The sequence below is a fragment of the Diadema antillarum genome, unplaced genomic scaffold, assembly GCF_040938485.1.
Source record: "Diadema antillarum isolate AM-2024a unplaced genomic scaffold, OU_Dant_1.0 seq00002623_RagTag, whole genome shotgun sequence".
Classification (NCBI taxonomy): domain Eukaryota; kingdom Metazoa; phylum Echinodermata; class Echinoidea; order Diadematoida; family Diadematidae; genus Diadema; species Diadema antillarum.
In genome coordinates this window covers 6,100-75,413 of record NW_027273223.1, presented here as the reverse complement: position 1 = coordinate 75,413, position 69,314 = coordinate 6,100, and the positions used below count along the sequence as shown (strand labels likewise).

The 69,314-nt window shown below is 37.9% G+C and overlaps 1 protein-coding gene across 1 annotated transcript; it reads left to right on the top strand.

Annotated features, from left to right (window-relative positions):
• Window positions 1-9,285: 9,285 nt before the first annotated feature.
• Window positions 9,286-55,667, top strand: LOC139715006 (brefeldin A-inhibited guanine nucleotide-exchange protein 1-like; the record flags this gene model as incomplete). The annotated part of the gene is made up of 35 exons (XM_071626644.1): window positions 9,286-9,316; window positions 12,263-12,416; window positions 13,891-14,037; window positions 14,552-14,731; window positions 15,941-15,986; window positions 17,241-17,357; window positions 17,749-17,850; window positions 19,114-19,351; window positions 19,706-19,940; window positions 20,350-20,449; window positions 22,313-22,561; window positions 23,578-23,791; window positions 24,623-24,737; window positions 25,397-25,431; window positions 26,020-26,275; window positions 27,040-27,205; window positions 29,730-29,881; window positions 35,833-36,120; window positions 36,748-36,916; window positions 38,556-38,696; window positions 39,699-39,868; window positions 41,637-41,788; window positions 42,522-42,694; window positions 43,502-43,662; window positions 44,424-44,557; window positions 45,663-45,792; window positions 46,857-46,992; window positions 48,100-48,238; window positions 48,791-48,893; window positions 50,273-50,435; window positions 51,088-51,230; window positions 51,925-52,108; window positions 52,773-52,911; window positions 54,614-54,731; window positions 55,530-55,667. Coding segments are annotated over 35 exons (5,315 nt in total), but the record flags the coding sequence as incomplete, so codon positions are not given.
• Window positions 55,668-69,314: the final 13,647 nt, after the last annotated feature.

Genomic DNA, 69,314 nt, shown 5'->3' with positions numbered 1-69,314 from the left:
TTTTGCAAAATATACCCATAAACATGGTTCTCCACACACTAAACGAATGGGGGACAAAGGGCTTGCATACTCAGGTTGGTCATAAAAATATAAAAAATATAACTGAATATGATTATGATGGTAAATATTTGGGGAATATTGTTCCCTTGACAATCTGGATCAGTATTTGAGTAGTTTCAACTGATTTTACTTCAATAATTATACAAAATACCCATAAACATGGTTCTCCACACACTAAACGAATGGGGGACAAAGTGTCCCATACGTAACACGTCATGTCTGTCTTTAATTAGAACCTGTAATTACAGCTTTTTGCCTCATGACATGACACTTACCTCTGATAATCTTGAGTATTGTGACTTTCATCACAGTGAGTTGCAAGTTGTAGAATGAAATACTTTCAGAGAGTTTTGAGGTTGAAAAAAATGTTCAAAAAAACAAAATTTTTCTGGTCCCATACGTAACGGCACATATTTTCTCTTCTAGAATATAATTGTGAAGGTCATTTTTCTCCATTTATTACCTGATTATACTTCTCCTACATATCAATCACCATGAAAAAGTTCTATATGATCAAAGGCCATTAACACTATTTTTCAGGTCATAAAAGTCTCTGAATGTCCCATACGTAATGCGCGCGTTACATGTATCTTGGACTTGCCCTTATGTAGAACGATCTTGCGGTCACGCACTGGTCCTACAAGTGTAGATCATTTGAATTTATGGGGACAAAACACCTCTAATACAGTCCAGGAAATTCGCTCATGGGGGGGGGGGGGGGGGGAGGGTGGGCTCTGTCTCACCAGGCACTCTCCCCCTCATGAGCACCTCTGGGGTACTCAAGAGGTTCCCTCCCCACAGTGCTCATGAGGCCTCCTCTTCACTTCTCATTAAAGTTTTACATCTGATATAGGATCTAGATCAATAAAATGGTCGCAAGTTTGCACTGTGATTTTTTTTGTTAAACACACACATGTCCACTCTAAATGATGAGAAGAAGAAAAAAATTCTATCCATTTGTTTTGACAAAGATTGAGTTTTGATCAGAACAAATAGATTTGACTAATAAATTGACACCCCACTACTTGCCTGTAGTACATGTATGTTTGAGTGCGTGCATCTGTGCGGAAGCTAACATTAACAATTGTACTATACATTGTACACATAACATGTACAGTAGAGCTCTACAGACTGAGTAGGGTGGTTTGCATGGTGAATTACAGTGTATATTTGTTGGCATGGAAGTCTTTCCCTCACCTTCAATGAAACCATTGATCATTATACCAGGTACTGATTGTGATGGAAGTGTAATTCTACATAGTGGTACAAAGAAAAGGTAACATTTTTGTTCTCATACGATTTAAGAAAGGGGAAAAAAAGCACTGTGTGTGCTAAGGCAGCTACACATACAATCTTTGTACAGTATTGTATGTATGGCATCCACTCTTCATTCAGCATTTATGAGGGAACATAATGTACATGTATACTGTATCTACAATATGTATGGTACAGTATTGCTGGTAAATTGGTCAAATTCCAGTCCTTGATTCGATAGAGTAGATGTTATCAAATGCTGATGGACAGTTTGTGATGTGATATCCATGGGCAGAACACATGTACATTGTACGTAGGATGTTCTTCAATAAGAGAATTTTTTTGTGTGTGTGTTCACTTTATAATACCATCACAGATGAGAAATATTTTAAAGAGAAACAGGGTATACAAGATGTTACATGCAGCTTTTCAGACCTATGTATATTTAACTTTTCTAGATGGAAACAAGATTTGAAAGTATTATTGGTGGCATGAGTGGTACAAATTCATCCCATGATGTCATCTAGGGACTTCTAGTTAAACCCTCTCATTAGCAGTCAAACTCTGAATGGAACAGTTTGCATACAATGTACATTGTATTTCCTTCCATGCTTGCCCTCTTCCACGTGGCAATGGATACTTTGTAATGCTCTTCTCTTCGGTCTTAATAGCATACTGTAAAAGTGGAAATTTTCGCTCATTTAGCGCAACCAGAAACTAGCACAAAAATAAAAGCATAAGAATATTTTTGCCTGCCGTACGTTCCTGTGCATGATGTCTTGATTCTGCGGAATTAAAAACACGCGAAACTGTTCTGACCCGGCCAACCGCGAAAAATTAGTTGCGCGAAAATGTCCACTTTTACAGTACAGTGTACATACAATTGTACATCTTTTCTCAAAATGGCTTCACTTTAGGTACTTAAGGTACAATGTACTCCAGGTACACCATTGTAATGACCAATTGAGATGAATTCAAGTTAGTGTAGGAGCATGTGTTTAATAGTCTTTTCAGGAAGGTTTTTTTTTTTTTTTTTTTTGGATTATTTGCACAGAGATTTATCATCGAAAGGTGATAATTTTATGAAATCGAAGTAAATTTTTAGCTTTTTGCTACTTTACAGAAAAGCTTTAGGAAGTGATTAGTACCATGTTGTACAAGTAGGTAAAACAGACACACAAAGTGTATTCCAGCTTGAGCATCCACTGTTCATTAAGTACACATTTGTACACGTAGAGAGGTATCAAGTATCATCATACCCTACAGCTGTTGTGGCTGAGTGGATAAGATCATGGACTTCTGTATGCCATGTACAAGTATTTTAATTGTGAGTCTGAATTTTCGCAAATCAAGACTTCTCGACAATTTCATGAGTGGTTGAATTTGCGATCATGGAGTACAGTACTGAATGGAGAAATTTACATGTATACAGTTGCACGTCACCTTCAATCAGGATCAGAGTCAATATTTTTGTGTGTCTTAAAATTTGGGAATAGCGCCTGACTCGCGAAATTCGTGAAAACAAAAACCTCGCGAACCTATTTGGTGGTGAATCATGAAGTCCCTGGTTCAAGTCCTGTGGCAGCAGCGGTTGTGCCCCTGGACACTTTATCCTTGGAAGTTGGAATCGTCTAGTCCTATGGAGGGAGGGATTAAAACAATCAGTCCCATGGGTGTGTGCAGTACTTTCCAGCATGTCATGCTTCCTATAGTGACAGATCATGTATAATTTACAACAATTCATGATTCCAATCATGATAATGAAGGATCAGTTGTATCACATAACCATACTACAGCATCTGTACTTGTAGCCTGGGTACTACACAGAGAGGAAGGTTCACAGCAAAGTAATGGAATGATGCATGAATACAAACCATACTACAATGTATGCTACATTGACACCCAGCAAAATATCCGTCAGCTAATGCTACAAGACAAGCATCTGATTCATATTACAGGAAGTCTCCAGACATTCATTAAAGGACAAGTTCACCTTCATAGACATGTGGGTTTTGTGAATGCAGCAATATTAGTGGAACACATCAGTGAGAGTTTGAGGAAAATCGGACAATCCGTTCTACAGTTATGAATTTTTAACGTTTCTGCTCAGTCAAGACTGGATGAAAAGACTACTATAGCTTGTGATGTCACATGTGTACAACGGCATATTCACGAAAGTATAAAGAAAATTCATTATATTTTTACTTTTCTCGCGTAACAAAAGAACACTTCTCTCTTTCAGAAGGCAAGGGGAATAATATTGCCCTTAACATATGTCAGTAACAAGTCGAAGAAATTTGCACTTTATTCAAAAAGCAAAGTTTTGTGAAATTCTTTTTTTTATATTCCTTATGTTAGGCCAAGTGAAAAAAGAAAGCAGTTTCTCGTCCGGGTTTTTTGAGCAAGGCGATGAGGGAGGTCCTTACTATTTGATATCTTACTATTTTTTCGAGGATTGTCAAAATGAAAGAAATATGTGTTTCTCGTCCGGTAATTCTGAGAAAGGTAACGAGAGAGGGTTTTACTACATGTATTTTCTATATCCAGTTTATGAAATGAAATATCACTCTGGTAGCTGTGTTATGAGAGACCAGGTCCCAAGTGTATGTCTTGCCTGCACTCTGTGCATTTTCAAACAAATAGATATACTTGAAATGAAACTTCATGCATGCAGAAATACATTTGCTTTTTCTTTCCACTACAGTTGTCGAAGGGAAAATGGCCATCTTAATACTGGTATTTAGTGTTGTAATGGCATTTCTGATACCAGCGTACTTGCAATTCTGATGTATTGTGCTATTAATTGAAACAGGTATAAAACATGTCTTTCAACAAATGCAAGACTGAAATAAATTCCATGATATTCAAAACACTGATTTATTTATCATTTGTGTTTGTGACTTTTTGTGTCCACACAGCTGGTATGTATCTGCATTTCTTCACAGTACAATTGTAGCACATTCAACGGGAAACTGGCTTGTACAATTGCAGATGGATGTCAAAATGATACTGATATGGCATTATAGCATTAAACATTTAAAGATGTTTCTCCATGTTCTAAAAAGACATTTGATAATCACTCATCATTTGGATGATGAATGATTGTATACCAAAACTACATACATGTATGTAGTAAAACATGTACCTGTGAAAGTAAGTCACATTCTCCCTTCATTTCTTCCATGGCCATCATTACAGTGCTACCAAGAACCAGCAGTGATACAAACCATGCACTTATCATTTGAGTGATGCACAATTTTATACCAAATCTGCGTATATTGCTGTTTATGCATGACAAGTATACCAATTTATCTACACTGTGACTGTATTCATTTAGTCATATCAAGGGTATGGGAAAAAACGTGGTTTTTTTTTTACATAAAATAGTGACATTAATTTATGCATCACTTGTTGAACCTATGAATCATAACGAATTATAACGAGGAACCGCTTATAACGAGGTAATCGCGTCGGTCCCGTTTTCCTTTGCGTGTAAACCTAAGGCAGAACGAATCGGTTATAACGAGATTTCGGTTATAGCGAGGACAATTTCGGTAAATCATGATAAAGAAAAACATAAGCAATTTGATCGGATATAATGAGGTTCCATTTCTCGACCAAATTGCCGCTTTCAAACACGCGACAAATGAAACATTGGAAACCGAAATCTCACTATCCACGTCTTTTCCCGTTTTGCAGAGAACCGTTCCTTCCATGTTTTCTTCTTAATCACGCGATAAGACACAGGAACACCTTCCGATGTTCCTACTAAATTATTAAACATAATCATTCGATTTTCTTTTTCGCGAGAAACGCGTGCGTGATATGAGGTCAGACCACAGTGCAACGAGAAAAAAATAGATAACGCATTCAAAGACTTTTCATGTAGCGATCAATAAAATTGTGACCAAAAATGGACAATTGGAATGCGTGTGCAACTCATCATTACATCCTTTCCAATTTTAGTTCCGACTTCCAGTTCTTTTGCAGGTTTTGAGCAAATATGAGTTTGGATGATTTAAGCCGAAATAATAAAATCATCGCCCCGATCCCGCCGGGTGACAGTATAGTGTTAAAATAGTTGAGTAACGCATGTTAACCTATACTTAATCGGTGTTCAGAAAAAGAAGCAAACGCATTTATTAGTTTGAATAGATCTGGATTTGTTCATTTTCATTTAACAAATGATAATTTAAATATGAGTGTGTATGATCAAAGCAGAAATAATTAGTAAAATCATCGCGATCCTGCCGGGTGACAGTAGAGTAAAAATAGTTGAATAACGCATGTTAAGCTACTTAATTGGTGCTCGGAAAAAGAAACAAACGCATGTATTAGTTTGAATAGATCTGGATTTGTTCATGATCATTTAACGAATGATAATTTAAATATGAGTGTGTATGATAAAAGCCGAAATAATTAATGAAATCATCGCGATCTCGCCGGGTGACAGTAGCGTAAAAATAGTTGAATAACGCATGTTAAGCTACTTAATTGGTGCTCGGAAATAGAAACAAACGCATTCAACAGTTCAAGAACGGATGTACAAAACGTGAAAAGATTTTCGGAAGAAAATAAAGAACGTATTTTTAATCCCTTCGAGCGTAACGATAAAATTACAGCCAAATGATTCATGAAATTATCGAATTCCCGCTGGGCACCAACAGCGTAAAATACAAAAATGTACCTCGCAAGTTAGCGGCAAACAACACACGTATGTTACTCTGAAATCATCGCGATCTCGCCAGGTGACAGTAGCGTAAAAAAGTTGAATGACGCATGTTAACCTAAATCAGAAAAAGAAACAAACGCATTTATTAGTTTGAATAGATCTGGTACAGATTTGCGTAAACAAGATGACAACCTCCCACATTAAATCCTGTCGCATATTTTCAAGAACGGTCGTACAAAACGCGAAGAGATTGTCGGAAGAAAAAAAAGAACACATTTTTTATCCATTTGGGCGCAACGATCATACATTGTACATTGTGTACAAGATTACAGCCGAAATGTTTCATGATATCATCGCATTCCCGTTGGGCACCAACAGCGTAAAAATACCTAGCAAGTTACGGTTAACAAGGCCTGTAAGTTACTCTATAGCCTTGCCCCCATGTTTGCGCTGGTGTTTAGAAAAAGCTTAACAAGCAAGAATTACAATAAAGAATTAACTTATCATTTCAGCCTCTATTTCTTCGGCTAATTCACAAATAATCTCCCTTTATTCTCTCAATAATAACGCTCAATAATTGTGTAGTAACAACGCAAAGGGTATGTTTAAGTTTAATTGATGGGTATATGACGTCATGCTTATGTTTTTCTTTGTTTTTGATGAGTACAGTTATAACGAGGTAGCGGTCATAACGAGGTAATATCGCCAGTCCCACGGACCTCGTTATAACGGGGTTTGTGGTTACATTGCGCATTCAATCTAGCAGCACATGAAGCAGGCAACAGCACGAGAGAAATGTACAGAAGGTGATCAACGTCCTGTCTACATCACGACGTACCGAAAAAATAGTAAATATCAAAAAAGTCGATGCGGCAACTGAAAATCGATGCGGGCGGGGAGCGGGCTGGGACGAGAAATATGAATTTCTTGGTATTTTCAGCGCCATTTTGAAAATAGTAAATAGTAAAAAAATCGACGCGGCGGCCAAAATCGATGCGCGCGAGGACGAGAAACTGGTTTCTTTTTTTACTTGGCCTTATATCGTTGTACGCATAGCATCATACACTGTGGTAGTCTTCTCATCCAGAAGTGACTGTGCAGATACAATGTACTTAAAAATTTCATACTTTGGAATGGATTGTCGGATTTTCCCAAAACTTTCACTGATGTATTCTGCTATTACTAACATTGTTGCCTTCACTCAATTCACATGTCTGTGAAGGTGGACTTGTCCTTTAAATATTTGCTGAACCATGACATTGCTTACAATATAGCTGAGGTAAACAAGCTCCTTTATGCTTGCTATGCTGATACATGAAGGGAAACCATTGTCTTGGGGACCTTTTTTAATTCCAATCTGTCGCCTAATTATGAGGTGGCGACAACATGACTGCATTAAATACTGTCTGTCCTTGCCATTTTTCCCCCTTTTGACCAGTACAGACTGTATGTTGTATTTTCTGTGTGTGTGTTTGGGGGGGGGGGGGGGGTGGCATTCAATGATTTCATTGTACACTGTAGCAGTAATTAAGGCATCAGCCCAGGTCAATTTAGTAATTTAACAATCGTATGCTCTGTAAACATTGAAAGCTTAAATGTTACAAAGCCACAGAAATCTGAATCATGTTACAATGTTACATTGTACAATACACACTGTGGGTAGTTACTGTAAGTACATTGTACAATGTATGTACATGTACTGTATGTACACACGTGTACTGTTTGTACTGTACATTGTACTGTGAGCGGGGCTACATGTACACTGTATGTATAAAAAGCATGGCTGTCAGTGTTCCTGGGTCAATCTTTATGGCATGCTCAATGGTATTACAGTGATATCGTTCATCATACTTTGACATAGCCATAAGGACGGTCATATTTACATGATTCAGAAAAAAACAAAACAAAACTAAATGGCATTACAAATGGAAAAAATAGTGAATTACACAGATGTATTCTTTGGCCTGAATTCACAAAGGTTTCAATTACATACAATGTAGATCTGCAACTTAAATGTACAGTAGAAGGAGTCCAACAACTACTAAACAAGCTCCAAATAGTTGTACTGCAGTGTATTCATTTTCATGCATACATGTCAGCATGGGTTTATCATTGGATGTCCATTTGTTTGTTTCATTTCTTTCTGTTGTAATGGCAATGGAACATTTCCTCTTACATGTTGTACATAGGGTATGTATGCACGTTGTACTACACTACGAATGTACGTGTGTATTGTAGGCAGCATCATGCTTTGTTGATAAGGGTATGGGTAGCCATACAGTAAAGGGGTGCTACAGCTGTACATGTACATGCACATGATGTTGAAAATCATGTCAGCAATAGCAATTTGGTGAGCTAGCCGGACCTGCACTCATTTTTTTTCTGATATCATGTACATACACATGTAGGTATTTTCATTTCACAACAAGCTTAGGAATTCTTTGACCATTCACTGGTGAAAAAAGCCAAAACACAATAAAGAATCAGTACAGATACAGAAGGTGATCCGAGAGGATACTCGGATCACCTAAAAATCAGTGATTTGATGATTATCCTGTCATTCAATACCAACAAGTTATGATGGTACATGTACACAGTGTATGAATACCCTCTGAGGGTCTATCATCTATTCAGTCTTCTGTCCTAAATCCAGATGTTACACTTGTACTGTACATTGTATGCTTACCAGGTAGTGTTTTATTATTCATTATTTTGTACTTGTATGTTTCTACATGATTGATAGTGAAGCTTTTACCAGCTGTCTCAGTAGAGTTACAGTGTACGTGTAGCAATAAAAGGGTCAGAATGACCAAGATCTTTATGGTACCATACTTTCTCCACATTCATGCTATTACAATGTACAACTGTACATCCTACAGTGTACATGTACAAATTGTATGCTGTATAATTTTAAAACTCTACATGTCTTATAATTTATAAGTCAGTACAAACCAAGTTGTATGTTTTTAATGAGTTGCATAATTTGCTTTAAGTAAACTTACTCAAACCCGTAACCTTTTAAATAGCAACCACATGTCTATAGCTGCCACCTGCCGTACACTTGTATGCGTAGGACTCACTAAAAACAATTCTGTCCGAGAGATAAAGCATGTTAAAGAACCTACCTATAGCGGCAACCTATCTTTAATGGCCACTTTTTTCATCTCCCATAGGTGGCAGCTATAGACGGTTTGCCTGTATCAGTGTATGTACACATTTCATGAATGCAATGAGTCAAAATGAAGCAGGGTTATGATGTGACACTTGTTTTATCCTTCTTTCCATTTCATACTGTGTAGGTGAAATCAAAGCTGAGCTGCAGAGTGGGAGGTAAGTACGCACTGTATGGTGGACTATCACTCAAATATTTATTGATAAAATATGTGATGCAAAGATTAATGTTTAGTAGAGCACTTTGAATCAAATAACAGACTTTGTACCCAATTCTATCATACAATGACAAACAGTAATGTAAATAAAAACTCCATAAAGATATCAAAATATAAATGATAAAGACATTTCTTTGATACAGTGTCGTCCGATTTCATTCTTCAGTTGTGCCCATCAGATAAGACATGAAAATTGTGGTCCTCGTAAAAGATCCTACTTCATTCCCTCACAAAGGTCAGGATAGTCCTTCCCACACAAACCTTGGAAAATGGGGGATTGCGATTAACCCCTTAGGGTTCACCACAGGTGACTGGCAGCAGTCAATAAACTGGGGATCAGTCTGAGGCTGTATGGCGGTACTGCTACAGGGTGAATGAAAGATGCAGTGGATGAGGGATATATGGGAGGGAGAGAGTTAAAGGTGCATGGTCGCGGTGTTTTAGTCAAATGCGTACGCGGATGCACGGCACAAGTTTCCTATAGAGACCTACGCTATCAACTCCTCTTTTAGCGCTTACGCTTTGGCCCACTTCCCCGAGTCCGAAGAAGTCCGATCCACTGTAGTCAGTGGTCCGATCACACTTCGGCTCATGATTCGGCTGAGAGGGATGACAGCTTTTATAGCAAACTTCTTTTGTGATGTTATAATAACAAGCACATATGCACGCACCCTGGCATTACTATAGACTGCGCGATGCGCAGAGAAGACAAGGAAGGCAATGTTACTTAGCAACACCTACGCACTTTACTCTTGATGACAGCTCAACTTCGGTAATCTTCGTATCAATGCTAACGGTGATCGGCAATATCATCAACAGCGCCCTCTACACTACCGGGACTATGCCCCTTTAAATCACAGAGAGATGAAAGTTTATTCCCAGTCTGCCTTGGTGATGATGATGATAGTGTTGACTGTCAGCAATGTACAATTGTACCGTACGTGGCAAATGTATGGATAGCACCATGCAAACATTTTATCGTACAGGTTTTAATGCCATCAAACTGATATTATTTTAGTCACTATTATCATCATCATTATTGTTGAGTGTTGTCATCATTTTCATTGTTGGTGTTAGTTTTCAAGCTTTTTGTGATATAATTTCAGATTTTGGTCCACTCTTGCATGCTTACAATGAAGAACAAGGAAATTTTCATGTTGTATTCGTCTGTAGAGTTTCAGTCTAATATTCACCGCGGTGTCATAAACTACAATGTACCTTAAAGCAGAGGTAAAGTCTACCAAAATCTAGCATGCTTGTCATGTTTTTAAATGGATTCTGAATGTGATCAGTTTTGATGACCAACTTGTTGTTGCTGCCATGATTCACAAAATATTGCCAGCTGTGTCCATATTCATGAGTGTAAATTTTATCAGAAAAATCATATTCCCAATAGAGTGGTGGTTGTACGTGGAATGGATGATATGTGATGGATACAGTCTAACTACAGTGTACAGTGTACTGTATGTTGTAACAAACTGTGTCAAGTGGTCATTTTACTTCATCCACTGCATGAATTTAGCAAGTAAACATGTTCTTGACATGAATTTCTCCCCTAATATCAACTGTGTTTCTGTTGGATACCTGAAGGTTTACAGTGAAGAGGGTCAGACCATTAGATACACTGTAGGAGTGAAGAAGAGAACTTAATTAAGAAATCAGCAGCTTGTCATGAGCCTAGATGTGGCTGTGAGCCTAATTAGATTCATTAGCTCTTGTTTTTCACAGACCTGTAGTAATTCTGGAGTGAACAGCCTACAAACCTGAGACATTCAGACCTACTGTGGGATATTACACGCAATCTGTGTGTAAAGTCACATCACGGCATCAGTGTCCTAACGTTTTCGCACATTATACTGTAGTCAGCCCTCTCAAACTCTCATGATAGAACCCTACTACCATGTACAATGTAGTCGATTGATTCCACCATTTCAGCAAATTCTTTTTAAATAGTGCACTGTACAGGTATTTTGGGCTGTGTGTGCATGGTCTTCTAGTTTATTGTTATGTTAGCCTTTCAAAAAGTGCATCCAACTACAGTCTACTGTATTGTTGAATCAGTAAAATTTATCAGAAATATTTATGTCATGTATTATATGCTACATTGCAGCTACAATGTTACATACTCCTTGAGGGTTGTAGGGAAAATGAAAGATTACAGCGAATTAATATATTTTTTTATTTTTTTTTCTTGCAATGCCTGAACATCTCCACTGTGGAGTTCATAAATTAGAAAGGGGCTGTAATTGTAATGACTTCTGAATGGGAGATACAATTGTGTGAAGTGAGTATGAGATGTGTTGGCAAAAGCTACTGTCCTTACAGTCTTCTTTGGGCCCATTTTGTACAATGTACATCGTACAATGCTCTTTCTAGCCCAAGCCCAAGACAGTGTTCTTCACATATTAGGTCTTCCACATAGGTGAAGGAAGTACAGTTTGTTGTGTTCTTCTGTATCAGTTTGGCTGTGGTCCTACACGTAGCTGCAAATTAGTTTGGTGTGTGTCGCAGGATCTGTCAAGAGACTGTATCATGGTGTTCAAGTGCTTTGTAGGATATTTCAGTACCGAAGCACTTGACCCATTTTGTAAGATGTAAGTTTTTAACCCCATTTGGATCAGGGATATTGATGATGATGATGATGGTGTTGATGATGATGATGATGATGGTGATGGTGAAGATGGTGGTGGTGGTGGTGGTGGTGGAGATGATAGTAAAATCAGTGATGAGTATGATATTTCCACTGATATTGATGACATGCGTTAATTCTAGCTTCATCATATTTACCATTCTTCTCATTACCAAGTTCTCTCAGTACTAATGCTCTATTAAAGTGCTAACGAATTTTCTCTCTTGCCCTTCTACCATCTCTTTCCATCCCCCCTAGCACGGAATCCTCCCCAGAGAAAACATCTTCTGCCCTCCCTCTCCCCAAGGGACAGGTCAATTCTATCGCTGCAGACAAATACTTCTTGCCCTTTGAGCTAGCATGCCAGTCCAAGTCAGCCCGCATCGTCAACACTGCCCTCGACTGTCTCCAGGTTAGTCTCCTACTCAGTCTCTGTTACTGTTTATTCCACTGTATGGAAGTCAGGGTCAGCTGAATGCTCTTCTCTGATAGTCAAACAGGCAGCAGGATGTTAGAAGTGCTGGCAAATTATTCAATTCCTTACAATGTATGAAGTGGAATGCTAAAAAAGAAGGGTCTCAAAATCACACTGAAAGCTCGGCATATGTCTATCATTCCATGGCCCTGTTTTTTGTGGCGAGAAGAGAATGATACGTAAAGTGTTGTCTAGATTATACTAATGAAAGTAGTAGAAAATTGTACTTATGAAAGTAGATATGAAACCTCTGACACATGCCTGTAGGTTACTTTAATATAAGGAGATTTTTTTTTTTATACAGTAGAGCCAATGATATACAGAGAGAGAGAGAGAGTTTGTACATGTAGATTGTACATGTATAAAGCCTACTGTACATCTGTACATTTATTGTGTATTTCTTGTTTGCTGCACTCTAAAATACAATATATCCTTTCTGAGTTGAAATCTGGGGAGAAGTGTCAGAAAAAAAGTCTACTCATGACTGAGCTGAAGCTGATAAGTCTAAAGTATTAACAATGAAAAAATATTTGCCAGTTTTATCACTCATACTTTTGTAGAACAATCTGTGTTATTGTGGGAGTCTGTTAAAAGGTTTGCAGTGTAAATGGGAGAGTAGCTTTCTTGCATTACCATTTGCTACTGGGAATTAAACGAGATAGAATTAAAATGATTACCGGGTAGTGTGTTTATTTTCATGTAATACCCCTAGAGGTTCATTGTGAAGTTTTTGTGATCTCTTTTAATAGAAATTCCCTGTGTTTATTCTCCAGACTTCTACATAGTCTGCAGTATGCATTCTGAAGCAATTTAGGTCAAAGAATGGGCACAAATATGTACATGTAACACTGAATGTTCCGTAGGTTTGCTTTGTATTTTCTTTTTAAGAAACAAAAATTATGTCTGTAATTTGATTATCAAGTCTGGGTCCTGCAGTGTTTACCTTGACAAAATAGGAGTGCACCCATGTTTTGTTTATTTATATTCTTTCAACTGATAATTATAATTATTTGTATCAATTCTGTATTTGCTGGGGATTTCTTGTTACATGCAAACTGTACACTGTTTTCCATTTTATCTACAGAGATCCAGGCTATGTTATTAAGGTGATGCTGCCTGCTTCCAGATGTTAAAGAGTTGAAACAGAATTTAACAAGCAGTTTCATAACAGTGAGGAAACATCTTCATTGGGAGTCATTCAAAATTGAGTTATGGTTGTCAATATGCAATCAGTTTGAATAGTCTTTATCTATTTATCACACTAGTATGATCCGAACTTGCATGAAGTTTGCATCCCGTTGCAAACTCCTTTGCTGCAAATGGTAGGTACTCACTAATAGGTGTGTGATTTTGACAGCCGTAGTTAAACCAATGATATCATTCATATTCCTCTGTGATCCTGTTGCCATAGAAACTGATAGCATATGGCCACCTGACGGGGGAGGGGCCTGACAACACGAGTCCAGGCAAGAAGCTGATTGATCGCATCATTGAGACAATGTGTGGCTGCTTCATTGGCACACAGACTGATGAGGGTGTACAGCTTCAGATTATCAAGGTGGGTCATCGCCATGGATACCCAGAGATGGCAACTTTTACTTTTTTGCAGTATTGAGTATTGTTTATTGCCAATAAATACAGCATGTTGTATGGAAAATGTTCTTCTTCTCAAATTGTGCTAATATGCATCTCTATTGCAGGAAAGGTAAAAATACTATTTTGCACCAAAAAATATGTAATTTCAACCCTCAGAATGTTACAGTGATGTTACAAGGCTGACATCCCTGGATACAGAATCCCCCTTACACTGAACAGACCCTTCTACATATCGTTGTCATCAGAGTTATGCTGCATCTTGTTTGCGCAAGTGTCAACATAATTAAAACAAATTAACAAACACACAAATGCTTTTAAGGGTCACGTTATTTTCACTGTACAGTATGCCTTGTTCATTATACCTTTGGGTAGAAGAACTGAACATACATATTTTACAATACCTTTCTTATAATAAGGATAGTTTGATGAAAATAGGAGTCTCGCTGATTGTTATTTCCCTTTAAACTCCTACCTAGGCTCTCCTGACAGCAGTGACCTCACCAACATGTGAGGTCCATGAGGGTAGTCTCCTTCAAGTCGTTCGGACATGTTATAACATCTACCTTGCCAGCAAGAACCTGATCAACCAGACCACAGCTAAGGCTACACTCACCCAGATGCTCAATGTCATCTTTTCTCGCATGGAGCAGCAAGCAGTAAGTAGGCCATACTAAAAAGGCAGCTGTAACTACATTGTATTTCTGCATTTTGGTTATTCAATTGAAGAGTATTAACACTACACATGTCCACCCAAACTCTTGTAGAAATATTGTTCTGCCCCATTTTGGTTCCTTTTTTGATTGGAAAGATATCATGATTGTAATGCATATGGTATATCTGTGGAAGGTGATCTGGCTCAGTCTGGAAGCTGTGGTTGAGAGTGTGAAAGAATGAAGATGTTGCATCACAACTTAGTTCCTTGAGTCTTACACCTGTACAAGTATTTGAAGATTTCTAGTTGCCTCAGATCACTTAATATTTTCATTACATTTTTTTCACAAGATGAAATTTCTGAAGAATACAGGGTGCATGAGGAATACAATAATTTGGCTCATTGCTTGCTGCAAAGTGTTTTTGATTTGAGAAAGAACCCAACCTGTCATTATCATTTACAGGAATTGGGTATTTATATAAATCCAGGAAGAGAGGAAATTAGTTCATGACAATAATGTTACAAAAGTGATTATGCAGTGTATCTTATCTTAGTCTGTTTTTAGCTGTGTGTGATGAAATGATTGTGGAAAAAAAAATATGCAGATGCACACATTAGAATGAAATGAGGACATGTTTATGTTTGTGTGATGAATAGCTTATTTACTTGGGATATCACTTTTCCCCACCATGTGTCAAATAATTTCTTCTTATAGCCCATGCCATCAGGTACATTAGATTTACATGCATTTGGGCAGTGGATACCATTCCACTTACGAAACAGAAACCCCAGGTCTTGTGGTGATGAACTACACTGTAGTCACGTATTTGCCCTTATACTGTAAGAGTAATTTGCCAAGTGCAGTCAGAAAAGATGCCAATTTTTCGAATTCTACAGTGACCCACAATGTTTGATAGAAAATTGTCAGTACTTTGATTGTAAACTTTGACTTTACGAAGAATTGTTCAAAATGTTATCACTGATACTGTTTAATTCTGAATAGAAGTGTGATTCTTTTTAAGGGGGTTTCTGTAGTCTAGAGTGATATTATGTAGGTGATGTTTAATCCAATTGGTTGTTGAATTTTTCTACCACTCCCTCACAGGCTAATTGAGGTGGAAAACTTTTGACCAAATTTTCCATTTTCTGGTATTCATCCAGTAGTATCTCTCTTGTGAAGTGTTGATTAAATCCTCTTATGATGTTCCCTCAGATATATGAAGCCAAACTGAAGGCAGAAGAGCTTGCTAAAACTGAAGGTATGTATCACTACAGCTGTTATATTTCTCTTTGGGTGCATTTATCAACTCAGTTTTGGCGTAGAATTAAGGTTTACAAACAATTTTCATCACTGATTTTTGAAGATATGAGAAATGTCAAAAGCCTGTTACTTTTTATACTTAAATCATTTTAAATCTAGTTTTGATTAAATTTTACCATAGCCTAACTGTCAAAGTCAATGTGATGATTTAATGAAATACGCACCTTTATAGACCCCATTTACAGTGCAGGGCTGGGCCGAGCCACAGCCGAGCCCAGCCTCAATTGCGGGGCCAAGCCCTGCAATTTTGTCCGTTTACACTGCCGGGCTAGGCCGCGCTTTCAAACCTTTCAATATTTTGTTGTAGTGGCGCTCTGCTGGTAAACAAACGCAATTTGGTATAGTCTGGTTTTCAGACCCTTTGCCAAATGGATTCCGTGGCGACGAAGTCGCCGTTCGAGCAAAGGCCTTTGCCGAAGGAAAGATCCTTTGCAGGACAAAACAACCTTAAAGGGACTGTACAGTACTGATTGAGGTAGGGATTCATATTTTGAACATTCCTAAGTGAGATAATGAAAAGCCTCCTATGAAATATGAAAGAGCATGTAATTTTAGGAAGGATTCAACGTTTATTTGATGAAAATTGGTTTTCAAATGGCTGAGATATCCAGAAAAAGTGCTAATAATAACAGGCGACATGCCCAACTTTATTAGGATCTCTTTGTTTCACCTTGTTTTGGAATATCTCAGCCATTTCAAAACCGATTTTCATCGAATAAACTTTTGATACCCCTTAGAACTGCATGCTCTTTGACATCTTATAGAGTGGTTTCTGAATATCTCGCAAAATGTTAAAAGCTAAATCTACACCTCGACCAGAACTGTACACACCCTTTAAACTATACTAGTTTTCGACATTGAGGGGGTTAATATCCTGAATAACGAAATAGTACGGGCAGAGGGTTTGGAAGCCAGACTAAAATTGGCCGCGCATTTGGCCCAGTTTGCGTTTACACTGAGAAAAGGCCGAGCTCGGCCACTACTCGAGACCACCTTCAGAGCGTGGCCAAATGCGCGGCCAATTTTGGCCCCGCATTTGGCCTTTTGCGCGTTTACACTGAAATGAAGGCAGGCTGGGCTGCGGCCGCTCGGCCGCGGCCGAGCCTCGCACTGTAAACGGGGTCTTAGTACCTTTGTTATATATATAATATGGTCAGTCTTGTCTATCTTTCTTACTGTTGTGATAACATAGGTCAAAGTGAGGTCAAGGAAGACGACGTTGACTCAGCAGCCAGGGAGCCAGAAAAACTAACCAATGGTACGCCAGAAGGTCTAGACCTGGAAGTAGATGCTGTAGACACCACATCAGGTAATCCTTCAAGCCTCCACCCCTAATGGGGTTGGAGGCCTAATTCAAGACTGAGTTAGAGAAGAACACAGCTTGTAGTATGTTACCCAAACATTACATGGGGTAATTGATTTTATGAATGAAGCCCTCGTGCAGTTGTGTTACACAAGCCGGCCTATCCATTGCTTCAACATGATTTTTAGAACAAATACTATTATAACGAAGAGAATATCAGTGGTATGAACTGCAGGCACTTATTGTTTGTTTAATGTTAGTAATAAAAGAATTACTGCTATGATTTATGTGTCATGTTCTAAAGACTAAAGCTCACCTTTTATGATATATTAACATTTCCCATTTATGCTTACCCTGTACTTATCCCAGCATGATATTATCCTTGTTTCTTGACTAGATAAATGTGAGACTCCAACCATCACCATGCCAACGGAGAATGGAGAGGAGGTTGAGAGTATTGTACGAGATATTATGGATGACATCCTTAGCTCTGTGGAGAGTAAGTTACAAGAACTTTATTCTGAGTCTCCAAATGGACAAAGTCTTTTGATTTTTCCCCTCCCTGGCTTTCATATCCCTTGAGATGAAAGAAGTCATTGAATAAAGGGGAACTCATTTGCAAGTGCCAGGGTGGTTCTAAAAGAAAGCAACAACAAACAAGCAATATAAAGGTGCAAGAAAATGAACCACTTTAAACACAACAAAGATTTCAAGAGATTAATGTAATTTTCCAGCTTCCAAGCTATCTTCAGATCATGTGTGTGCTTCAGCTATTCCCCTTAGCTCCACTAACCTTGATCTGATCCTACATTGTAAGAGGTAGCTTGGAGTACCAACACTGTTCAGGGAAAGTGTCTTACGATTACCATGAAGTGGTCTAACCTCACATCTAACTGGACCCCATAGAAGACCATCTTAGCAAAGCTGGATATGGGATATCCAGCCATCTTCTCAGATGGAAAATGAACAAACAAACAAACAAGCAAACAAACAAAACAAACAAACAAACTTGCCATACCACTATTCTGGTCATGCCAGAAGCGACATCTGTACCTGCCTTTTGGGAATGGCTAGCTTTGTCTTTGATGTACAGTATGTCCCCCAAAAAATTACAATCAGATTTTTGCATTGATAACTTCCAATATGATTAACCTGTGTAAATGCTACTTCAGGGTCTTAAAATATATAACATCTTACCTACATTTTGCAGAAAACTCCATTTGATTTGGTTAGTGGTCACAGAGAAATGTGGATTGTTGTGAAGCATGTCATGGGTCTGATATTTCCAAGGTTAGCACTTGGATGCTGTGAGAACTGCATGATGTGTGAACACAATGGACAGGACTTGGAGGGAAGTGATTCCTGACATGTTCTACAAAATTCCTAATTTCCTTTTGACCACTGAAGCAAGTCAGATAGGGTTTTCTGTAAGATGTGGGTAATAAGTTGTAATTTCATACCCTGAAATTGTATCTGGATTGATACTCTATTTTTAAAGTTATCATTGTGGAGGGGCCTGTTGTATTTTTTTTTTTTTTTTGTGGCGGGGGGGGGGGGGGGGACATACAGTATTTAAAACAGTTGCTGTATATCATGGTTGATGAAGAGACTCTTTCTTGGAACACTCTGAAACTATCCTAAAAAAACTCTTTTTTCTACTGGGGTAGATTATGGATACTGATAATAAAATCGTAATAATCACCCTCCACACAGAATAATAACATAAGTATCTCCTGTTTTTTAAACCAAACATTTCCTTTAGGAGATGCAGTCAAGACACCAGATTCAGTGACCACCAATCTCTCAGCAAGCCTGTCAGTTGGCTCCATTAGGACACCCAGCCCTGCATCCACCCCCAGTGTGCCCTCTATTGGTGATGATGAGCTTGGAGATGAGACAGAGCCTTTCTCGCACATCCTCCAGAAAGATGCGTTCCTCGTCTTTAGGTCGTTATGCAAACTCTCTATGAAGCCACTCCCCGATGGACAGCCTGATCCAAGGTGAACTTTTAACCTGTTGAAGACTATAATATAGTCCTAAGTATACTCAGGCAGGTATCTATAGGACACCTTTATTTTATAGCAATGTCAGCTAGTCCTCAGCAGGTTCACAACAACAGTACATTAAAGTGTCTGTAGATATATTTTATTCGACTTTTTTCAAGTTTTTGTAAGTTTGTCAATGTCTTTGATTGTTTTCAAGTGCTCTCAATTCATGAATTATCCTCATTCTTGTTATCTGCATGCCATAAATGACTTTGTTCTGAATGTTATAAGTCAGTATTAAGTAGTAAAAGGAAGAGTGATGATACGATGGGCATGACTTCTGTGTAATATCCACTTTCTTTCACTCAGGTCACATGAGCTGCGTTCCAAGATCCTATCACTGCAGCTTCTCCTGTCAGTCCTTCAGAACGCTGGGACTGTCTTCAGGACCAATGAAATGTTTATCACAGCCATCAAACAGTACCTGTGTGTAGCGCTGTCTAAGAATGGCGTCTCATCGGTACCAGAGGTCTTTGAATGCTCCCTAGCCATCTTCCTCACACTTCTCAGTCTCTTCAAGACACATCTCAAGATGCAGATTGAGGTATGACGAGGCTGTCCTCACTTCCTTATATGTAGCCATGGCAACTCAATAGGCTTCACACTAGCATTAAGAGTTCATAGGTTCTATTTTCCATAGTAATGTCATGTAATTTAGAACATACGGTTATGAGTATGGAGGTCAACGTAGAATGATATTCATAAAAGTGAAATGTATGAAACAATTTTTGAGGTTTGTTCGTATTATCTAAAAGATTTCATTAAGCTGAGACAAGTGTCTTCAGTAAGTATCAAAAGATCAAGCTTGCCCTGTGCAGAGCACTGCCATGTACAATGGTATGTCTACTTTAAAAGATGTCTTTAATACACCTTCAATGCGTGAAAATTTCCACTTTCACAGTAAAAGAAATCATGAATAGATACTTATGGGTGTGTGGATGGTTTTATTTCAGGTGTTCTTCAAGGAAATCTTTCTGAACATTCTTGAGACTCCAACAAGTAGCTTTGAACAGAAGTGGATGGTTGTCCAAGCTTTGACCAGGATATGTGCAGGTTAGTGCACATACAGAGTGTAGCAGGCTCACTGATTACCTTGGGTCTACATGTATACATTGCATCTTCTTTAATACACAGGTGTTCTATCATCATGCAAAGGTTAGCAAAGCAGCCCGATTTATACACATTGGTGTATCATCATAGATTGATTCTTTTCCTCATTTGTATGAAACAATAAAAGCTGAGAATTTGAATGAAAGCAAGACAGATTAGAGAAGTCTGTTCTTGCTAGATGTAATTTGATTGATACACAATGTGAGGAGATGAACAGATGTTCCCAGAAGCTGGAGAGTCGCTTGATGCATTTACTCCAACAGGTGTAGAAATAATATCTACACTATTAAAGTGATAGAACAGAATAGTAGCTGCAGTTTATTAAACAGAAGAGTCTAGCAAGGCACGCAGCAGAAACTTCAAAGCAGAAGTCTTGGTCGCATGACATGTGTAGGCTCATCTCATGGATGTCATGTATGAACCATAAAGAATCTCTTTTTCTTTCCTCAAAAGGATTTTGTTTTTATTGAGTTCTAAAGTTGAGATAAAGAGAGACAGTTTGTTCATGCCCATCTTAAAGCAAAGCAAGTTGTTTATGTCAAACTGATCAATAAAGCCCATATTGTGGTTTGTTGTCCCCGCCGAACGAGTTCGAGCAGGGGACTATGAAACGGGCTCCGTACGTGTGTGTGTCCGTGTGTCCGTCCGTCCGTGTGTCCGTCCGTCCGTGTGTCCGTCCGTCCGTGTGTCCGTGTGTCCGTGTGTGCGTCCGTGTGTGATCAAAATCTTCAATTTGCTACTTCTCTGTCATTTATGAGCCAATTTTGATTCTGTTTGCTTTATATGATAGCACTACATGGGAGCTTTGAAACTTCTACACAGAATTTCAGTCGTGACCTTTGACCTTGACCTTTGACCTATATTGTACATTTTGCTACAAAATGCTACTCCTTCGCCATTTCTAACCCGATTTCGATTCCGTTTGCTTTATGTGATGGCACTAGGTGAGGGCTTCAAAACTTCTACACAGAATTTTGACCTTTGACTTCTTTGACCTTTGACCTTGATTTTTTGACCTATATTGTACATTTTGCTACAAAATGCTACTCCTTCGCCATTTCTAACCCGATTTCGATTCCGTTTGCTTTATGTGATGGCACTAGGTGAGGGCTTCAAAACTTCTACACAGAATTTTGACCTTTGACTTCTTTGACCTTTGACCTTGATTTTTTACCTATATTGTACATTTTGCTACGAAATGCTACTCCTTCGCCATTTTTAACCCGATTTCGATTCCGTTTGCTTTATATGATGGCACTAGTTGAGGGCTTCAAAACTTCTACACAGAATTTTGACCTTTGACTTCTTTGACCTTTGACCTTGATTTTTGACCTATATTGTGCATTTTGCTACAAAATGCTACTCCTGCGCCATTTCTAACCCGATTTCGATTCCGTTTGCTTTATGTGATAGCACTAGGTGAGGGCTTCAAAACTTCTACACAGAATTTTGACCTTTGTCTTCGTTGACCTTTGACCTTGATTTTTGACCTATATTGTACATTGGCTACAAAATGCTACTCCTTCGCCATTTCTAACCCAATTTCGATTCCATTTGCTTTATGTGATGGCACTAGGTGAGGGCTTCAAAACTTCTACACAGAATTTTGACCTTTGACTTCTTTGACCTTTGACCTTGATTTTTTACCTATATTGCACATTTTGTTACAAAATGCTACTTCCGGCGGGGACATATGTTACGCACCGCGTAATTTCTACTTTTCCTTGTTTCTACATTTTCAGTGTTGTCAGGACTATTCAGATATTTCATATTCAGTGCACTATTCTGTGTTATAATATTCACTAGATGCCCAATGTGTGGTGGACATCTACCTGAACTACGACTGTGACCTATCCAGTGCCAACATCTTTGAACGTCTGGTCAATGACCTCTCTAAGATTGCCCAGGGTCGACACGCCATGGAGCTTGGTGCTACACCCCAGCAGGAGAAAAGGATGCGAGTCAAAGGTCTTGACTGCCTTGTCTCCATCCTAAAATGTATGGTGGAGTGGAGTAAAGATCTCTATGTCAACCCCAACCTGCAGACCAACCTAGGTAAGGTTCAACCTTGGTAAGATTGAACCTAGGTTAAATTCAACCTAGGTAAGATTCTATCCCAGTTGGATTCAACTTGAGTAAGGTTCATCCCAGGTATAAGGATACAACCCAGTTAAGTTTCAACCCACAGTGTATACGAGATTCATGTACATCATCACTGAGACCTAAAATCTACATTTGTGAATACTTTTATTAGATGCATTTACAGTAGCTTAAGTGATGACCATGGCCTAGGTCCTCCCTAAAAGTTTTCTTGTCGGGCTTGATATAACTTGTTATTATATTATTCTTTTTATTCTATTTTACTAATCGTATATCATTATCCAAGAGTTTTAAGGTCGAATTGATCAATACATGCTCCTGTAATATTTGATGTAGCTTGAGTTGTAGATACTGTAATGCAGGCCTCGAATTTCGCCAGTTTTAGGGACAGGCAATTTTTGGTTTTAGGGGCACTCTCTCTCAAAATTGTTTAAGGGCAGCAAGGAAAAGTTGCAGTAAGCATGGTAATTTTGAGAGAGGCATTGCGGCAAGTAGATAGGGCATTGCGGCAAATTGCCTTTTGCCTCCCGGGTAATTCGAGGCCTGGTAATGTATTAAATGTAGCCTAATTTGTAAAGGGCCCGATCACACAGCCCATAGTGACTACCCTTATCCCTCTCACTGTATATTGGGCTGTTTTTGTTTTGTCTTGTTTCTTGCATCTTATAATTTGTCAAGTTAATAACAGATTTAAAAAAAAATATAGCAGAAATTCTTTTAATGATTGTGATCTGCTCTATGTCTTTTCGTAGTTTAACTGAGAAAAAAAAAAGTATTTTGTAACGATCTGCAGATTTGGAAAATGTCAACCCCTTCTTTTGTTCTGGCAGGTTTGTGATGTATTAGTGAAAAAAATGGGCAAAAAAAAAATGGGATTCCATGTAATTTGAAACTCCCAGGGGCATTAATGGAGCAGGGATCCCCACATCATGTCACACTCTGTGAGGTTTTGGTCTATGTACTTCCCACAGGTCAAGAGAAAGCTGTAGGGTTCGACCAGACGGATGCAGACAGTGGCAAGGGGACAATGACCAGCTCTGGAAGCCAGAATTCACTCAACTCTACACACTCAGGGTCCTTACCCGCTGTCAACCTCAGCTCCAGCCAAACACTGCCTGCTGACAGCCCAGAACAATTTGAAACACTCAAGCAGCAGAAAGAAATCATGGAACAGGGCATTGAGATGTGAGTATCATGACTTGCCTTCTGAAAGGCTGTTTGCCATGTGGATCAAGTTTCATATAATGTTTATGCATGATTGATAATTAATTGCCCATATATCTTTATGTATTATAATGTACTCTTGACCAATGCAAAATATTATTGCTCCAATAACATTATAAAATAGATTAAATACCAGTGATACACTCAAGGTTGGATATTGTGGTTGAGTTATTTACCTTGATGTGATGGGCTCAGAGGAAGCTAAAGTCTGCAGATAAAAATGTAAAAAAAAGAAGAAGTGAATAATAAAGAGATTTACATTTAGATATTAAAGTCCAGTTGTGTGTGAGGAGAATCCATGAAATCCCCTTTGCTGTGATTCTAGTAAATGTTAAAAGGATGGCTGTTGTTTGCCTAGAATGCTGCAGAAATGTGTGAGAGATAGTTCATGCTGTAGCTGATATCTCCAGTGTTTCACCTTGGTCTTGGACCAGAAACCTTCCAATAGTGAGGTTGCCTATGTGACCATCAAGACTTTTCGGTTTGTGACCACTGAGGCATCTTGCAGTGTGACCAGTGGTTCATCTTGCCGTCTGACCACCAAGTCCTGTTGTCTGATCACCAAGTCATCTTGCTGTCTGACCAATGAGTTGTATTGCTGTCTGACCAATGAGTTGTATTGCTGTCTGACCAATGAGTTGTATTGCTGTCTGACCAATGAGTTGTATTGCTGTCTGACCAATGAGTCGCCTTGCTGTCTGACCAATGAGCCATCTTTCCTGTATAGCCTTCAGTATACTACTGTACATCTGCCTTTGTTGTTGAACTAATCCTTTGCTTTCTCTTTCTCAGATTTAACAAGAAGAAGCCAATCAAAGGAATCCAGTTTCTACAGGACCATGGTCTACTTGGCAAGAAGCCTGAAGACATCGCTCGTTTCTTCCACAAAGATGAGCGATTAGTCAAGGTGAGACCTCAGCTCAGGTCTTTCTCTACTGTTTGGTGATACCTCAGCCCCCAAGTTACGCTCTATTTCAGGGCACCACACACAGTGCAGTATTTATGTCAAATACTTTATTTCAAATTATATCAGCGTTTTACCATAAAGCCCTTTGGAGCAATGTTATCCATTCATGATGTTTACATTTTGCGTCTTTATATATGCAGTCAAACACAGTGTTACTTTGTTGTTGTTATTTTTTTTTGTTCCGATATGAAGGATATGGGACTTAACCCAGTGAAGACAGGCTAATTTTACTACAACATGCATTTCCCATAGATGCTTGCCTGTGAATACTCTGGACTCTTCTTCAGTGAGTTAAAGTTGATACTACTTTTCTCACAGGTAGAATTTGGCCTTAGCCCCACAAATTGCTCGAAGTTATCACCCCAGTCCTCTTCTTTAGTCCCACCAATATACATGGGTTACACTTTAGCACTGTGTATCTGTTCTAAATGACTTTGTGAGAAAAGGGCAGTAATAAGTCTTCATTTAAATGAATACAAACACGTGAGTGTTTTATTTAGGCCAGTAGCACCCAGCCTATATTCCTGAACACCCTGATTACAGTACCTTATGGCTCTATCGTTGTCAAATGAATTGATTTCTTTATCTTTTCTCCTCAGACCGTGATTGGAGAATTCATGGGAGAGAGAGATCTGTAAGTAGTTTTTAGTTTATCCTCCGTCAAATAGTGAAAAGGAGGAAAATTTGATGTAAAGATCACATGTTCACTCTTTATCTCAATAGACCATTTGCTAAGGACAGAATCAGTCAAACATCGAGTGAAACAATTTACAACAGTACCTTTGAAAAGAAGGTGATAGGCTCAAATTCCAGTCTGGTTCCTTTTTTTTTTTCAGTTGTTCTGTTATGATACAGATTGAATGTGCATCACCAGTTCATGGAGAACAACTACAAAAAAGTTGTGTGTATAATAGAACATTCTGTCTGCTGAAATGACTACAGTGGACTCCCCTTATAATGAACACAGTTATAACGAAATTCTGGTTACAACAGAATAAGACTTCAGTTCTCATCATTATCTGCTCTATGTTTTTCATTGTTTATTTGTTCTGTTATAAGAAAATTTTGAGATAGCAAAAGAAAACTGCCGGTCCTGAGGACTTTGTCGTAGGGGGAGTCCACTGTATCTTTGTTGTAATACAATCTAGGTAAAAGTTATGTGGTAATCAGAAGTTGGACATGTTGCATTTTGGAAATAATTGTTATCTGTGTTTGTACCCAGTCTGAACAAAGAAGTCATGTACGCCTACGTGGATGAGTTTGACTTCCGTCGAGTTGACTTCGTGTCGGCGCTGCGAATGTTCTTGGCTGGGTTCCGCTTGCCAGGAGAGGCACAGAAAATTGATCGGATGATGGAGAAGTTTGCATCACGTTACTTTGAGGACAATCCAACTCAGGGTATCTTTGCAAGTGCAGACGCAGCCTACGTACTGGCCTACTCTATCATTCTCTTGACAACAGACCTGCATAATGCACAGGTTGGTAGTCTGATCTTGTCTCAATCAGTCCTACATGGTGTAATTGAAATGGATAATTGATCAGGTAGAATGCCTTTTACAGAGATGCAAACCGATGCGATTTTATAGTATTTAATTGTAGTATGATAAAAGAGTGAAATACATTGATACAATATTGCCTCTTAAAAGTATGACTTTTCATCTTTCAAGTAAAATCTTTCAAGTAAAAATGAAATTAGGCCAATATGTACTGCATATATAACTGCGGAAAAGCGCTTCATCACATAGAAAGATGTTCTACCAAATTCCTTCAACCCTACAAAAATGCTGTAACAACATGCCTAATTGGGCAGGAAATATGCAGATGCTTTTTACAATTTTCTCATCAATGTAGATGAAGTGGTAACATTTCACTTGCCTGTTGCCTGGTGCCAAGATTTCAGGAAGATCTGATTTTCTTCTCAAAAAATCTGATTTTTAAGGATATTCCATCTGTTTTTAATGTTATTCCTCTTCAGCTCAAAGGGGTCAGCTGAGGTAGACTCTGCAAGTACTCTGTCAGCTGTGAATATGAGTAGCGCTGATGACTAGAGTCTTGATGATTACACTATTTTTTTATTATCAATATTATTATTGTCATTGATTTGATGAGGACATTTTTCTGTTCTTATTTTCATTATCATCTTCTTCATCATTATTACAGTCATCATCACTTTCTGTACTACAACTGATTTAAGATAGATGCTAATGGAAGCTGTTGCCATGGTAATGTACTTCCTTTTCAGGTGAAGAAAAAGATGTCGAAGGAGGAGTACATCAAAATGAATCGTGGTATCAATGACAGCAAGGATCTACCCATGGAGTACCTGTCTGATATCTACGATGAGATCGCTGGCAATGAGATCAAGATGAAACAGACCCCCACCGCAAAGCCAACTCCAAAAACATCAGGTTGGTAAACACTGTGTGTGATGCTGTATAAGTAGCTTGGCATCAGACATGTACAAGAATCAGGCATGATATTCTGTAGATTTAACCCTATTCTAACTGGGGGGGGGACCCCCCTCGACATTTCGCACCACGATTCCACAACGCGCAAAGATTTTGCCGCGTCGTTTCATGACTTTTTTCATTGAAGTCTCTCGCATATTTTGAGACCAAATTTGCGATGTCCGGGTTCACTGTTCTGAAGTTACGCAATGTTTTGCATATGCATGTCAACCCGAAAACAGCTCAATTTCATGATTTTGTGTGCAAATCCAATGCAAATTGTGTTTTTTTTGTTTAATTGATATGAATTAGATTATTTCAACTTTTGAACATTAGAATTAATCAATTCTAATGTAGATAAGCTTGAAATAGTGCCTGCAACGAATTTTGGCCAAAAAACAATAGAAAACAAAAGGTAAAAAAACAATAAGATACATAAGAAATTAACAAAACAATAAAAAACAAAAGAAACTGATTTTGATTGCGCTATTTTTTTCCAAGAAAATTGTTTGATGTGTCTTGAGGAACTCTGACACAAAAATTTAGCAATCCTTCATTCTTTTTGATGGAGTTATAGGTGAAAATATGATTTCATGCGTAAATTTGCATAATTGATTTATTAAAAAATATGAAATCAACATTTTTCTATTGAATGACCATGTAATCTTGTAGTTTACATCCGGCTCTATGTTCAGGCAAAATTTTGCGGCGATCGCGCGATCGGCGGCCGAGATCTGAAGGGGGGTCAAATTGACCCCCCCCCCCCCACCCCCCCAGTAAAAACTTGGTCTCAAATAGCCCAGTTAGAAAAGGGTTAAATCTGATTTCAGATGCTATTTTTATGTATCAACATCACCTGAAAATTCTGATTTCCAATTTTTTCAAAAAACCTCAATATCATCCCTGAATTATCTTCATGCCTATGTCAGTGATAGCATCAGCTCATGATTATACTTATGAAGGATTTCATAGGGATAATGCTACAATTGTACTTTACTGGGAGAATTTGATGTAAAATATTTTTTAAATGAAAGTAACGAAATATTAAAAACAGGTCGTAGGTGAAAATTTAGGTGAAATGAGACTGATATTCAGAATGTCACTGCTGCTTAGAGTATGGGTAAGTTACCTAGTGTGGCATCCTGATTATCTTAAATATCCATTGTGATGACATGAATATGGTACTGTGTGCAGTGTTCATTGAGCTTTTATGTGAAAACATCAATATTCATATTTTCTTCATTTGATGCATCGCTTCAGTTTTGCTCAAGATATACCAAGTTGTAATGATTTGGCATTCCTGACATGCAACCTTTTGACACCAGGTTAGACTGGTAATTTATCTAATAGTATCAAGTAATGAACTGTGTGTGGCTGTGCGAGTCATTTATTACATGCTTGTTGCTACCAGTCCTTGTAAGTAATCGTGTACAGTGCACTCCCGTTACAACGAAATTTCGTTATAACGAAGTAAATCTTTTGGTCCCAAAATTATCACCAAGTCTATGGCACAAAATTCGCTTATAACGAACACGGTTACAGCGAAATTTCCGTTATAACGAAGTCTTTTCCGAGTGCCACAGACAAAGAAAAACAAAAGAAATGTGCTCCGTTATAACGAAATGCAAATTGCTTTCGAAAATACGTAGCGGAACAAGCCTTTATAGCGTCTCTGCATGGGTGAACGCTTCACACCACTGTGTGTTCGCTCCTTGTGTCACGCACAGTTTCTGAGGGGAACTTGCGATTATTATTGTAATACAGTTATCCCATCACATTTCACATAGCGTTCCAGTGTATGAGTATTCAGCAAACATAATATGATATTTATACGTGGTTCCTTGTTTTCGTTATATATTGTATTTGTTCGGTTATAATGAAAGAAAACTGCCGGTCCCGAGCATTTCGTTATAAGGGGAGTGCACTGTAGTCTGCATTTAATTAATCATGTAGCTGTAGACTAACCTTGACCAGTGTAGTGAGAGAAATGATTTTATTCTTTCGGCAAGATTATGGGTTGAACGTACACCATTTTTTTATAGTGTGTGTGCTTTTTGGCTAACTGGTCTTGACAAGTTTTCTTCTCAGCATTTTTAAATCTCCTCAAGTTTTGTCTTCTAAATTTATGCCAACAGTGATCTTGTTATTCAAGTTAGTCTTAATGCTGTGACCTCAAAGAGGAGATGAAGGAAGCCAACAGCACATGCACCGTCTCTGTAAAACCCAAGCAGTGATAAGGCTACATACCACCAAATATTTAGGAGTACTCAAAAACCCAACTTGACTTTTTTTTTTGCACCACATGTGTGACCTCTGTTACTCCCTAAACTTTTCATTCATGTGAGTTTCCTCAATCCAATTCATTAGTAGAGTAAGTTACATTTTTGCATATATGCATATTCATTACATTTTTGTATATAATTATATGCATATTTATAACATCAACTAATAATTTTTCTTGGTCTCACCATACATGTTTGTGTAGCTGTGACGAGTGAGAAGCAGAGAAAGCTATTCTATAACATGGAGATGGAAGCCATTTCATCCACAGCTAAGAGTTTGATGGAGAGCGTCAGCCACGTCCCATCCAGCTTCACCAGTGCCACGCACCTTGAACATGTCCGCCCCATGTTTAAGGTTAGTCTAAGCTAATCCTCCACCACACCTCTAGTAATAAGAATAAGATGATTGCCTTTGATATTGTATGTATAGTATTCATTTATTGGTTGGTGTTCATTTTTGAAACAGTAAAATCATATGCACCTATCTGACTTGGCAGAATGATCCACCATTACTGTGGTGTCCCATACATATACATTGCGTATAAGGTGAATGCCTGACACACATTGCAGACGGCTAGTTGGACACCACAGTAATGTCATACACAAACTGATCCTTCGGTCTGTCTATATAAAGAGTAAATAGTATAGAGCATGACGCAATGCATACCATAAAGGTACAGTACAGTCAAACCTGTCTATAGTGGCCACCCAAGGGAGACGGAAAAAATGGCCGTTATAGACGGGTGGCTGCTATAGACAGGTAATCCAACTTAGTGTGCACTGATTACATGTACATGTATCATCGTTGTATCCTTACATGTACATGTATGTGTGTACGTATGTACACTTACATGCATGTTTCATGCATTTAACCATGGCGGTGTTTGTGAAATTGTTGCACAGCAGTATGTGTATTGTCGTGGAGAAAGCTTAATACTAGTTCATTATCATGAATGAATGCAGCGGTGGTGATCACTGAACGTTGCCCGCACTGCTACAAAGCAGTAAAACACGCTGAATTATTGACTCGGATATGGCTCCATTGGGTTTTTGGCCGCTATAGACAGGTTAAAATCTACCGCGGGAAACAAATTTTGTGGCCGCTGGCCGTGTTAGACAGATGGCCGCTATACACAGGGTCTTTAGCAGGGCTTTTCTCTCGGTGGGATTTTTCAGTGGCTGCTATAGACAGGTGGTCGCAATAGACAGGTGGCCGCTAAGGCAGGTTTGACTGTATATTATCAGAAATTAATGAAAAATAACTTGTCATGAAGCAAATAATGTAATGTGTGATGATTGATAGTTCCTTTCAGATCTATTTTCCACGATAGATCTGTTCTTCCATGGGGTTCTTGATTTATTGGCCTTTTAGGATTAACATGTCTGTCAGTTTAGCATAAACATCTTTTAAAAGTTTATCCACACAGAGCCTGCTTCATTAACCCATCCACGTACGGGCCTCTGTGTAATCTGTAATATCGTGCCTGCCTAGTAAGTTGGCCATGAACTTGGGCGCGATCTTCCCTACGGCGCGATCTACACATGAAGAGCATTCATATGTCATGGAAAAAACTGCCTGTGTCATTCCCACTAGGCAGGAGGGATGATGCGTGTACACTCGTGCTAATATGCACTTAGTTGACTCAATACAGCACTAGTTTATGTGAATTTTATGAAAAGAAATAATAAATTGTGCAGGAATTATGAAAAAATATTGTTTCTGTGTATTTCATTGATAAATCCTCTTCATTTCAAGCCATCTGTAATCACATCTTACCCACTTGCGAATCGATGTGTCCATAATGTCCTCGAGCCCCACCCCCCCGCCCCCGAGATAGCTCTGGAACATTCCATTCAATGACGGGGTTTTTATTTTGCAACGTTATCTAATAACTCTCATGTAAGCAAGTTCTTGCTATGGCTAATCTATTTTGTAATGTATCATAATCTATCTATGCTGAGATAGCCTAATTCAAATTTGCAGAGACATAGAAAAAGATTTGTTTTACAATCGTGATACGTTCAACTACTCATTTACCCTGTGCTGAAATCCGCATGTCTGCTCCGCACATGTTATCGCTATCGCTCAAACTTCGATCGCGATGGCTTGTGTGTGTACACAGGTACTAGGTACACAGTGCTAGTGTGACGTGTGTGGAGAAGCATGGGGCTGAGAAAACCCGGGACTCCACGTGGTGAAGTAAAAAACAAATCGGACGTTCGAAGTCGTACATTCAAGAGCTAAAACAGACAAATAGGGAATTCAAAGTCCACTGAAAAGGTCTTGACATTGTAATGTATGTTCCAAAATCATGTCTGGCTTAGTTTTGAGAGAATTTTCTACACGCACGAGATCAGGAATGAGATCGGTGAACTGGCTAACAACGTGTGTACTGTGAACATGTGACTAGCTTGTGCACATGGCCTAGCTAGGTGATCGTGAGAGTGCGGCAAGAACGCTAGGAATGCACCCGAGATGCGGTGTGTTGCAAATTCTTGGGGTGAAATTAGACTTCCTTGTTCAGCCCGTCTAGTATCTATATTTTTTTAATAATTCTAATTCTTCATAAAATCACAATAAAAAGACTTCATATATTCATTTTATATTTTAGAAGCGTAATATGAAATATTTCGGGTTTTTTTTTTAGTCCAAGAATAAAAATAGTTTGAATAAAAAAATAATAATAAATAGTCGTTCTTGACTCAAGTCTAATTTCCTGCGCCTTCTTGCAGTTACCCCGCAGTTGCCCATGGATACGATGCATAAATAATCAGCTGTTTACTGAGTCGTACTAGTGTACCACCCTACTGCTCTTGTTCAAATTGAGAGGATTGTTATTTTATCGGCGGCACTTAGTTTTATAACCTCATCCAATAAAAAGACAAATTCAAACATCAAATGGTGTGACAGTTTTTGTCAGAATTCCCTATCAATTTCAACTTGTTGCCAGGATAGTTTTCAGATTTCACTTGCTTCATTATCGAAGCTGTTTGACATTTGAAAGAACTGCTCCATAAGAAATCACCTTTCATTTGTTATTTATTTTCACAAACAAGTATTTTGGTCACTTGAATATTTCTTATTATTACTTCAATGTCATGATATTTCATGATGGTTATGTATTCTGTCTTTACATGGCAAGATGGGATTTTTTTTTTCCATCCAGGGTCAAAGAAGAAAGTGACAGGAAGGAAACCAAAAGGATAGGGAGGAAATGAAAAGGAAACAATGAAACACCTGATCAGCAGGCTCTTTTTTATTACAATGGTGAATGCAGTACATCAGAATTTAAGTACAGTTCTAAATAATTTATCAGTTGAAAAATGAGCAAAGAAAATGGATTTCATCGAGTTCTAAATGAAAACTAAATTAGCATCGCCATTATGATTTAGATCTAGAACCTAGTGCTAGTACTACAGAATAGACCTGATGCAAACTTGTTGTCAAGCTTTTGGTTGAGTTTCTTCAGAGACACGAATTTTGGTAGCACAATACCCGAGTGAATAAGAAAAAGGAAAAATATAAATATAAATACACAACTGTAATGCAGGTCTCTAGACCACTCCCGTGCACAAGCGAGCATCAGCCCCCGTTTCTTCAGTGTCACTCTAGCTCTCGTCATTGGCCTAGGCTAGGTTACTCGTGTCGTAGTTTTACTCGCCATCATCAATGTCATACATGGTTACACAAAATAAATTACATCTTGCCATCACCTCAACCACAGCAAAACCCTGAATATCACTCCCATCATAGTCACTCTCAGCTCACAAAACATATCAGCAAACGATACAGACATCGCAGACCTAGCTAACTACTAGCTCTAAACATACGCCACGTTAGACATTAGTTGTACACAAAAATGAAACGGAGGTGAAAAACTAGTAATGAATACACGAAGATCATCAACGATGGCATATTACCGTAGAAAAAAATACACAGAACATCTTGCACCCCAAAAAAAATCGAGGTAAAAAACTACGATGAGAAAAACTAGGGTGAAAACACGATGCTTGGAAGACGAACGATGAAGACACTACGGCAAAAATGCTTACACGGAAAACAAACGAGTGGGTACCACACAAGCTACGATGTTTGCGCACATACGTAGATAAGCTACATCGTGTTCAATCAAAAAACTCAACAAACACTAGGACAAAAACTCACCTCTAAATTGTTGCAAACGAGATAATCACTTAGAAAAAATGAACAAAACACTCTCAGAAGTACGATTGTACTCTGAGAATGAAAGATATAGAATGATACGAAAGCAAAAGAGAGAAAAGAGAGAGAGAAATGGACGGGAAACCTAGAGAAGTTACCCACACTCACTAACGTAAATGGAATTCGACACACACACCCCCGTGCCCGCCCCAGCATAGCATAGCAGTACACGTTACGTACACACACAAGGAGATATCGTCAAGCACTCTGAGGAGATCGATATCACGATACCGCGCGTAAGAAATCACTGCAGTTGCTGGGGCAACAAAGATACATGCGCGCTGTAAACATGAATATTGATTAGTTTCTCAGCAGGCTCGAACCCCTGGCAGGTGTTTTGGCCAATAAGAGACATTCTAAAATATGTTTCTTTGCATAAATTATTTTTCTGAGTCCCAGTAAGGATCTCTGTGATTGGCTAAACTTATTCTACAGCTCCTGGCCAAGCCTGAGGTCCTAGGACGCCCTCTTTTGGTCATAAATAATAAAAACCATGTTTTTTGTGGGAGCTGACGGGGATGGGTTAAAGGACAAGTTCACCTTTATATACATGTGGATTGAGTGAAGGCAACAATATTAGTAGATCACATCAGTGAAAGTTTGAAGAAAATCTGACAATCCGTTCAAAAGTTATGAATTTTTAAAATATCTGTGCAATCACTGCTGGAGGAGAAGACTACTACAGTGTATGATGTCACATGCGTACAACGATATAAGGAAAATAAAAAGAGAATTTCACCAAACTTGACTTTTTGAATAAAGTGCACATTTCTTCGACTTGTTACTGACTTATGTTAGGGGTAATATTGTTCCCCCTGACTTCTGAAAGAGAGAAGTCGAGTGTTCTTTTATTATGTGAGAAAAGTGAAAATATCTTGAATTTTCTTTATACTTTCTTTATATAGTTGTACTCATATGACATCACAAGCTATAGTAGTCTTCTCATCCAGCCGTGACTAAGCAGAAACTTCCAAAATTCATAACTTTTGAACGGATTGTCCAATTTTGCTCAAACTCTCACTGATGTGTTCTACTAATATTGCTGCATTCACTCAACCCACATGTCTATGAAGGTGAACTTGTCCTTTAAACTCAAAGCAACCACTCCTCATTGTAGGATATGAGTGAAAAGAAGAAGCAGAAATGAAATTATTTTATACCTAGCCTCCTTCAGGTGAAAGTATAATTTTCAAATTTTTATTTTATTGCTTGCTAGATCATTTTGTAATCTTGCAGCAAGGCTGCTGGAGGATTTTATTATCAGCTTGTGCACAGATCTTTGTTTCTTTAAAAATTATGTAAAAGCTGGTAGTGAATGGTTGAGGTCAATATCCCACATTTTGCCTTGATTTAATAACAACAGATATACTGAACTCAATATGAATACAATTAAAGCCAATTGCAGGTTTGATTTTGACGTGTTGGAAGGTTCATGTTGGGGTCATGTTAATAGGGATATATACTAGATCCATACCTTGACTGAAGCAGTAAACATTTTTAGAAGCTTACAATGTTCCTGGGGCATACGCACAGGCAGGATCTGTTTTGTTGCTGTCGCTGTTTTCATTTCAAAGAATTCTCAGTAATGAACTCAATCTGAGTGTCTTAGGGTGCGTTTATAAGATTTTGCGGGCCCAGAATCACTGTTTTGAAACACTGTTTTGAAACACTGTTTCAAATCACACTTTCGTCAGGAGAGCGTTTATAAGATTTTTTCTCCGAGCGTGTTGGGGCTCTCGCTCAGACTGTGCCATTGCGCAACTCACTCTGCGCAGTTTTTCCTCGGCAAAAGGTCAAACAGGGTGCGCGCAAGGCATTGTGACGTCACATAAACAGTGTTTGCGATCGCGGTTGCGTTTATAAGATTTTTGAAACACTGATTCTACAGAAACACTGTTTGTAAACGCACTATTTTGTGCGTTTACAAACAGTGTTTCAAAACAGTGTTTCAAATCACGGCGAGCGTTTATAAGAATTTTTTTCGAGCTAGAATCACTGTTTGGCCAGAAACAGTGATTCAAAACACTGTTTCTGGCCAGAAGAAAAATCTTATAAACGCACCTATATATGCATCATGTTTACAGTTGGCCTGGACACCATTCTTAGCTGCCTTCAGCGTTGGACTGCAGGACTGCGATGACCCTGAGATTGCCAAACTCTGCCTCAATGGTATCTGCTGTGCCATTCGTATCTCTTGTATCTTCCACATGGAGATTGAGCGCAATGCTTACGTCCAGGCATTGTCTCGCTTCACCCTCCTCACCACAAACTCCTCTATCGTTGAGATGAAGACAAAGAACATTGAGACGATCAAGACGTTGATCACGGTGGCACACACGGATGGGAACTACCTCGGCAAGTCATGGTTGGAGGTCAGTTCGAGATGATCTCAGTTCAGTCAACCTCAAATTTTGTCTCTTTTGTCAGGAATGTTTGTATCTAGTGAGACATTGTGAATGATTGTAATAAAAAATGTATGCACATCTCTGTGGATCTTATCTACATTGTTTATTTGAGAGGAGGAGAAGCTATATCAGCCAACAGTGTATTCCTTCAAGCTCTCAGGAATAGAATGTCCAATTCATGTGAAGGTTCAGTGCTGACAAAGATAAACACATTTTAGCAATTAATTTTACTTGTGCTTCTGATTAATCTCCTTTCACTAAAAAAAGGAAAAAGAGATTCAAAACGATAATTGATTTTGAATCAAAATTTAAAGCAGGAGAGATGAATTTTCTATTTGCCTTGGTATAAATAAATGTATATTTAACCACTCATAGCTTCGATTAAGTGCAGTTATTTATGGAAACATTACAAGGCGTATAATTCTGATAAATGTTGCCATGTGTTCTGTGTGTCATTTGATTAGTATCCTTAATTTGGCCTAAATGAAGAAAACATGAAGCGAGTACAGTTGAGAGTAGATGAATACTCCTTATGGCTATGATTTGATGTGAAAACCAATCCCAGTACTATCTGAATTTGTCTCCTTTATCCAGATGCTGAAATGTATCTCCCAACTGGAATTAGCACAACTCATAGGGACTGGGGTGAAGACTAAGTTCTTGTCATCCACTTCTGCCTCTACGGGGTCAGGAGGTCATAGCAATGCCATGATAACGGGGTCAAGTCCAGGTCATCAGAATGACATGCTAGAATCAGGAGATAGTGAGTTCTTTGTTTTGTCCATGTTATGATTTCTTGTCTACATAAAGTATTTATATACAGCTACCCGTGTAAATAGATCCTTCGCCTATTGTAGGAACACGGCTTGAATGGGACAAACTCAAAAGCAACAATTTTGAGACACAACATTTTTCCTGCTTAAAGGGACTGTACAGTACTGGTTGAGGTAGGGATTCATGTTTTGAACATTCCTAAGTGAGATAATGAAAAGCCTCTTATGAAATATGAAAGAGCATGTAATTTTAAGAAGGATTCAACGTTTATTTGATGAAAATTGGTTTTCAAATGGCTGAGATATCAAAAAAAGTGCTAATAATAAAAGGCGACATGCCCCAACTTTATTAGTATCTCTTTGTTTCACTTTGTTTTTGGATATCTCAGCCATTTCAAAACCGATTTTCATCGAATAAACTTTTGATACCCTTTAGAACTGCATGCTCTTTGACATCTCAAAGAGTGGTTTCTGAATATCTCACAAAACGTTAAAAGCTAAATCTTGACCTCGACCAGAACTGTACAATGATTAACCCTAGAAAGACTGGGCTATTTTGGTAGCTCGAAAGACTGGGGGGGGGGGGGGGGGGGGGGGGGGGGGGGGGGGGGGGGCTAAAGGGCCCCCTTTAAGATCTCGGCCGTAGAAATTTGCACAATAGTATTGTGCGATGTAATCTACTAGATCGTATATTTTAATTTTCCAAAATAGTCTTTTATTTTATTTTGATTAAATATGCTAATTTATGCGAGAAATCAGACTCTTTGATCTAAATCAGTGAATAAAGCTCCAAAAGTGCTCATTTTTGGTCTACTTATTCTTTGTGGCATTCTTAACAAATGTACTAGAAAAAGATTCTGTATCAAAATTATTTTCTTATTTTATTGTTTTATGAATTTCTTATGTACTTCTTTGTTTTTTTACCTTTTGTTTTTGTTGTTTTTTCAACAAAATTTGTGGCAGACACTTTTTGAAGCATAACACTCCTAAAACAAATTAATTTTAGCCATTTAGAGTAAAAATAAGCATATTTATATGAACCATGTGAAAAAACTCAATTTGCATTGACTTTGTACACAAAATCACATTTTTGAGCCATTTTCGGCCTCATGTGCATGTACAAAAAGTTATGTAACTTCAGAACCGTACCCCCGGGCGTCACAAATTTGGTGTCAAAATGTGCAGGAAACTCATAAGAAAAAAGTCATAGAGCATCGCGGCGAGAGCATTGCGTGTTGCAGAGTAATCGCGCGGAATGTTGAGGGGGGAGGCCCCCCCCCCCCAGTCTTTTTAGGGTTAAACAGGGCACTTATCAAGTAAGACTCATACAACATGTCTTTTATATGCCTCTGCCCGATGGGTGCTGGAGGCATTATTTTATTTTGGTTGGCAACAAAAATGGCAATGTTGAAGGTATTGTCAATTTACGCAGAGGTTTGCAGTAAGTATAAGTACATGTCTTGTCTTTCTGTTGGCGTCAACAATCAAATGACCTGACTGTTTTGGCATGTGAAACTTATTTCTCCAATAAACAGCTGCCATTCTGAATATATGATATGGGACTGAAACTGTGATGCTATACTCCAGGACACTATTTATTTATGATTTGAATCATGTTTGTTTTCCTAGTCCCATCTCGGATGGCTAACTTAGATCAGAAGCAGATAGCCAGTCTCCAGGAGGCTATGAACAAGACATCAACACAACGCTTCGTGGTGGCCGTTGATAGGATATTCACCAGCTCTACACGGCTAGATGGGGATGCCATAGGTGAGTCATTCTATAGTGTGTGGGTCATACGTAGAAGCCCAGGTGCCCTGAGAGCATAGAAAAGCATGATTCATGTGCTGTAAGGATCAGGCCAGTATTTAAGTGAGTATATTTGGCTGCTGTAATCCAACATTAATTGGAATGTAAGGGACTGAGAAGTGCATAATTAAATGTGGAGGCTTCAGTGCATATTTTGTATTACATGCATTTGGTATGCATATGATGCATTTCTCAGCAAATGGGTAGTTGGGGCATTCCTCTTACATTATTCACAAAGTTTGGTGAAAAAAAAAATCAAATCAGGTAAGCATATCTGCCTTGTAAATACCTTCAGTATTCAGAGAGTCCAGAGACTTTTACAAATGTATATCCCTGTTAAAATGAGAACATTAGGGCTAAATATGAGGACTTTTTTTTTTTCTGTAATGCATTGGACATACGTATCATTCTTGAAATCAACCAGCTTTGATTGAGTATTCATTATGTGAGTTGGGGAAGAAGCACAATATATGATAGAGCTTGCCAACCATCCAAGCCAGATCACATCTTTTATCCAGAGATATTTTTTGAAGATTGCCTGGCATGTCATGTGACCAGATGTATCACAGTGATGACTTTAAAACCCTCAAATCAGTCAAATTGAAAATCTGTTAACTCTTTTTTTACATCAAATTCGAACCGAGGAAATGTTAGTACTAAGTGATAAAATGCGTTCATGGCATCATATGTGGACAAAAACGTGAGATAGACAAGTGGAAAGGGCAACAGTACACCTATGGCAGGGCTTGATGACAGTGCTCTGCATATTGGCAGTACTCCCAAGTACATGTATTGACATTATTATTGCTATTATCATCATTATCCATTCAACCAGGTAAAGAATATAAGATACATACCATTAGCATTACAAACATGAAACAAAAACCAGAGTGAACATTACAAAGAGACACTGGTGGTGAGTGACACAATGTTAACAATGAACCCCTTTACTCCTCTGTGTAGTTGACTTCACCGAAGCTCTGTGCCAGGTGTCCATGGAGGAGCTACAGTCACCCACAGGAGCTCGGATGTTCAGCCTCACTAAGATTGTTGAGATTTCATATTACAACATGGGTCGTGTCAGGATGCAATGGTCCAGGATATGGTCTGTGCTTGGAAGTCACTTCAACAAGGTAAGGCATCTCTGGTAACATATCACTTTTTGAGATTTTTATATGTTGTCATAGTTGATGTGCTCTTAGAACACTCACAGCTAAAACAAACCTAATAGGTCTTTTTTTTTTTTTTTTTTTGGTGTGTGGGATACTTTTTGTCTCGCCCACCGGAGGTGAAGGCGAGACTAAGGGATCCAAATGGCGTCATCCGTCCGTCGTCCGTCCGTCGTCCGTCACAAATGTTAAAGTTTACCTGCAAGACTCTCTTATGATGCATAACTTGGCAACTGTTACAGCAATGGCAGCCACACTTGGGTGATAGAAGCACTAGGGGTATCTTCATGTTATGGTGTTGTCAGAAGTCATGTGATGAGGTCAAAGGTCATTTGAGGTCACATATTAAAGGGTATGTGCAAGACCCTCTTTTCTATGTTAAAGTTTACCTGCAAGACTCTCTTTTGACAAATAACTTCACATAAGTTGCTTGGATTACAACCTAACTTGGGTCATAGATGCACTGGGGGTACCTTCATGTTATGGTGCCGTTGGAGGTCACAGGATAAGGTCAAAGGTCATTTGAGGTCATACGTTAAAGTTTACTTGCAAGACTCTCTTATCACTCGTAACTCGACACATGTTGCTACAATAGCAATCAAACTTGGGTGATGGATGCACTTGGGGTACCTTCATGTTATGGTGCCGTAAGAGGTCACATGATAAGGTCAAAGGTCATTTGAGGTCATATGTTAAAGTTTACTTGCAAGACTCTCTTATCACACATAACTCAGCACATGTTGCTACAATGGCAATCAAACTTGGGTGATGGTAGATGTCTCTTGGGAAGTTGAAGGTAACCACAAGGTCAAAGGTTACAGACAGGGGTCAACGAACTTTTAGGGCCCAATGTTAAGTTTTTAGGGTGCATTTCGTTTATGGCTCATAACTTTTGATCCCTTTGTCCGTTTGTGACCAAACTTGGATGGAACATGTCCCTTGGGGAGGTGAAGGTCGTCACAAGGTCAAAGGTCACAGACAGGGGTCAACAAACTTTTAGGGCCCAATGTTATTTTTTTAGGGCACGTTTTGATTGTGGCTCATAACATTTGATCCCTATGTCCGTTTGTGACCAAACTTGGACGGTAGATGTCCCTTGGGGAGGTGAAGGTCGTCACAAGGTCAAAGGTCACAGAAAGGGGTCAACAAATTTTTAGGGCCCAATGTTAAGTTTTTATGGCGCGTTTCGATTATGGCTCATTACTTTTGATCCCCTTTGTCCGTTTGTGACCAAACTTGGATGGTAAATGTCCCTTAGGGTATTGAAGGTCACCACCAGGTCAAAGGTCATAAGCAGGTCAATTAACTTCTGTGAGTTATACAAAATATTAATTCCTTGTACGCGAATGGGCGAGACACAATTTGGCGATTGCCTTGTTGTATGTTGCTATTTTCTCTACATTTTGCCTACTCACTCTGAATTCTGCAATACTATGTTATTAAAGCTGATGTGTTGCTAATTTTTAGTGATGTTTAAAAAGAAGAGTTCAATCGGCTGTTTTTTATGATTTTCACTTGTTTGTAATAGATTTGTGTTTTGTCCTACAATGTATGTCATTATGGCCATTTCAGTTGCATTAAGATGATTTGAACACTAAAAATTATTAGAACAGATTGAATTAAAAACCAATGAATTGGAGTCATTCGTCATTCAAGACTGAACATTTTTCAAAGTTGAATATTTCCCTTGTGCACAGCTTTGCAAGTTATTGCTGGTCTGTCTCCTTCTCAGGTTGGCTGTAACCCAAATGAAGACGTCGCCTTCTTTGCCATAGACTCACTGCGGCAGCTTTCCATGAAATTCTTGGAAAAGGGTGAATTGCCCAACTTCAAGTTTCAGAAAGACTTCTTGCGGCCTTTTGAGTATATCATGAAGAAGAACAAGTAAGTGTGGGCCGAAATGTGTGTCATTTGTATAAACCGTATAGCAATCAGCTAAAGATATTGAAACACTGATTTTTTTTTTACTGATAATTGATTGAAAATGTCCTTTCTTGTGATCTTGTCTAAGCTTCTGAGCTGTTTTAAACGCCATATACCCATGATTGTACATGCTTTGTGTAAAATTGTTTTTTTCCCCTTAAATGTCTTATTTGGATCCTGCTTGTCTACTCACATAGAGCAAGATAAATTTTGAGTATGTTAGGTGTCATAGCTACGACTATATAGAGATGACATGAAGTTAACTTCTATGGCAAAAAAGATAAAGCAATAAAATTCCCTGTTTTGCCAGTAAAGTGCAGTCTGCAAGCTGTGAAGGAATCTTCACTCCTTTCCTGCAGAGAATAAATATTAATACTTACTGTATATGCTGAATAGTTTGTGATATTCTTATTTTCACAAATTTGCAAGTTGGGTGCAGTTCTCAAAAATAGAAACATGTGAAAATATCAACTCTGATCCCGTCATGAATATTACGTGCACTCCTACATTTGTTCAGTATACTCCACAATTGCAAATTTAACCACTTGTGAAATTGTTGGGAAGTCCTGCTTCATGAAAAATTAGACTTGCTAAATATATGACATATACAGTAGTAGAGAAGGCATGCATTTGTGTGGTCGGTGTGACATGGGAATGAGTTGTGATGTTTTACTGCTATTTGTCCTACGTACAGGTCTCCAACAATTCGTGACATGGTGGTGAGGTGTATAGCTCAGATGGTTAACTCACAGGCTGGAAACATCCGATCAGGCTGGAAGAATGTTTTCTCCGTCTTTCACCTGGCTGCCTCTGACCAGGAGGAGGGCATCGTTGAGCTTGCATTCCAGACCACAGGCAACATCATCTGTGAGTAAATCAGTCAGTGCCTCTCCTTTCCTTTTTCTTTCTTTCTTTTTTTTTTCTTTTTTTCTTTCTTTCTTTCTTTCTTTCTATCTTTCTTTCTATCATTCTGAATGGATCAGTCAGTGGGGTTTTATCTCTCTCTTTTCTTGCCTTTTTTTTTTTGTCTTTCTGTCTTTCTCATTTTTGTTTTCTTGTGGATGGGGGTGCAATAAAAAAAAACAACCCTCTATGTAGACTGGACTTTACCCTGTGGATCTGTGAGAGTATCTGCTTTTAATCATGATGTAAAATTGAATTATGAAATTTGTTTGTTTTTGTTTACATTTTTGTAGCTGCAGAGTGTAAGAGAACCAAAGAGTAATTTTGACAGAAAGTGAAAAATCAAGAAATAGGTTTTAGTGGGGTGTTTTCTAACTCCACGAAACTTGCTCCATGCATTATGGTTTTGTGTATTAGAGCAATTGACATTTTGTCCAACAAACAGCAAGCCATAGATGTTGATATTTCAGTATAACTTGCAGAAATTTTTTTTTTTTTTTTCAAGCAAGAGTTATATTTGATATGGAAGATACAGTGTATTACAGATAGCTCTGGTTTCACTTCACATCCTACATTCTATATCTTTGCATACTTAGCCTGACCTTAACCCGTTGAGGACGGTTTGATTTTGCTACAACACGCATTTCCCATTGACACCTGCCCGAGTATACTCGGGACTCGTCCTCAACGGGTTAAAAACTCTGCAGCCTGATTAGACCAGTAGACCATCATGTCTTGTAAAATAATTGTGTTTCCTCTAATTTTGTGCAGCATCTGTGTTTGAAAAGTACTTCTCTGCCACCTTGGACTCCTTCCAAGATGCTGTCAAGTGTCTGTCAGAGTTTGCATGTAATGCAGCCTTCCCAGACACCAGCATGGAAGCCATCAGACTCATCAGGAATTGTGCCAAATATGTCAAGGAAAAACCACAGGTAGGTGTGCCCTGTGGTAGGCGTGTCCACTAGTAGGTGTGTCCACCAGTAGGTGTGTCCACCAGTAGGTGTATCCACCAGTAGATGTGTCCACTAGTAGGTGTGTCCACCAGTAGATGTGTCCACTAGTAGGTGTGTCCTCCAGTAGATGTGTCCACTAGTAGGTGTGTCCACCAGTAGGTGTGTCCACTAGTAGGTGTGTCCACCAGTAGGTGTGTCACCAGTAGCCATGCCTGCTGGTTTATGTCATGCAATAAGTTGCAAAGGGTCAGAGAGGGCAGTAGGGAGGTAGTTGTGAAGCACTTTTACTGTCTTTATAATCATCCCAAAATCCAACAGATTTATGATATGAAGAGGCAATCATTTTAAGACCATGTTCCAGTCTTCAGCTGTGATACACTGCAACAAAGGGATGTTGTCATCAACATTTTCCCTCAATGCTGATAATATGAATTTATACATTTTAGGCTGAATGCTACCACAAGTTTATACTTATAATGACTATGACTTCTATAGAAGAATTTCTCAGCATCGTATGATACACAGCGTCGCTCTTCCTCTTGTACACGTAGGATTTGAGAAAAGAATCAGCATCTCTTTTAAATCTTTTTCACTGCAGATGGAGATGAGTTTTTTTTTTTTTTTTTAAATAGCATAAAACATACTCGTGTTATGAATGAAGATACAACTTTTACCGAGTGTGTGGTCAAGTTGCTGTAGGAAGAGTGAGGTGTGATGAAAACTTTTAATGTTTGTTCTAGATGTTCCGTGATCACATTGGAGACCAGGAGCTCCAGGTGACAGAAGACGACAGGATTTGGGTCAAGGGTTGGTTCCCGGTCCTCTTTGAGCTCTCTAGGGTGATCAACAGGTGTAAGCTGGATGTCAGAACTCGGTGAGTGAAGGATTCAATACTCCGCTGTGTGTCAGGTAGAGGATTTCTGTGGGTGTTTTTCTTATCTAAAGGGACTGTACAGTACTGGTTGAGGTGAGGATTCAGCTTGTAATGTTATGCGAGATATTTAGAAACCACTCTATGAAATGTTAAAGAGCATACAATTCTAAAGGGAATCAAAACTTTATTTGATAAAAATCGGTTTTGAAGTGACTGAGATATCTAAAAACAATGTAAAACAAAGAGATCCTAATAAAAGTCTTGGCCCGTCAATTTTATTAGGATCGCGTTTTTGGATATCTCGGCCATTTCAAGGCCACTTTTCATCAAATAAACGTTGAATCCTTCTTGAAATTACATGCTCTTTCATATTTCATAAGAGGTTTTTATTATCTCACAAAAGAAAAAATTATAAACCTGAATCCTCACCTCAACCAGTACTGTACAGTCCCTTTAACACTGGGATTAGTTTGATTGCTGTTTTCATTTTGGTATAATAGATATTGGAGTGGAAAAGGGAATGCTCATGACAACCAGTTATAGAGTATATTACTACTGTGTCCTGTGATTAAAGGTTCTTCAGTCCAAATGAAAAATAACATACATGCCAGCATCAAGATTTTCGAACACTCACAATTGACTGTTATGAAATCACAGTGCTAGTAGGGAAATGAGTCTTTGTGTAGTATTTCCTTTTGTAGAAAATGAAGATGATATTCCTACAAAAGATCATGCTGAGGTTTGAGAGAGAGAGAGGTGTCTGATTGGTTTAACTGAAGAGCACACATGAGAAGAGAATGGATTGCATTAAGAAGATGACCTGTGTGTAAAGTGTTAGAAAATACCAACTCCTAAAGGGTATATTGTATTTGTGTGTGTTTTTATTCATGTTTCAGCAAATAGCCTAAAAAAAGAAAAGAAAAAGAAAAATGTTACTACAAATTACCTCCAGAATTTTGATCACAGTAAGCATCCTGCGGTCTTTGCTTATTGGAATAGTTTGCTTCCACGCAATATTTTACTCCAAGTAAGCAATATTCTGTCTTAGTGTGTGGAAGTGCTCCATAGATTTACTAACTGCATACATTGGACATTTTTCTCACAGTGGGCTCACAGTGATGTTTGAAATCATGAAAAGCTACGGCCACACCTTCCAGAAGCACTGGTGGAAAGACCTCTTCAAAATCGTCTTCAGAATCTTTGACAACATGAAGCTCCCAGAGCAGATGGCAGAGGTAAGTCAGGAATTCCTGTCCTCAGAAATAAAGTAGTAAGAACCACTAGATGAAGTGATAGGTAGGCCAGAACATTTTGTCCTCAGAAGTGAAGTGATAAGAACCACTAATAGATGAAAGGTAAGCCAGGAAATTAAATACACCGTACAAATTGAGTGATAACATCCACCTGCAGAGGTGACAGAGGACATATGATAAAAGGTCGCAAGTTGAAATTTGAATATATGCATATAACCAAGATGGAATATGAATTACAGAATATTCTGATATTTGGCTGAACCCTATTTGCTCTGAGAGAGGAGCATGATCATCGAGCCATCAGTATGTCTGTCCAGTGTGTGTTTACCCCATTGTCAGAAAAGCCACGACAAAAATTTGCAAGTTTTTGCATTTGACTTGCATTTGGGTATTATAAGGAGAAATTCTAATGTGATATCTAAGGCTCAAATGAAAACAAGATTGATGTACTGTAAAACATGATATATTCGTAGTGTGAACATTTTGCAAATTGGAGCCGACGGCTATTCCCACAGCATGAAATTTTCGCAAATTGCCACTGGCAGTCAATGCATATTGTGTAGGCGAGAACTTTCGCATGCATTTTAATTTCGCGAATGTTGGGCCTCTCGAAATTGTGAATTAAAATGCACGCGAACATTCCTCGTTTTACAGTATTGGTTATTCATTTAGTCATGGTATGTTATAATGTTGTACAGGCTGAGAAAACTTACTGATGAGGTGGACTTATCAAAAATGATATATTTTGTTTTATTATTCATTTTGATTTTAACATCAGTACTTACAAACATAACTACTGTAAAAGCACTAAGTTTTATGAATTTTGCGATGAACCAAGATTCACAAAAGTAAAATGCACAAAAAAGTTTCTGTCTACACAATACCTTGAATGCCAGTGGCAATTCATGAAATTTTCATGCCGTGCATAAGACATTCAGCTCCAATTCGCAAGAGTTTTGTGCTGTGAATGATTCTGGTTTAACAGTAACTTCAGGAAAGCAAATATTCAGAGCAATCTTTGTTTGTACCAAATGAATGTTGAACAGAAAGTTGAATGGATGATGACGACGTGCAACCATGCCCTCTTCGCCATCGTTGATGTCTTTACCCAGTACTTTGACGTCTTGAAAGACACACTCCTTGAAGACTTATTACAACAACTCTTGTGGTGTGTGCAACAAGGTAATAAACCCCATAACAACTCTTGTGGTGTGTTCAACAAGGTAGTAAACCCTGCCAGGATCCAAATTAATGACTTTTTGCATTGAGCTTTTTCTATTGTAACAGATTGACAAATTGCTCTTTATTGACATAACACTGATTATTCAGGGTTACTAAGTAGCCATCCCATGATAACAATCATAGGCATACATACTAGCATTGGACCTAACCAACAACCAAAGGCCTCCTGATTTTGAAGCCTGTCGTGCAATCAGGAGGTTGTTAGTTCAAGTCTACATGTATCTCAAGTATGTTTGCCCATCATTTTTATCACGACTACTACTACTACTACTACTACTGTTGAAATACGTCAAACCAACTCCACCCATGCATCTTGTAGAGCTGAGCCTAAAATACCTTCGTTGCAGGAGTAGTCATAATATGTGGGGGGGGGGGGTATACAATTGTGCAATGAAGTTTATATTGTTGGTGGAACTCTGTAAAATTTGATATTATGGTTTAGATTAAATGCCATGGTAGATGCACATGGTGAGTACCATTACACAATAACATGTCTTCTTTTTTTTTACTTTATTTTTTATTCCTGCTTGCATTTCTTGTTTTTACCATGATGTTTCTTCCAATCGACTGCATCATAAAACGGCATATCTCTCCTCTCATTGGATAAGTGACTATAGTTCAGTCAAAATCGGAATTTTATGTATTCCTGGCGAGCCATACCTTGACCACACTGTACCATACAGGAATACATTGTTAATGAGAAAAGCTGAGAGACCGGCTGAAAGCACAAACCAAACCGGGGTTTGGCATGTCAGTAGTAATTTGTGATGATTTGACTCACATTCTCCTGCTGGTTCTAGAAAGCTCCTCCCATCCCAAAACACACTGTAAAAACAATAATGAATAATCTTGTGAAAAATAGACACAAAAGCATACTAAACAAGCCTAACAGTGTGCTAATATGTGGCAGGTAAAAGTATTTTCATAACGTACAAGAATGTTGAAGTCACCGATGCATGTAATGGTCCTTCGTTGTTATATTTGTGAAAGAATAATACAACTTGGACTTTGTATCTCTTTTGCTCTATTTTGTGTTTTTTCCCCCAGACAATGAACAGCTAGCAAGGTCAGGCACAAATTGTATGGAGCAGCTAGTCATCTCTAATGGACGAGACTTTCAGCCAGAACTGTGGGACAGAATCTGTGCCTGTATGCTGGAAATCTTCAAGAGCACCATACCCCAGGGGTGTGTATCTAGTTACCTAAAGAAGGTTTCATGTATGTATCCAGCCAAAAAGAAATCAGGCTTAGCTTTGTAATGTCACCTTTAAAAGCCCTGTTTTAATAATGTCATTATATTGCACTTGTCATAGGAACAAAAGGATGCAGTTCAACTTATTCAAATTGATTATTCCTGCATCGAGTTGGTTTTTATTGCAACTGGTTGACAAATCACCATTCATTGACGTAAATAAACACTGATTATTCAGTGTTTTAATAGTAGCCATGAAAAATTAATTAAAAAATAAAAATAAAAAAGTCATAGGCATGCATACTGAGGTTGGACTCAAACCAATGACCTTATTGATAGTCAGGCATCATATCCTGTAGATTTTATCTTGGCTGCTACCAAAACACTGAATAATTGGTGCATAATTACGTCAATACAATTTGTCAGTCAGTAGCAGCTGTTCAACTTGTTAATGATATAATGTCTGTCCATGTTACCAGTGAATACCTACTTGGTACGAGTAGATAAAGAATTGTCACACTTTGTCTCATTTACACTTTGTAATAGATTATTGACATGGAAACCAGAAGAACTGCAGTCTATGGAGATGGAGAATTTCACATCTAAACCTGATACAGAGCAGGAAAGGTCTGAGGCGCCCTCTATAGAGGTAAATCTTTTAATGTCAAAGGTCATCTGTGAAGTATTCATTCTAGCACTTAAGTACTCCTTTTGCAATGATTAAGTGCGAGGACTGTTTGCATCAGCAACTTAACCCGTTGAGGACGGTTTGATTTTGCTACAACACGCATTTCCCGTCTAGAGACCTGCCTGAGTACAATTTTGTATACTCGGGACTCGTCTTCAACGGGTTAACATAGTATGGAGAATGATACTTGCGATTGGAATTTGCTTTTCTTGTGTTCAGTATATTTTTGTTGTAATTTTGACGCACACCTAAAGATCTAGCAGAATTCCATTGTCAATGCCAGTCATGCTGTTACCGTCTTGATGGAGATTCTGATGTTTAAAGATTAAATTTGTGAGTTATAGTAATTGACTGCATTTTTGCTGCATTACATAGAAAATAGTAAAGCCTCTGGCTGTACAAGATAAAATGTGCCCTGCACCACAAAACAAACAAAAAGTCGCCAGACATTGATTTTTAGTTAAGGATAGATTCTGAAAGAATGGACTCTAAGCTTTAAAATGATGTATAACTCAACTCAAATGGACTCCCCTAACCTATCTAAATACTGGAAAGGAAGCAGACACTCTGGGAAAGTGTGAACTGAGAAAAGAGGCTCTGAAGTACAGAGTCTATTCAAGTGCTTAATCTTTACCAAGCCTAGCTGTGTGATGAAAGGGACAAAACACAGGATGTAAACCATTGGAGCAACAACAATGAAGAGATTATTAGATTAAGCTGAAATTGGGCATGCTCTATTAACACATTCTACCCATGATTAATACCATCTGTCAAAGCAGTAGCATTATCCATTCAAAAGTTATTAGACTTGAAAGTAAAGAGTGTGCAAAGGATTTCAAGAATTGAAAAGGGGGCCTCTAAAACATACAATGTACCTGATCATTCTACTCTCCCCCCAAAAAGGGTTGTAGAAAAACTGCTGAAAACACACTTGGCCGTTCATGTTATGATCCCAAACTAAAGAATAATGTAGAAGGATAGCTCTTTCAGAAAATATGAAAAACTCAAGATTGACTCGGTTGGCCCATTTCACCTTTCTCGAGTCGTCACGTAAAATCAAGGGTTGTGAATTTTTGTTTGTTTTGTGGTGCACGGTCACAAATAGTCTTACAACTGAAGATGAATATTTTGTCACATTTTATATTAAGCATGTTAGAAAAACTTTCGGGCAGATTACATCAGCTCATATTTCAGTGCTAGAAGTAGGGATTGTTTGCAACAAATTAAAGCTATTGGGAAATTGTGCTGTTGTGTGTATCACCCTTTAATGTGCCTATGTTAATGTACATACCAGACAGAGTAACACAGGGCTAATCATACCATGTGTGATGTTATGACAGGATAATGGAAGTCGTCTTCATGGTGGGGCTGGTACCAGGGAGTCAGAACCCTCCTCTCCTGCTGACAAGAAGTCAAACTTGAAAAGGATTGGGAGTGAACACAGCGTTGCTAGTGCCACCAGTTTCGACAGTAAGACCAGTAAAGGCACGCTGGACTACCAGAGTAAGTCGAACACTGCTTTTACTCATCTTAATAATGTGAACGTTTTCTGTGTTTAATAGAATCAGTTTGATTGATCTTTTTAAGGAGGATTTAAGGCCTTTGAGAACTAGTTTAGAATTATATGGTATGTGCTGTTTTCTGTACTAGTAGATATCATTCCCAAATGTTTTCTGTAGCCATAGAGAATTACAATATTGTATTATCCTTTTAAAAAATGAGAAATGGCCTGACATATCATGACACACGAGCAGGCATGTTGTAAACTTCTCATTAAATAGATGTCCAGTGAAACTGCTTCAGTTTATCATGTTTCATATTTTGATCCAAGCGATGTCATTATTTCCTAGCTTTACTGATATTTTCATGTCGGTGTTACTTTTGTGTATTAAGGTATTGCCCTTTGAAGCTAACATGAATCTTTCATGTGATACAAAGAACGGTGAAGTATGATATATAATAGTGTACATTCTCATCCATGGAAACAAAAGGAGGTAAAGAACAAGGAAAAAAAGAAGTCCAAGACAGAATATCCTCTGACTAGTGGTTAATTATCATGCAGTTATGTACAGTGCAGTCTTAGCACTCAAGATTGATGGCTTTAGATATTCAGATTCCTAATCCTCTGTCATGCATTTTTTTTAAACCTGGACAGAGACAGCAGCTGACCAGAGGCTCTTCACATCATTACTGATTAAGTGTGTCGTCCAGCTGGAACTGATTCAAACCATCGACAACATCATCTTCTTCCCGGCAACGAGTAGACATGAGGATGCAGAGAATCTCAAGGCTGCTCAGGTAGGAGGAGGAGGTGGAGAGAAGGATAGGAAGAAAAGATAGACCATAGAATAGAAGGATGGAAGGAGGGGGAAATTAAAAGATGAAAGAAAGAAGGGAGAAAGGATTGAGGGAAGGAAAAATGAAAGAGAGATAGGGATTATGTGACAGTGGTAAGAGAAAGAGTGTATGAAAGATGAAGGAAGGGATAAAAGAGGAATTGGAAGATTGAAAAAATGAGATGGGAGATGAATAAAAGAATGTAGTATGGGTGAAGTTTTCCAATCATCCCTGCTTTTGACTCCCTTGCAGTTCTTTTCAAAGGAAGGGATAAAAGATGAGTTGGAAGATTCAAAAAATGAGATGGGAGATGAATAAAAGATTGTTGTATAGTTGAAGTTTTCCAACATCCCTGCTTTTGACTCCCGAGCAGTTCTTTTCAAAGGAAATTTTCCTCTCTTGCTCCTTGCCTATGGAACTCCCTCCCATCTTTTCTCTGTGAAATTGACAAACTGGATCCTTTCAAAGCCTCACTCAAGACTCACATTTTTCACCAGGCATTCAATTGCTATTTTAAACTCTCTTGGAGGAGTCTGCACCTTTGAATGTTTCTATAGCAGATATATGGCGCTATACAAATGCTGTGGATAGTTATCATAACAATGTTCAGAAAAATCAGCAGGAATAGTTAATGTTGCTTTCTGCTGATTTGTAGGAGAATACTGTAGACGAGGCATCACTAGCATCAGAGTCCACACTGAGTGGGGAGGAGCCTGGTATGTATCGCTACCTGTCCACACCACAGCTCTTCTTGCTGCTAGACTGCTTACTGGAGTCACATCGCTTCGCCAAGGAGTTCAACAGCAACAATGAGCAAAGGGAGACCCTGAGATTGGCAGGTTGGTGCTGGCTTCTCAGTTAGCATGCTGGGGGGGGGGGGGGGGGGGGGGGAGCCTCACTCTCTAATCAAACTCAACATTTATCAAGCTCTGTTTGTGTGGAGCAAAGCAGTATAGAGAAAGCGCTCATGGTTTTAGTTTAGATTGCTTCCCAAACTTGAGGAGAAAAGCAGTCATATATACAAGGCCAGGAATGCTCAGTTCTAAAAAATATCATGATCTCACTTAGTGCAAGTTTAAAGGACATTTTTTTATTTTATCTTTTTTTAAAGGAGTCATTACGCACACTTGGTTGGCATAATGCCTCAAAATTTGTACCTTATTCAATTGGACTTTTGTGCCTGAAATAACAATTACAGTTTACAATCATTGGAACTGAAATTCAATGATTGAATTTTGCATGATGGGTGGTGGCTAGCTAAGATTGTGCAGTGGCAGATACATCTCAGTTGTTAAAAGAATGTTATTGAGAAAAGAAATTTTTAAAGGGATAGGATTTCAACAAGCTTTTAAGCAAGTCCCTGAATAAAACAATAATGTGAAAACACTAAGGCTATACAGCAATGTTCTTTCATTTCAAGTGAAAAAGAATAGGTTGAGGTAGAGTTGGTTTTGAAAGCTGTGGGTAATTGTTCATTTTGTATGTCATCTTGTGTCTGGTCAGGTTTCCGTGGGAAGAACAAACCCAACCTGTCTACCCAGGAGACGTCCAGTCTGGCCTGTGCCTTCAGGCTGCTCTTTAAGATGTATTCAGATGAGAATAGAGTGGATAGTTTGCCTGTCATCGAGGAGAGACTCATAGGGTGAGTGTTTGTTGACTTTCACCAGATGAAGTGGATGGCTTCTTAGTGTGTTGTAGACCTTCTGTTGTTGAACCTTTTACATGTAGTTACTACATTAGTATAGAGAACTGTTTCAATTTAAAATTTAGCAGTTGGATAACGATTGACAGAAATAGCTCAAAAGTCTCTTAAGTTTTTTTAAACAATTTTTTTATCCTTGCATCTATATCTGTGTATGATAACGCATCTCTATTTTCTCACATTTTTCTTTCACCTTTCATATGTTTGTTTCGACTACTTTTTTCTTCTCTTTTCTTTTTGTTTGCGTTACACTGTGTAAACCTACCTGCAATATTTCAATATTCTGAACAAAGTGTGAAAGTGTACTTTTTACTCGGTGCCATATCACTTTTTGGCCATTATTTTTGTACATTCTGGTAACATGATTTATTTTGTTTCTGCATATGGTAATCTCCTGCCGTTTTTACTTTTAATTTGTTAATTTTTGTATCTTTTTTACTTATGTAGATATCACATCTTGCTTGTTTCTATGTGTTCGATTGCTTCCTTTTTTGTTGCTGTTGTATTATGTGATTTTTACTCGCAATATGTACTATTTGTAACAGGGCTCACTTGAAAAGCAGGCCCTTGGGCCCTGAACGTGACTACCCTGTTCTTTTTCTTCTTTTTTTAAAATAAACCTGAATAAATGAAATAAATAAATAAAAAATCCCTTTTGATTATAACTATAATTCATGATGCAAGATATACATTTGTGATTAGTCTCATGCAAGGTATAGCTATGGTACATGACATTGTATATTGTAGATAGCCTACTGCACTGAGTACAAATCACTTCTGTTTGAATGTAATCAAAGCTCAATCAATACATCATTATGTACAGGTGATGTGAGAGTACACTATAGACACTGTGTAGGGTCTGAGCTTGCTTGCAAATCATGTAGAGTTGACCTGTTTGGTGGCAACCTTTTTGTTGTTGTTTGTGAGTTGTTGGTTTTTTGTTTTTTGTTTTTTGTATATGTGCTACCCAGTGTAGCTGATTGCCTTTGAAATCAAAAGTAGATTTTGGCCATTTAAATTTTGTGGGTAGGCTTTAATTTGTGTTTATTATAAATGTCTTGTTCTCCCATGATAAGCAGTTCCTTGCACTGTTGAAATGAAGATTGTTCTCATTGAAGCAATTTACAAAATATGCTTCTATGTAAGGGCAGAAAAAAAAAAGATTCTTAAATTAAGATGAAATAGTTTCTCAGTTTGACATGATATTGACTTTTGATTGAATACCAGGATATCTAGTGTTGGCCATGTGATTAATCAGTTTATAATACAGCACACATTTCAGAGCAAGGTCCCCTGTCTCCATCGGTAATAAAGGCAAATCTTGCACCAGGGATCTCTTTCTTTGTCTAACCTTTCATGTGACTTCATCTACTTAAAACAACAATCACTTGTTTTACTTCTGTTCAGTTGCACAATATTCTTTAAAAGCTGTATTCTAGATATCTTGAGTTGGATCCCAGGTTGAATTATGTAGCTAGCATCATAATCAGCGACCATCTGTCTCTTAAAATGTAATACATGTAAACAAATATGATTATATGATGATGAACTATTTGTTCAGGGGGTTTGTTTCTGTCTTGCCGAGAGTGATTGTGACCTGTATGGAGTTCTTATCTCAGTCTTCCTACCGTTGTCTATCTAGGTTAGTCAAGGAGGCCTTGAGATACTTCTTATTGCTAGACTCTGAGAGTCACAGAAACGCCTGGAAATCTCTTCTTGTCCTCGTCCTCACACGCATCCTCAAAATGCCAGACGACAGAGTGAGTAATATATGAAATAATTTTCAATATAATGTAATAAACACATTTCAGGACAATCTGATAATATATTTGTAGCAGTAATTGTGAAGTCTAAAGACCCTGTAGTGTGGGGATACAGTGGAGTTGAACGACTGGCCCGGCTTAGATAAATTCAAGAATCCACATAACAAACTGAGTGCAGATTTATCACTAATCCCTATGTAAGTACACACACAGCCTCAGAATCTTGACTGGAGTCAACCATTACAGGTGAGCTGTACTGGTGCTATTTGTGGTTTTTGTATGTACCCCGGTGGGAAGCGAATGGACTGGACCCACCCATGAATCCCCACACTCTTATGTCTTTAAATCCTTCTTTTTGTCCAGAGACAGTATGATTTAATACATCCTGAACTTCAAAGGCCCTTTTTCTCAAGAATAGCAAGCCTGAAGTTTGAATTCTCCATCACTACATTGTACTTTGGTTTACTTCGACATCTTTTAATGAGTTGTACATCATTTTAGCTGAGAACCTCTTCTTTAAGAATCAGAATCCGACCATAACCAAATAACTTTACTTCTTACCTAGAAATTAAATAGTGAAGCTGTATAACTCTTTCAGAAAAAAAAAAATGAACCCCAAATTGGTGTAGTTGAAACAAAATGCGTATTTTCAAGCCTGTTTGAAAATCCACGCATGCAATTTTTGTTGGTTAAATGATGCGCTGTCACACTCAGTCCCACATGTACATGTCTATGTGTGCTGACTGTCATTAAACGTGCTGGTTGCTTGTATTTTTATTTTTTGTGCTTGTGTAGTTCAAAGTTCATGCTGCTCACTGCTACAACTACATGTGTGAGATCATTACATTTGAGCTGAGACCAGAGCTACGCTCGATGCTGAGAAAGTTCTTCCTCCGGACCGGTGCTGTCTGCCAAGTAGCACTCACGTGATGACCACCCAAGACACCTGTTACCCTGTTTGGGGAGGGGCTCTGGGGAGGGGCTCATTGGACTCCACCCAGTGGTCTCATGTCCTCTATGTGTGTGTGCTAATCCTAGCTGCTTTGCCTCATTACTCTCCATGACAAGAGGATAAAAGTCCACAGATTGCACCATACAACAAACTGTGATGATGTACAATGTATATCAACATTTGTTGAGTTGAATCACCCTGGATCACACGTCAACCTAGGTTGGATATTTCTTCACTTGTCACTGGCACAATGATGATTAGAGTGTGTTTCACAAGTGAGGAAGAAAATGTGTCAAACAAAGAGATAAGTGTTCACATTTCTACAGGACCATTCCTGAAATTTGGATGTTATCAGAGTGAATATGAAGGAGCTCCCAGCAAATACCAGAATATTTTGCTTTTCACAGATAAACTAACTGCCAGCTACTTGAGAAACCATTACTCACCTAGTGAGCTTAAGATACATACTGGTATTCAAGTGAGTTGCACAAATAACAACAACAACAATTACATATATTTCATCCTCTAATATGTAGCTATTTGTACAATGTATGTGGCCATAGTAACGATTTTGATATGGTTGGAAGTGACTGCTGTCACTACTTGAATGAAGCTGCTAAAGAAGAGAGTGAATGAGGCATTTCTTAATATACACAATTTTGGATGAAGACAGTAAGCAAGGAATTAGTTCTAAGATGTTAATTGGCACCAGGGATGAATGCAATCAGAGCTATAGTTGTTTCCTTCTGTGTCTGGAGTGTTTGTGAATTTTTCTTTCTCTATCTCTATTGTGATACGCATGATGGGTCAGCCTGTGTGTGTGTGTGTGTTGTCTGAAATGAAGATTTGTGGGTAATAGTGTGAAAAATGAAATGTACTATGGATGTCCTAACAGAAGTTATCAGGCGAGCCTAACCTTTAATTTCACTGATTTTTCTTACAAACTCAAATCAACCGTGACCTTGTTTTAGCTTCTTGTAAACTTGTTTAATTCACATTTATTGATAGATATTCATTGTGCGATGTAGTGAGCCCTCTATTAAAGTTCAAGTTACTGATATACTTCTTGTGAGCTAAAAGTTAATGTGATGACTCAAAAGGATTCAAATTGCTAGATGCTACCAAACTATTCACTTTCAGCCAAGATAAAAATGTCTATTTCTGATTATGTCTCTCCAACCAGGGCACAGTTGGCCAAGTTTGTTGGGACTCTGCATTATTTGTGACTGTCCTTTTCTCTGGTGTTTACATCAATTATGACAGTTGATAAACTGTAACATGATCCTAGTAATGTGAAGGGTCGTGCAATTGATCCTTTATGTATTTGTATATGTAACAACCAGGCCATTTTGCATGCTTTTCTATAGAGGGCGACATTGCTTTTCCCCCAAAGTGGATAGCATGTTTGTTGCAGTGAGACTGTATTTTATGGGATCTCTTCAATTTTTTGTTTTCAACAATGTCACACAGTGGCACCGTTAGTTTAAGTACTAACATACACAGCATACACTGTACACAGCTACTGACTTGCTGAGAAAAAGTAATTAGTATTTTTGTAGGTTTTCATTGTAGTGGTATATTGTGGTCCTGCAGGTCTGTTTCTCATATTTTCTTGTGTCTGTGTACTAACCCTAGTTGCTCCCTCAGTGATAACATTCCATACATGTTTAATGCTAGAATCTATATTTTTAACCAGTGCTATCAACATAAAGACATGTATGCGTCCAATCATTATATTTCCTATGTATATTCAGCTGCAAAGTGTGTAGTATTCCTGAACACAACAGTTTTTATGTGGGATATTCATATTCATGTGATTTATTTCCTATATATTTATGCTTTGACAGTATGACAAATTAGTTTGAAATAGCGTAATTTAACTTTTTGCAACATTCATGTGGTGATATACACTGTATATGAGTTATGAGAGTTTGTACAGCGTAATTTTGTAAACCAAAAATGAAACAATAAATTCCATAGCAGACAGATTATGAGGTGATAATGTATTTCCACACAAGTAGTATTTGGTGTATGAAACAGTATTGTGCAGAGAAGAATTTATTCTGGTTCATGCGTTCAGTGATTGTAAAGATTTGTCTTTCATACGTTGGATTCCACCCCAATGTATATACTCAAATATGGAAATATTTTGCCACACCTGAAATCGGTGACGTGTTTGACTTTTCTAGGTACATGTAGTTCATTATCAGGTCACAGTAAAATGCAATCAAGGCTAGATGTCTCATTCATTTTCAGGAGTGTGGTATAAAGTTCTGAATGATACATATCAAAAACCTCTTCAAGTAAAAACATTCTTGGTCATAGAACAAATTGCATGAATGTGTCTGGACAAAGACTTATTTGAGAGCCAATGTATATATCACATGATTTATCATGTGGTTCATCACATGACAAGATATTATATGCTGATACTTGGATGATCATAAATCTGTTGATATCTCCCTCCCCCTCTCCTTCCTACAGTATGGGCTTTAAGGGCTGATAGTAAGTCCCCAAACATCTCAACACACTGTACAGAAATCATTGTCTGAAGGAGCATTCGTACCGGTATCTGGATTTCCAACAACATCACATAAAGCAGCAAGCCATAGATATTGTTTCTGAGTTTCCTGTAGTCACTGTTTCCTCTAATAGTCCCCTCTTCACTTTGTGAACATAGTTTATTCTTGGAACTGCAACTGCAAAGAGGTACCAACTCTTGATACGATGCATTTAAAGGCTGACATGAAATGAAAATCACACTTGAATCGTTCAGAAACACTGAAGGAATCAGGCTTTCACACTCTTCTAACGCAGAATGAGCAGGAGTTGGGCATTGGTGTTCAACACTGAAGTCTACAAGGCTCAATTGATTGGTCTATCATTTCCTAGCTCCAAAGAGACTGAGTAACTTCTCTTTATATTAGCAAAGAATGCTATGATAATTCTTTCTCATACCAGGGAGATCACTGTAAAATGAAGGTAAGCTACAATACCTAAAAATACAATGTATGTCATAATTTTTTGGCAGTCGGACTAGCGCCGTCTTGTGATGAAGGTTGGTCCAATATGACCTATTTGTGTTTTGACAGTTGACTCATCACGAAAACCAACTTTAGACCCATTTTGTAGACTGTCTGAAGTTATCCATTCCTGTGTAGCTCGAGTCAAGGTTGAGGCATGCGTGCACCCACTGTAACACCCCTTAACACACACAATGTGTGTTGTGATGGTATTCTTAGCATTGAAAAGCTCATCTATTCGATTTACACAGAATTCTGCCAAAGTGATACTCATACCGACATGGTTCGCCACTGGAATGAACTATTTTGATGAAATATCATGACTGAAACATGATATGTGTTGGATATAATGAATCAAATGTGGTTTGTGCAAGTGTGTCAGTCTTAGTTTTCAACATACACACATCTACATGTACACAAAGCTCTCCGTCATTGCATTGGCTCATATGGGATGTTCCCGAGTAATACACTGTTTGAATTCTCTCTTTTACAGTTCTTTCCTATTTTTTTTTCTTTGAGGGGGATGGGAAAAATTAAAGAAACCAAATTGTCACATAATGAAGAGAAATTTTCTAATTGAATCATTTATGTAGAGCATGTCATGACCTTGTTTGTGTACCATGTCTTAGTTGATTGGACATACGATGTAATTTCAGAGTGTACTTTTGAGTACATTTGATATCCCTACCCCGACATACCATGTGTAAAGGCACACCTGTTTCCCTGTGTAGGAAAAAATTATGAAATTGAAATAAATCTATGACTTGTGAAGGACAATATTTTGTTGTGTCAGATTTATTCATTGACTATTGATTTGCCAGATATGTTATTGCTTTTGTTTCCTACGTACACACACATTTATACAGTGCACTCCTGTTATATCAAACACAGTTATAACAAAATTCCGGTTACAACAAAGTACAGCTGTAATAATTCTGGCCGCAACATTATCCACTCTATGTACAATGTATTTCTATTGCTTATTTTTTCGGTATAATGAAATTTTGATGAAATGAAAGAAAACTGCTGGTCCCGAGGACTTCGTTATAACAGGAGTCCACTCTACTGTATACAGTATTTGTTTGTGTGTAAGAGACAGAGGGGGACACACACACACACACTCACACACATACACACACTGATAAAGCACTTGAATGAAACTTGTGTCCATCAGACTTGTACGAGACAAGAGCCTACTTGTATGGGTAAACATGGTGTATAGATGCGATGTGTGTAGCTTGACTAAAAACAAACCCAGAGGGGATTGACATGTCGCTCAAATTGTAGAATTTAGTCAGAAAAAAAAAAATGATTGGGGAAGAAGGAATCAGAGGAAAAGAATCTGGGGAAAACGTGCATATGTGACCGTGCACCTCAAAACGAACATAAAGTCGAACACACTGATTTTGCGTGAGGACTGAAAATAAGTGAAATTGGTCAACCTAGCCGAACTTGACTTTTTCATATTTTCTGAAAGAGCGGGTCTTCTTTTACATTATGCTAAAATTTGGTACATGTATCATAAAACGGGCAGGAAAGTGTGTTTTTTTTAAGCAGTTTATCTCAAACATTTTTGGTAGAATAGTGTGATTAGGTGCGTCTTTAGAATCCCTTTTTCATTTCTGAAAAACCTTGTCCACACTCTTCACTCTCAACCCTAATAACTTTTGAAAAGATAGTGCTACTGCTTTGAAAGTTGGCATTAATTATGGACAGAATGTGTTAATGAGGCATGCTTAATTTCAGTTTAATCTGATATTCCCTTCATGGTTGTTACTCTGGTGGTTTACTTCCTGTTTTTTGTCCCATTCATCGCACAGCCAGCACGGTTTGGTAAAGATTAAGCGCTTGAATAGACACTGTACTTCAGAGCCTCTTTTCTCAGTTCACACTTTTCCTGAGTTTGTGCTTTCTTTCCAATATTTAGATAGGTTAGGAGAGTCCATTTGATTTGAGTTATACATCATTTTAAAGCTTAAAGTCTGCTTTTTCAGAATATGGTCTTAACTAAAAATTCATGTCTGGTGACTTTTTGTTTGTTTTGAGGTGCAGGGTCACATATGTAAACACTCAATGTTCATTAGAATAAAGATGAATTTAACCCTATTGAGGGCGAGTCCCGGGTATCCACAGTCAAGTGTCTATGGGAAATGCATGTTGTAGCACTTAAAATCAGATCGTCCTCAATGGGTTAAAATCATCATGTGAGACTGGAGTAATTACACAAACTTCACTTTGAATGCAGCCATGCAGGCTCCAGTGTAGACATCTAATTTGCCTTACACTCGACGTCTTGTTAATAATGTCCACATTGTCCACATGTTGCTGTTGAAATAAGAAATGAACTGTTCCTGTATTGATTTGTTTGCTGTTGCCAAGCCTTTCCGTGATCACAATTACTGTCCAGGAGATATTGATCATGATTTTATTGAGCACCGTGCTGGCAGTCATCAGGGTCTAGACCCTTTAACCCTTTGTCTGCCAAGAAGTCAAATGTACACATACAAATGTAGTTCCCACACATATCTATAGGAAGGGGATTGATTAATGTGGCATGCATAAGGTTAATGTGGAAAGCAAGGTGAGGCTATAGATCCTACCTTCATTGATCCCATATCTTGGCTTCTTACTTCTGATGATCAATTATCGTCATCACAAATTTCATGACCCAAATTAATGCCAGACTTCCTCCCCTTCCTGCTGTGTATTGATAAAATAGTTGCTGGAAATTTGTAGTCTGGCTTTATTGTTATGGACACAAATTTGCATTTTGGTTGTTGTTTGCTGTGCATGCGTGGTTGTCGTTTTTTTCTTCCCTTGCAACTACAGTACAAGTATTGCACAGTGCACTCCCGTTATAACGAACAGGGTTATAATGAAATTCCGGTTACAACGAAGTCAAAATTCAGACTGCAACATTATCTGCTCTCTGTTTTTTAATGTTTATTTGTTCGGTTATAACGAAATTTCAATACATGTGTATAACAAAAGAAAACTGCCGGTCCCGAGGACTTGGTTTTAACGGGAGTCCACTGTATTTGACAATAGCAAGGCAAACCCATACAATGACATAGATTGACAAAGACTAAAAATAAACTCCAACTGAACTCAAAATGAGCTAAAAACATGTCAAGGATGACACAAACTACATTGCATATTTTTGTAAAAATTTAATTCTCTATCAAGATTACAATTTCCTTCTTGTTGAAAATACATAAATTCTGATATGTATGGATGGCAAGGAGTTCATTTTGTCTTACATTGCATAATAATTTGGTGAGTTGTTTGGGGAATGTAGGTTGGGACTAAACCATACATTTTTAAACTCTGCAATGACTAAAAATGAATTACAAGTTTCACAATAGACAACAGTGCTCCTTATTTCCTCATTTCATAAAGTAGCACAAGTGTTCACATTGAATGTAAAACATTCAGAAAGTTATACTACATGTACAATCAAAAGTATTAAAGAGCTGACAAGACTGCTAAATGTACACTCTGACAAACTGTACAGAAGCAAGGATGGCAGATACCAACGAACTACCATTAGCAACAACTGAAGAAACTATATATATTGTATGCAATGTAAATTTATGTTGTCTTCTACTTATTCATCATAACCTCAACATCACTATGTGGCCTAATGAATATCCTAATGTGTGGTATATATTTAATGGCAATTTTTCTATCATTTCTCCAGATTACTTGGATATGGAAACACCCCCCCCCCCAGATTCTGTCAATTACCTGTACATCATTGGTCTATCATGGCTTACAAACTAAATTCAAAATAATGATCAATAAAAGACATTAGAATGCACCTTCCCCTAGCTAAGCATAACTAGCATATATATCCATTTCAAAAAGGTATAATTATATACTAATTATGATCAATAAAAGTGGGTAGAATACATTGCAGGGAAACATGAAATGTATGCTCAGTCTAGCCTAGTCTCTTTTGCTACAAAGAGCAAACTGGAAGCTTAAAGCTAATCATATGGAATGTGCAAACATTAATCATAATATCCCCATTGACAGAAAAATGGTGGCCCTCAAAGCTACACTTATGTTGTCACACACAAGAGCTAGAATTGTTTGCATACTACCCAATAAGACAGTCATGAGGCCAGAAAGGTTATGCCAAGTTACCCTATCTCTCAAAAACCAAAAATAGATAAAACATTACTATTAGTTACATGGCAATGTCACTTATAAATGATTTCTCGTACAAATAGGGCAATGTCCATCAATGTCAAACTGAATGTGTAAAGCAAATAAATATGAAACCAAAGTTTTGGTGATAAAATTACCCCTCTGTGAAAGTCTCATGACTCCTGTCAATACAATATTCATATATTTACTTGGCAATTCCTTATTTTTCATTACAACAACAAAAAAGAAACACAATATAAGGATATTTTACCCATCAATGTATGTAAACTTTCTGCGTAAATGTATGTAAAACCACATGAAATATTTCTCACTGGCTGAATAACCTTCACATCATGTGTTAAATTTCCTACTACAGTTAAAACAATACCATGCATCATCAATCCTTGCCTAACCTTGCACAAACTTTGTTGATCCATTTATCAACAGAAGCACTGGAACATCATCCCTGCTTTACGTGTAATCCAAAATACATTCAAGCAATTACATCAGCAAATTCTGCTGATGTCTAACCTTGCACAAACTTTGTTGATCCATTTATCAACAGAAGCACTGGAACATCATCCCTGCTTTACGTGTAATCCAAAATACTTTCAAGCAATTACATCAGCAAATTCTGCTGATGTCTCAGACAATACTCAATATTCTTTTTTTTTTATTCATAAGACAAATGTTACATAAGGTTTATGGAGAATAGGGTTATGCACAAAATAAATGCACATTATCATTACATGTATTATTATTAATATAATTATTATAATTGTTATAATAATAATAATTATTATTATTATTATAGATCTCAAAGTCTGAATCATACATAGTGAAGATTTAGCATTGCTTTCCACAATACAAATATTTTTAGCTTTCTTTCATGGACTCAATGAGATGGCTGAAAACCTTCAACATTTTACAAAGAGTTGCTGCAGTACTTTAACCATTGTAATGATTACTGAAAACACTCTTTATAAGAGAAACAGGACTGGACGGAATTGAGAAATGTGTTTGACTGCAGTAATTCTGCTCTTCATTTGCTTGAATACATACGAACTTAACAATACTTTGAAAAAGGCTGGACGGAGAGACTAAGAATACACTATCATAAAGTACATTATTTACAGTCTAGACGTTTGATAGTAACCAGTGACTCTCAAATACTGTAGAACTCTGAGATAGGAGTGAGTCTAGGCACTTAGTGTAGCTTTCTATCGAGTGTCATCTCATCCGGGTCTCAAAATCAGCGGTGGCCTGGTGGCCCAGGGCCACCAAAAATTTATATCGGGCCACCAAATTTTTTGTTATACTGTAAAAGTGGAAATTTTCACGGTGTTGAAATTTTCGCGCATTTCGCGCAACCAGAAGCTAGCGCGAAAATAAAAGCACGCAAATATTTTTGCGTGCCATAAGTTCTAGTAGCTGATGTCTTGATTCCATGGATTTAAAAACATGCGAAACTCTTCTTATCCAGCCGAGCGCGAAAAATAAGTCGCGCAAAAATATCTACTTTTACAGTATTCAAACTGGATTGGTATTTTAAAATTTGCTTTTGTTTTGGGCACCTACAGTACATATCTCTTTTGGGCCACCAGAATATCAGATTTAAAGATTTTTGTGGCTCAAACAGACCACCAAAGTGAAAAGTTAGTGTCGATCCCTGTTTACAAAATGTAATCACATTGTCACCATTATCACATGATAAAATGTTGGCTTGCAGTCTGTATACATGAACTGCACTACATAATTATGAGTCTTGGAAACAAGTTCTATTGAGTCTTGGAAACAAGTTCTATACATGTACAATGTATTTATCTTCTGACCACTTCTGAAAAGCAGATGATGGGATATATCCCCCAAAACTATGTACGAAATTTCCTGAACAATACAATGCAAACAATCACTTGTAAACAACTAGCTTTCAAATCTATTTTTTTTTAGAGGACATTATATTCATGACATGATTGCTATCTTAAATTTCATGATCATATTTCCATACTATATATACCAATGTTTGACAACATTTTTGTATTAGTGCATTGAACACAATTGCAGTATCCTTCTACAAGTACACAACCATGAAGGCTGCCTGGACCAGAGAAGGGACAGAATAGAAAAGTGCCTTTGTTTGCCGATCTAAATTATCTCAGTTTTTACCAAGCTTCTCCCCAGAAACCGTGTACACTTTTATAGCTGATAAGACACCTACAAGGAATGTTATACAAGCAGCAATTCACATTTACCTGTTGTTTTATGGGCATGACAAAAATACATCCAATGACAAATTTTTATGTCAAAAAGTGTATACATGTATATATATTGTGCCCATATTATCACAGTGAACTCTACACAAGAAGTGAGTTGATATGGACTAGCTGTTACAGGTTTCATACCATTGATTCACACACCACATAGTTTTTTGGGGATCAATTTGTTAGATATGAGATTTATGTGGTGGAATGAAAATTCACATGATTTTCTAAACTCATCATAATTATTCTTCACACTTCCTCCAATTAATGCATGGAATGACATCAAGTATGAACATATAAATTACAAATATATACAATATTTTATATACATATGCATGTACATGTGAAATACCATATACAAGTCAAAATAATGAGTTTTGATCACTCTGAAGCATTAATACCATCCCAACATGTGGCATTTCAACTCATCCATAGGCCTAATACTGTATGTCCCCCAAAAAATGACAACAGGACCCTCCCCAATGATAACTTTAAAAGTAGTGAATCAATTCAAATACAATTTCAGAGTATGAAACTATAACTCATTGCCCACATCACATCTTACAGAAAACTCCATCCAATTTGCTTCGGTGGTCAAAGAGAAAGGAAAAATGTTGTAGAGCATGTCAGGAATCCTTTCCCTTCAAGTTCTGGCTATTGTGTTTCACACATTATATGCAGTTCCAAGAGCATCCAAGTGCTAAACTCGGAAGAATCAGACTCATGACATGCTTTGCAACAATCCACATTTCTCTGTGACTGCACTTAACCAAATTGAATGGGGTTATCTGAAAAATAGAGCTAAGATGTTATGTTTAAGACCCTGAAGTAGCATTTAGACAGTTAGACCAAATTGGGAGTTATCAATGGGAAAATCCGACTGAAATATTTTGGGGACATACTGTATAGGATGGCTGCATATTTCAAGTTTACATATGGTACAGTGTTTAATACTTTTCAATACCATGCATATTATGGACATTTACAACGGACAGACACCCTGCACCAAAGCCATGGTGCCGGTCAGTGTGTATCACAAAATTTGCTCATTTTAAGACACAACATGACCATTAACGATCAAAATATACAAATCATAGCTACAAATGTCACAAATATTGTCAGACATTTTATTGACTTCTGTCATAGGATTTATATGGAATTGGAACTTAAAATTGGCTAAATAATCCAAAGAATTTTACTAAATCATGGTTTCAGTGGCTGAAATGGCTTCAAATAACAAACACATTAAATAAACTGGAAATATGTTTGCTGATATTCTCCTTTTACTAGCTGTAGACATACCATACCATTGTTATATTGATATGATAAAAATATCAACGGATTTGTCCAAGTCCCAAATATTAAAGGAAGTAATGTTGCTCTGTACAAGTGTATATCATAATAATCTCTAGTGTGTATACTGCTGCATTGTGACATTATCTTAATCCGTTGAGGACGAGTCCCGAGTATACTCAGGCAAGTGTCTACGGGAAATGCATGTTGTAGCAAAATCAGTCTGTCCTCAATGGGTTAATACCTGATGAGCAATTACAATGCCTTGTGGTACTTAACTTTCAAGGCTTTTAATACAACTCATGTATGACTCATACATGTATGACTGAACATCTCTGTGGGAGGAAAATAGGTTCATTGACAATGATTAGGATGTTACTAGGTTGGTCACTATAGGGTAACTTACAACATCAGTGAATTCAAACAAAAGCACATTTCCCTCAATTTGTACATTCCACATTGCGCTTTGGTGTCTGTAAATCACACTGAGTGTGCCTGTGTTAAGGCATCTACTAGACTTCTCACACACAGAGCATGTCTTTATGATGTTCAAGTTATTCATTTCATCTCGAACTGTGACTGCAATGAAATGTTTGAAAAAACATGACACGAAATTAGTTCAACAATGTAATAAAAAGCAAACTGAATTGAGACCGATTGTATGAACTTATTGTAAATTCTATCACAAATTCCGAAACAAAGTTGTTGGAAATGGAGAGGACTGCTAAGAAGCAGGGCTTGTAGTTTTGCTTTTTTGTTTTTTGTTTGTTTGTTTGTGTGTGTGTGTGTGTGTGCGTGTTTTAATTCATGGCCATAGCATATGTGACAGACAAAAATTAATGTGACCAGAAATGTACAGAAAAAACTGTGAGACCACTATCTCCAGTCTAAAGACATAGTGTTACCATAGAAATAGAATTCTATGATAAGAATATCAAATATTCAAACATGCATATTCATACAAAATACAAAACACTTTGAAGATGACATACATGTAAGGCCCCATAGGAGTACACTGCTATCATCAAATTCACCTTAATTACCAGAGCGCTGGGTACATTCATTTTGTAGAATAAGGATATTAATGACAGAAGACTCCAAGAGGAATAAGATATGTATTCATCCCTGTTTACCTCGCACAGAAACCTCAGTGTCACATGTCACTCTTCCAACAACACAAAATCTCATTTGTGGATCAGGAATAATACAAAGATTGCAGACATACTGAAGCTAGGTCCTGTCTGCAGTTTTCTGCCATAATCATCTGATGTATGAAGATATTGTCTTAAGCCTAGAGCATACAAACCTTCCACAAGCAACAATGTTGTGTGTGTGTGGGGGGGGGGTGGAGTGAGTGTGAGTGTGAGAAAAAAATATGTTTCTTTATTCCCCTTTTTTTTATTTGTCTTTATAGAGGACGTCTACAACTGAGGTCAAAAGCAGCATTAAGTTTCAACAAGTCTACACTCATTTTAGTCTAACACTGCCTCTCTCCAAATTACGAATAATGATTGACCATTACCAACCAATGTTTAATCAATGGAAGAGTGGCCATATACCCAACTTGCTTTGCTATCCCAATAAAGTTCCACAGTGACTTTTGTTATCTTTGGTTTTAATCCATCATGACAATTTGCCTTGCCGCAATACTGCCTGATAACCAACATCATAATGACACATACAATAAAATAAAGAGCTTTGGTAGAGAACTGTGTGTATGATGTGGTGTTAGTATAATGGCAGCCTACGATGAGATTGGGACTTGTGGAGCCAGAGAGTTGACCAAATTAATCCCTTGTGGAAGGCTGCTAGATGCCATGGCAACCGTCTCTTATTCTGACTCGAGTCATTCTTCTCCTGCTGGTTCTCCTGAGGGCTCTGCTGCTGGTTCCCCTGCCTGTTCCTCTGCCTGCTCAGCTTCTGGTGGAGGGGTAGGACCTAGTGAGATGAGTCAATAAATTAATGGGAGAAAATAAAGCAACAATGTGATAAATTTCTGGGTTTGGAGGCATGAAGGATATATATAGTTATTCCCCTCCCACGTACCCTCCACCCCCCACCCCCCCCCCCCAAAAAAAAAATTATTTTATGGTCAGCAGAGAAATACTGTATGTATGTATCAATTTTAAGTGACTGAAAGAGATACTTTTGATTTACTTATTATTGAAACATAAAACAGACTTATGTGTTCAATATGGTTTAAGAGACCTATGAAAGACTTTCTTACCTTTAGTGTTGCTTTTTTTCCCTTCAGAATATTTCCTTACAAAGTAGGCATACCAAGATGTTCAATTCTCTACAATAACACATAGCTAAGTATTGTATAAGGTTAAGTCACACTCCACATTAGGAAAGGAAAAAGAGTAAATCTTTGTATTTATGTCAAAAGTGATTCAATGCTAAGACCTGCTACACTGCTGAAAATAATGAATATTCCCCTTTAAAGCTCATTCAACGGGATTGTGCTGTCTTCCTTTTTGTGTGTGCGTGTGCTACATTACATTACATGAATGGCAGAATAAACCAATAAAATCACACTTGATGTCAATCACTCGGCAACACACTAGAAGTTCTTACATAATCATACTCCATTTCCATGGCAACAACCATGAAATACTACATACTTGTTTGTTACCAGTGATACAAGAGTCAAATACTTCTGAAAACTCAGTTCATTATTAAAAGGAGAGAAATCTAATGTAGAACTGAAAAATCAGGAGTAAAAAAAAAATCAAAAGGGATGACAGAAACAATAAAACATTAAAAGTGAAAAAGAAATTGAGAAATTGATAACCAAGCTGATAATAATGACAGATTATATAAGAGTTGCAGTGAGATTGATGATATCACGAAGCATCCTAGACGATTGCCAGAGATAGGAAAATGGAGACAATCAAAT